The 72089-nt window shown below is 39.6% G+C and overlaps 1 protein-coding gene across 1 annotated transcript; it reads left to right on the plus strand.

Moving 5' to 3' along the window:
* Positions 1–3526: 3526 nt before the first annotated feature.
* LOC116754991 (olfactory receptor 2K2) lies at positions 3527–4484 on the plus strand. The gene is given in 4 exon segments (XM_032633871.1): positions 3527–3859; positions 3862–4037; positions 4039–4393; positions 4395–4484. Coding segments are annotated over 4 exon segments (948 nt in total). The 5' UTR covers positions 3527–3532.
* Positions 4485–72089: the final 67605 nt, after the last annotated feature.

Genomic DNA, 72089 nt, shown 5'->3' on the forward strand with positions numbered 1-72089 from the left:
AAGCAAGAATATACAGTGGAGAAAAGACAGCCTCTTCAGTAAGTGGTGCTGGGAAAACTGGACAGCTACATGTAAAATAATGAAATTAGAGCACTCCCTAACACCATACACAAAAATAAACTCAAAATGGATTAAAGACCTAAATGTAAGGCCAGACACTATAAAACTCTTAGAGGAAAACATAGGCAGAACACTCTATGACATAAATCACAGCAAGATCCTTTTTGAACCACCTCCTAGAGAAATGGTAATAGAAACAAATGGGACCTAATGAAACTTAAAAGCATTTGCACAGCAAAGGAAACCATAAACAAGACAAAAAGACAACCTTCAGAATGGGAGAAAATATTTGCAAATGTAGCAACTGACAAAGGATTAATCTCCAAAATTTACAAGCAGCTCATGCAGCTCAATATCAAAAAAACAAACAAACCAATCCAAAAACAGGCAGAAGACCTAAATAGACATTTCTTCAAAGAAGATATACAGATTTCCAGCAAACACATGAAAGGATGCTCAACGTCACTAATCGTTAGAGAAATGCACATCGAAACTATAATGAGGTACCACATCAAACCGGTCAGAATGGCCATCATCAAAATATCTACAAACAATAAATGCTGGAGAGAGTGTGGAGAAAAGGGAACCCTCCTACACTGTTGGTGGGAATGTAAATTGGTACAGCCACTATGGGGAACAGTATGGAGGTTCCTTAAAAAACTAAAAATAGAACTACCATATTACCCAGCAATCCCACTACTGGGTATATACCCTGAGAAAACCATAATTCAAAAAGACACATGCACCCCAATGTTCATTGCAGCACTATTTACAATAGCCAGCACGTGGAAGCAACCTAAGTGTCCATCAACAGATGAATGGATAAAGAAGATGTGGCACATATATACAATGGAATATTACTCAGTCATAAAAAGAAACGCAATTGAGTTATTTATAGTGAGGTGGATGGACCTAGCGTCTGTCATACAGAGTGAAGTAAGTCAGAAAGAGAAAAACAAATACCATATGCTAACACATATATATGGAATCTAAAAAAAAAAAAAAATGGTTCTGAAGAACCTAGGGGCAGGACAGGAATAAAGACACAGACATAGAGAATGGACTTGAGAACACGGGGAAGGGGAAGGGGAAGCTGGGACAAAGTGAGAGAGTGTCATGGACATATATACACTGCCAAATGTAAAATAGATAGCTAGTGGGAAGCAGCCACATAGCACAAGGAGATCAGCTCTGTGCTTTGTGTTCACCTAGGGGGGTGGGTTAGGGAGGGTGGGAGGGAGACGCAATAGGGAGGGGTATGGGGATATAGGTATACATACAGCTGATTCGCTTTGTTATACAGCAGAAACTAACACAACAATATAAAGAATTATACTCCAATAAAGATGTTTAAAAAAAATTGTGTTTTCTTTACTAGTCTTAAGAATAGCACAGGAAATTGTTTCTTTGAAATCATCTCTTACAATAATATAATAAAGTTTTTGTAGGAAATTTGTTCAATATAAAATCTAGCAGAGAGGTCCCTAAGAAATCATCTCTTAGCTAACAAATGAGTAAGAACTAACTACTGGGATGTAGTAAAAATGGAGCTTTTAGGAAGAAAAGCAAAAACTGCATGCTCAGGTGCCGCAGAGGGCAGTAGTACTGACAAATGTTCTCTAGAATACTCAGAGTATTCAGGGTTACTGATAATGTTTGTACCTCACTGTAAGCTGCTGGAGGTCTGATGACTAAAACAGAAAAAAAAAAAAAAAAAATGACAGGATTTGCTAATAGCCTGGATATGCAATACAGTGGGGAAGAGGTTGAGATAATAATATAACATTATGAAAAGTATTTGACAAATATCATGCCACTGTTATAGGGCCATGTATAAGGTATTGCTCACACCATTATTATTTTCACCACAACCATTTAGACCAGGTTTTTAAATATGAAGAACTGGGAGACAAATGATAATAATGACTGAATTAGTGATGAGAAAGTGAAGACTGGACTCTTGTAAGATAAACCATATAACTAAGGAATTTACCTGTGAAAGAAAGAGCAAAAGTAGGATGGCCATTTACATATGTAGCATGACAATGAAGGGAATTTTTAAGAACGGTGTATTTGCAAGTAGAAAAGAATTAGTGGGGAAAGGAAGATTGATGGTGATAAAGAGCAATATCAGTGCGTAAGCAAAGTAAGTTTTTGTAATTTTTTTTTTTTTTTTGGTTAATAATGTGAAATGTAAAAAAAAGAAATGAAACCTTAAGCGTCTTGTATATAATTAGATTATCTATAATTTTTCTTTTTTTCTTTGCGGTACGCGGGCCTCTCATTGTTGGGGCCTCTCCCGTTGCGGAGCACAGGCTCCGGACGCGCAGGCTCAGCGCCATGGCTCACGGGCCCAGCCGCTCCGCGGCATGTGGGATCTTCCCGGACCGGGGCACGAACCCGCGTCCCCTGCATCGGCAGGCAGACTCTCAACCACTGCACTACTAGGGAAGCCCTATAATTTTTTATTATATTCACTAGTTTTATTTTTTAGATTCCACAATTAGTGATATCATACAGTATTTGTCTTTGACTGATTTCACTAAGCATAATACCCTCCAAGTTCATCCATGTTGTTGCCAAGAGATTTTAAGATAATTTTTAAAGGGAGTTTAATTTCTGCATTTTCTGGATCTTCATGAGTTTTAATGTATAATAAGAGTATTGCCTGGGTATAATTTTTAGAACTATTTACATACTCACAAAGGTATGGGTCCCAATAATGAATGAAACTGTACAGGGGATGTAATAGTGTTTAAATGAGGTGGGTTATTTTTGAAACAAGTGTGTGGACCTCTAAGCTGTTAGCTGGAAAGGACAGAGTTCATTTAGACCCAGAACTTCATAGGTGTTAGTTTAAAACTCATTTATTTGTTCCTTTCAACATTCCTCCTCTTCTTCCACTGAAGATCATTACTGGTTTTTATTTTTACAAATGTGCTTTCTTTTCCTCATTTATTTGACTGAGTTTTCTAATTAGTGCTCAATAGCTTATTCAATGTTCTTTCATATTTTTCATTACTCAGTACTTTCAAATCTTTACTGAAAACCTGCTGTGTGCCAAGCAAAGGATTACAAGCTGAGATTCAAATATTAAATTTGTTCATTCTTGTTTTCAAATTCACTCTTTTCTAAATTTTGTTTTGAAAGAAGGGCAAAGAAAACTGAAGAGACTTCTAATCTACTGATTCTGCTTTTCAGACCCAACACCAAGCTGGCTGAGCTCTGGTTGGTTCGTCTGTAAGTCGCTGACCCGCCACTGAGGGACACAGGCCAAACCTGTTTCCCCTCCTCTTAGATTGATAGATACATTGTCCTGTGATTTCTTATGGTAAAATTGCGCTTATAATAGCGAAAATAAGTTCGAAAGTGTTTTCTTAACTCAGTGAACATTATACTTTATCCCTCTCTTTGTGTCCTCAGATGAAATGAATAGAATAATATTAGAATAACTACAGGTAAAAGGAAGCAAATGCAAGACGAAAATCTCACCAGTTGGAGTTTTTTTTTCCTGGAAGGTTTTTCTAGATACCCAAAGTTAGAGATTGTTCTCTTTGCCTTCGGCCTTGTAATGCATCTGATAACCCTCTTGGGCAACGGCACTCTTATTTTAATCACTGTCCTGGATTCATGCCTTCAAACTCCCATGTACTTGTTCCTTGGAAATCTCTCTTTCATGGATATTTGTTACACATCTGCTTCTGTTCCCACTTTGCTGGTGAACTTGCTGTCATCCCAGAAAACCATCATCTTTTCTGGGTGTGCTGTACAGATGTATCTGTCCCTTGCTCTGGGCTCCAGGAGCAATGCCTGCTCCTGGCTGTGATGGCGTATGACCATTACGTGGCCATTTGCAAGCCGCTGAGATACCCCATCATCATGAACAGGCAGGTCTGTGTGCAGATGGCCACTGTCTCCTGGGTGATGGGCTCTCTGATAGCCCTGCTGGAAACCAGCTTCGCCCTGCAGATACCCCTCTGGGAATTTCATCCATCACTTCAAGTGCGAAATTCTGGCAGTGCTGAAGCTAGCTTGCACAAGGTCGTTGCTCATGGACACGATCATGCTGGTGGTCAGTGTGCTCCTTCTGCCCATTCCAATGCTCTTAATTTGCATCTCTTATGTCATCATCCTTTCCAGTATTCTGAGAATCAGCTCAGCAGAGGGAAGAAACAAAGCTTTTTCTACCTGGGGTGCTCACTCAACTGTGGTATTCTTGTATTATGGGGCTTCACTCTCCATGTACGTAAAGCCTTCTTCGTCAGGCTCACAAGAAATAGATAAAATCATCTCGTTGCTTTGTGGAGTGCTTACCCCTACGCTGAACCCCATAACTTAACAGTTTATGAAACAAGGAAGTCAAAGATGCTGTGAAAAAAGTGCTGGGCCAAATATACTTGCAGCAAATACAGGAAAATCTCTGACTAGGGGCCTGTGGTTTCACCAGGGGTATGCTCCTGGCAGAACTCAACAGAGAGATTCAAGACGATACACTCACCCTTAGAACACTGACTTGAACTTGAGTTCTTTCATCTTACAGCTGTGAGATAGGTGTATACAGAGTGATTGCCTATGGGCGATAATAGGTTCCAATTTGCATTTAGTAGTAATTTCTGCCTTTTCTGTCTTATGCTTGTGAGAAGTTTGGGGCTATAAGGTCATCACACATTTGCTCCAGAAGGAAACTTGTATGAATTTAGAGTCAGTGAATGTTGGTGCAGAAGAAACTTGTCTGTCATTTCTGCCTTAAATCCTTTCCAGAATGAGGTGAGAGCATAAAGAAACAAGGAAACAATAGACATTGGCCTTGGTTACTTAAGCGAGAAAACAGAATCAGTGAAATAGAATCAATGAAAAATTAAAAGACTTGCTCAACATCACAGCTGTAGGACCAGAACTGCAACCCTTATCCTTTGGACTTCTTTGCCAGAGCTTGTTCTACACACTGAGTGGCTCCCTAATTACCCTTCCTCATTCAAAACTCTTCATTAAAATTCTTGACTCCCTGAATAAGGCAGCAGTGCCTACTTGATTTGCTCAGCTGTCAACCTTGCTTTTCTAAGCACCTAGATACTTGCACAAATTGTATGCATTTCTATGCCAGTATACCACCCATACACTAATTAGGTCTTTTTTTAATGTGTGTTTGTCTTTTTTTCTTCATTGGATGATGGACTTCACAAAGTCATGGGTTCCTGTTATTTTGTACCTTTTGTTTACAGCAGTCATCCGGTAAACTAATACATTTATCAGCTGTCATCCAATTTCTTTATTTGAAAAGTAAGTACCATTTGTGAAAATTATGAAGAAGAAACAGCGTGGGCAAGGAGGTCTATTGCTTTGTTAATATCCAACAATTACAGAGACTATATTTACATTTGTTGTTTTAAATCTTTTATTTGTATGAAAATATTGCTTCTTAAAAATGCAGATTCTGGGTCCCTACTCTCAGATGTTCTGATTCAGTAATAATCTAATAGTTTCAGATTATTCTGATAATCTGCACTTAAAATAGATCCCCAAGAAACTCTGAAGTACGTTATAAGATGACCATACATTGGGAGACATTATTTCCAGTGAAAACCTATCATTCCAACAGAAAAGTGGGAATAGCTCTAATTTATCCGTTTTTCCTTTTCCTTTTGTTTTTTCCCCCATTCTTTCTGCCTCCATGTGTACCTTCTCACTTGCCTACCTCTACTTCTACAGTAGGGAAGGGGAGAGGGTTTTGAGTGGAGGAAGGTTAACCTACTTGAAAAATTTCAAAATATGAAAGACCTAAAAACTTTTAGTATTGGACGTTGAATTCTGGATTGTTTAACTCTTAGACCATTCCCTTGGATCTGTGGCTTCCATTACATGTTCCTGGATGTATAGCCCACACAGAGAGACACTTGAAATAATCCCATGGCAAAATTCTGGTGATGGAGCAAGGGGACAAATTTGGTGCCAGATGTTGTTGCCAAGAGATGTTTGATGGTGGGGGATGGAAACAAGCCCTGAGTAGATGGTTTTAGGATGGTAGGGGAGAGCTGACCAGGAAGTTTTCATCCTAGAAGTAATTCTTTTTCTCTTAAATACCTCAGCCTTTTCAACCCAACTACCACATTCATTTCCTGGCAATTTCGAAATCATTTTGAAGTGACATTTGATAGTAGGCTTTTATTAGAGTAGCAGAGCTGGATTTTATAGTAGAGTAGAATGAATTGTCTGCCTCCTAGACTTAGTTATAATATGTGTGGTACCAAATATAAACAGGAAGAACCAGAGTTACAGAAGTAGCTGAAATCTTTACTGCAAAGAATGAGCTATGAGAATCTGAAGACACAGAGACTGAACACCCTTAGTAATTAGTATATCAGCTTTGACACAGGGAACTGAGCATATTGACATGGGTCATTGAAGTAGGTTATAAATGATCCTGATGTCAGAAGAGGACCCAGGATGGAACCCTGGCAGATATCTCCCTAGTAGCTCTTGGCTAAGAGATTAGGAGTTACAGTAGTTACAGTGATATGTTACATAAAGTTACTGTGAAAAACAACAAGTGAATATAAATATAAATGTGTTTCATATATTACAGGCAATACTAAAGTTCATTATTGGCAAATGGTACATTCTGTCATTTGGGTTAGATTCCATCTCAACCAGTACTAATTACAATCATTAGCTTTATAGATTCTCAGGTAAGGGATCCTTGTCAGGTATCATTAAAAAGAGGAATATATTTGACAGAGAAGGTAAAACCACCTCTGACAGAGTCAGTTCTTGAATGAATGATATGACCAGATTTATGCTTCAGAAAAATCAGATCCTGTCACTTCCCCGTTTAAATCCCTTAGTGGCTTCTTATTACCATAAGCTTGAAGTCTTTAAGATGACATGCATAGACCTTCATAATCTGATTACCCACCATTTACATCCTCTGCTCTGGGAACCCCAAATTCCTTTTAGTTTTATTAAAGTGTTGTGCTCTGTCTTGCTTCTTTTATTAAAAGCACTTAGCACAATTTGAAATTTGATAATAATTTGTGGGTTTACTTGTTTAATATCTCTCTCACTAGTCTGTGGGTACATTGAGGCAAGGACTGTATCAATTTCATTTACCACTGTAGACCCAGAGCTTAGCGCAAGGTCTGGCGCAGGGAAGACATTCGGTGCATACTTTTTGTGAAGGACCAAGTGCTCAGTGAATATCTGTTGAATACAAATATGCATATAATAAACTTTTGATGGCTCTTCAAGTAGGTATTTGACCATTCCTGTGGTGAGAGAGATGAGGATGTCAAAGGTGACTTCCAGGTGTCAAAGAAGGCCGATAGGGCTTCCCTGGTGGCGCAGTGGTTGAGAGTCCGCCTGCCGATGCAGGGGACACGGGTTCGTGCCCTGGTCCGAGAGGATCCCACATGCCGCGGAGTGGCTAGGCCCATGAGCCATGGCCGCTGAGCCTGCGCATCCGGAGCCTGTGCTCCGTGGCGGGAGAGGCCACAACAGTGAGAGGCCCGCGTACCACAAAAAAAAAAGAAGGCTGATATGTCATTAACTACCACAGGGGATACTTGAAGAGGACCAAGTTTGGGGGTTGAAGGGTAAACCATGAGTTGTAATTTAGACATGTGGAATCTGTCATGATTTTGAATATGTAAGAGATATCAAGGAGTCAGTTGGATATGCTAGTGTGGAATTAACAAGAAAGATCAGCCTGGAGATATAAACTTGTGACATATTTGCATATATATAATAATTTAAGTATTGAACATGGTTAACTTAACTAGGGAGAGAGTATACAGTGAGAAAATTGCCTAAGTGAAACTAGAGGAACACTAATATTTAAAGCCCATCAAATAAGAAAAACCAACAAAGCGGCACTGAAAAGTAGCAACCTCTAAAGCAGGGGGAGGGCAGAAGCCAGAAGACATATTCCAGTTTTGATCAAGATGAAATAAGCCCGCTCTACCCTGCTTTTCTCACTGACTGCAATTAAAAACTGTAGACAGACTGCATGGACCAGGCATTTGAGGGCTCTGAAAAATAAATGATAACACACAGACCTGGGAAGGAAACTAGAACACAAGGTACCAACAAACTGATGGTGGATTTTTTTTTCTTTCTCTTCTCCACCCATCCAGCACCTCTTGACCTAGACTCAAGGGCAGCCTGAAACCCAAACCTACACACTGGGTTCAGAGAGAAAGATAGAAGGAGCTCCAAGAGAAGCTCCCTTTTTGTGGTCTGAAAAGGAGAAATGGGGAGCAAAGGAAATTTCCTGATTTAAAAAAAATTATCTCTGGGCCAAACTCCCAGGCAATCCTGTGGTGACAGTGGCAGCTCCAGCAGTGGTGGCTGGGCAGGCACCTAAAATCCTTAGGAAAGAGAACCTTCTTCCTGCCTCGAGGAACTGTGGTCCCACGAGCTTGGGAAGAGTCCCCACTGCTTTTTTTCTCTCTCTATCCTCTCACTCTTTCGTACCTGAGGCAGGGACTTCCAGCCTCCAGAACTATGAGAAAATACATTTCTGTATTTTACATACTGCATTAATACATACTGCATCACTCTGACCCTGCTTGTGTCATCGTATCTCTTTCTCTAACTATCTCTTCCAACTCCTTCTTCCAGTTTTAAGGACCTTTGTGATGACATTGGACCAAGACAAATAATCTCTTTATTTTAAGGTTAGCTGATTACAACCTAATTCCATCTGCAACCTTTATCTTCTTTGCCATCTAATCTAACATATTCACTGATTCTGCATCCTGATTGGATGTGGACGTATTTGGGACCTTTATTTTTCCTGCTACATCTTGATTTCAAAAGGACTGTGCTGTGAAATGGGAGCACTTTTGGATTCTTGGACATTCATGCAGATCTTACTCCAATTCCTAAAGACCCAGAATGACACTGCAGTATATATGTCAGTGAGTCTGCCTGTGAATTGCAGGTGATTGAGATTCACTTCAAAGTTCACACATGGAAACTCTGAAGACAGCCCCATGGTTATTTCCTCAGTTTGCATGTAATATTTGGAATAGATATTATCAACAAGTGGCACATCCCCACGTTGGCCCTATGAATTATGGAATAAGGAACATTTTAGTCAGAAAATCCAAGCTGAGGCCCCTGGAACTTCTCTTTGCTACCAAATTATAACATTAAAGACCATATTGCAGGACTTCCCTGGTGGCACAGTTGTTGGGAGTCCACCTGCCAATGCAGGGGACATGGGTTCAAGCCCTGGTCCAGGAAGATCCCACATGCCGTGGAGCAACAAAGCCCGTGTGCCACAACTACTGAGCCTGTGCTCTAGAGCCCACGAGCCACAACTACTGAGCCCACGTGCTGCAACTACTGAAGCCCGTGCACCTAGAGCCCGTGCTCCACAAGGGAAGCCACTGCAATTAGAAGCCCGCATGCCACAACAAAGAGTAGCCCCTGCTCGCTGCAACTGGAGAAAGCCAGCACACAGCAACAAAGACCCAATGCAGCTGAAAAAAAAAAAAAAAAAAAAAAAAGACCATATTGCATTCTTGGTGAAATCATAGAAATCAAAGGCTTGGCATAAAAAAGAACAAAATAATGCCATTTGCAGCAACATGGATGCATCTGGAGATTATCATGCTAAGTGAAGTAAGTCAGAAAGAGAAAAACAACTACCATATGATCTCACTTATATGTGGAATTGAAAATACGACACAAATGAACCTATTTGTGAAACGGAAACAGAATCCCAGACATAGAGAATAAACTGGTGGTTGCCAAGGCGGGGAGAGGGGAGAGGGATGGATTGGGAGTTTGGGATTAGCAGATACAAACTGGTATATATAGAATGGCTAAACAACAAGGTTCTACTGTATAGCACAGGGAACTATATTCAATATCCTGTGATAAACCATAATGGAAAAGAATATGAAAAACAATGTATATATATATATATATATGAAACTGAGCCACTTTGCTGAACAGCAGAAATTAACACAACTATATTTCAATTAAAGAAAAAAGGAAATCAAAGTCTTAAAAGATTCAAGGAGTGGTGATTTCTATCACATCCTCAACCTTCCAAATTGGTAGGTGCAAGAAGACTGACAGGTTTTGGGGAATGAAAATGAATTAAAATATACTTATTTTTATGGTGGTTCTAATTGCAGCTACTTTTCTAGACCTTATTAGAGTGGTGGCTTCCTTCCTTCCTCCCTCCCTCCCTCTCTCAAAAATATGAAAGCAAGAAACCATCTGTTTTCACTTGGCAGAGTTAGCAGTATGCCTTTACCTCCACCAGATTACTTCAGGCCTTTTCCTCAATTCTCTAGTTCTATCTGACAAATAGATATTGTGATATTGGTCTGTAGTTTTCTTTTCAAGTGATTTAAAAAATATGAATACATTTTAATTAATTTATTTATTCATTCATTTAATGATTCAGTAGATATTTACTCAATACTGAATGAGTGTGAGGTGCTTTTTTGGGTGTCATGGAGGATGCAGACATAAGCAAAACATGTTTTTTTGTCCTTAAGGAGTCCAAAATCTAACAGGAAAGACGTGTGAAAAAATCTAAAAACCAAGGCAGAACGATCACTTCACATTATAAATAATGCTTTTGTATTACCATACATCATGATGATAACAAACCTTTAGGGGATTTCTTTGTCTTGCTTTGGTATAAGGGTAATGATGGCCTCATAGAATGACTTAGGAAGTGTTTCTTCCTCTTCTATTTTTTGGAAAAGTCTAAGAACATTGGTGTTAATTCTTCTTTAAATGTTTAGAAGAATTCACCAGTAAAGTTTCTGGTCCTGAGATTATCTTTGTTGTGAGAATTTTGATTATTGATTCAATATTTTTTACTAGTTATAGGTGGGTCCATATTTTCTATTTCTTCATGAGTCAGATTTGGTAGTTTGTGTGTTTCCAAATTGGAAAGGAAGAAATAAATAATCCTTGTTTGTAGATGACATGATCTTAGGTATAGAAAATTCTATACAATTGAAAACAAACTCAGTGGTTGAAGATACAAGATCAACACACAAAAATCAGTGATATTTCTATACAATATCAGTTGACAATGCAAATAAGTTAAGAAAACAATTCCATTTGTAGTATCAAGAAGAGTAAAACACTTAGGAATAAATTTGATTTAAGAATTACAAGACTTGTACACTAAAAACTACAAAATTGTTGAAAGAAACTATAGAAGACCTAAATAAATGGAAAAATATTTCATGTTCATGGATTGGAAGACTTAATACTGTTATTAATTTTTAATTAAATTAAAAATTTTAATTGTGGTTAAAAAACTCATACATAAACTTTACCATCTTAACGCTTTTCAAGCTTACAGTACCATAGTGTTAAGGATGTTCACATTGTTGTGCAACACATCTCCAGGACTTTTTCATCTTGCAAAACTGAAACTCTATACACACTGAAAAACCACTCGCCATTTCTCCTCCTCCTAGCTCATGGCAACCACGATTCTACTTTTTGTTTCTATGAATTTGACTAGATGCCTCATATAAGTGGAATCAGACAGGATTTGTATTTATGTGACTGGCTTATTTCACATAGTATAACGTCCTCAAGTTTCATCACTGTTGTAGCATGTGACAGAATTTCTTTTTTTAATGAGGTTAAAAAAATATTCCATTGTATGTATATACCACATTTTCTTTATCCATTCATCTATTGATGGACAGTTGGGTGGCTTCCACCTCTTGGCTATTGTGAATAATGCTGCAGTGAACATGGGTGTGCAGATATCTCTCTGAGATCCTGCTTTCAGTTCTTTTGGATATATATGCACAAGTGAGATTGTTGGGTCATATAGTAGTTCTACTTTTAGTTTTTTGAGAAACCTCCATAGTAGTTGTTAAGTTTTCCATACAGCTGCACCATGTAACATTCCCACCAACAGTGAACGAGGGTTCAATTTCCCCACATCCTTGCCAACACTTATATTTTTTGTTTTTTGTTTTTCTTATATTAACCATCCTAATGGGGGTGAGGTGATATCTCATTGTGGCTTTGACTTGCATTTATCTAATGATTAGTGATGTTGAGCATCTTTTCATATACTTTTTGGACATTTGTATATCTTCTTTACAGAAATGTCTATTCAAGTCTTTTGCCCATTTTAATTATTTTATTTTATTGTCTCTATTACGTCCTTAATTCTTCAGTATGGGTAACTTGGCTCTTTTTTTTTCATTAAGACTTTAGAGTTGTTTTAGGTTCACAGCAAAATTTAGGGGAAGGTACAGAGATTTCCCATATAATCACTGCTCTTGCCCCCTTAGCCTCCACCATTATCGACATTCCCACCAGAATGGTACGTTTGTTGATGAACCTACACTGACACATCACAGTCACCCAAAATCCATATTTTACATTAGGGTTCACTCTTGGTGTTGCACATTCTATGGGTTTGTACAAATGTATAGTGACCTGTATCCATAATTATGTCATCAGAGTATGAAACTTTGCAGTATTTGTAATTTATAAAATGGAGTAAATTTCTTAATGCTTTCCTTGGACATTTTATGAGTACTCTGAAGCACCTCCACCTCTCAATACTGTGCTGTTACTCATAAATAGAATCATTTCACTTTGAAGGCACTTCAAATTCCCCTTAGGAAACTTTCTGAGAAGAAGAGTTCCCCTACTAATAAGTCTCAATTGGATTTTCCCAAGTTCACTGCAAACCTATTGCCTACCTGTGGGGCTAAATCCCACGGTGTCTTATTTAACCTGTGTGCACCTCCAGGGCAGCAGGGCCACATGGGTTCTAAACTGTAATGAAGCCCAGGGAAACACAGCTCCCTCCAGGGCAGTCAGAACTGGCCTGTGACCTGTACTTGTGTAGTGGGAATGGTATCATAATGAAGAACTGAGGTGCTGTAGAAAAAGAAGAGCCTTGTGATTATCTTGGTTAGGTAAATTTTGTCAACAAAGGTATGTTCTAGTGCTATTCCCTCAAGGGGCCATGGGAAGATCTTCTCGGAGGAGTAGTGGAGCATCTGGAATGAGAGAAGGACTAGGTAGAGTGGTGTGCGTGCATTTTACTGCTCCCTGACAACATTTCCCTCTACAGGCAAACCTTGCTTTATTGTGCTTCACTTTATTGCACGTTGAAGGTAGTGTTTTTTTTTGTTTGTTTGTTTTTTACAAATTGAAGGTTTGTGGAAACCCTGTGTCGGGCAAGTCTATTAATGTCATTTTTTTCCAACAGCATTTGCTCACTTCATGTCTCTGTGTCACAGTTTGATAATCCTGGAAATGAACTTTTTCATTACTATTATATTCGTTATGGTGATCTCTGATCTTGGATGTTACTGTTGTAACTGTTTTGGGGCACCATGAACTGTGCCCATATAAGATGGTGAACTTAATCCATAACTGTTGTGTGTTGTCTGGCCCACCAACCATTGTTCCCCCATCTTTTCCCCTCTTCTTGGGTCTCCCTAGTCCCTGAGACACAATATTGAAATTAGACCAATTAAAACCCTACAGTGGCCTCTAAGTGTTCAAGTGAAAGGAAGATGCAAACATCTCTCACTTTAAATCAAAAGCTAGAAATGATCAAACTTACTGAGGAAGGCATGTCAAAAGCTGAGATAGGCTGAAAGGTAGGCCTCTTGTGCCAAACAGTTAGCCAAGTTGTGAATAAGTCCTTGTAGGAAGATTCACTACTGTAGTGAACACATGAATCATAAGAAGGTGAAAACAGTCTTGTTGCTGAAATGGAGGAAGTTTTAGTGGTCTAGATAGAAGATTGAACCAGTCACAACATTCCCTTAAGCCAAACCTAAGCCAGAGAAAGAATCTAACTCTCTGCAATTCTATGAAGGCTAAGAGAAGTGAGGAAGCTACAGAAGAAAAGTTGGAAGCTAGCAGAGGTTGGTTCCTGAGGTTTAAGGAAAGAAGCTGTCTTTGTAGCATAAAAGTACAAGGTGAAGCAGCAAGTGCTGATGTAGAAGCTGCAGCAAGTTATCCAGAAGATCTAGCTAAGATAATTAATGAAGATGACTAAACAACAGATTTTCATTGTAGACAAAATAGCCTTCTATTGGAAGAAGATACTATCTAAGATTTTCATAGCTAGAGAGGAGAAGTCAATGCCTGGTTTCAAAGCTTCAGCACACAGGCTGGCTCTCTTGTTAGGGGCTAATGCAGCTGGTGACTTAAGGTTAAAGCCAATGCTCATTTACCATTCTGAAAATCCTAGGACCCTGAAGAATTGTGCTAATCTACTCTGCCTGTGCTCTAGAAATGGAACAACAAAGCCTGGGTGATAGCACATCTGTTTACAACATGGGTTACTGAATATTTGAAGCCCACTGTTGAGACCTACTGCTTAGGAAAAAAGATGCCTTTCACAATAAATATTATACTAATGCTCATTTGACAATGCACCCAGTCACCCAAGAGCTCTGATGGAGAGGTACAATAAGATTCATGTTGTTTTCATGCCTGCTAACACAACATCCATTCTGCAGCCCATGGATCAAGGAGTAATTTCAACTTTCAAGTCTTATTATTTGAGAAATACACCTCATAAAGCCATAACTGATGGGTCTGGGCAAAGTCAGTTGAAAACCTTCTGGAAAGGATTCACTGTTTTAGATGCCATGAAGAACATTGAGAACATTCACGATTCATGGGAAGAGGTCAAAATATCAACATGAACAGGAGTTTGGAAAATGTTGATTCCAGCCCTCATGGATGACTTTGAGGGGTTCAAGACTTCAGTGGAGGAAGAAACTGCAGAGGTGGTAGAAATAACAAGAGAGCTAGAATTAGAGGTGGACCTTGAAGACGTAACTGAATTGCTGCAGTTCCACTGTGGGTAAAATGCTATCTAACAGCATTGCATGCTACAGAGAAATCGTTTGTGAAAGAAAAAGTCAATTGATGTGGCAAATTTCATTGTTTTATTTTAAGAAATTGCCAAAGCCACCTCCACATTCAGGAACCATCACCCTGATCAGTCAGCAGCCATCAGCACTGAGGCAAGATCCTCCACCAGCAAAAAGATTATGACTCACTGAAGGCTCAGATGATGGTTAGCATTTTTTTCGCGCTTAAGTATTTTTAAATTAAGCTATGTCGACTGAAGAAAAATGAACAACCTAAAAGTTGCGAGTTAAAATTTATTAGGAGACCTTACTGAGGACTAATAGCCCCAGGGACAGCCTCTCAGATGGCTCTGAGGAACTGTTCTGAAGAGGTAAGGAAGGAGCCAGGATACATAGGAGTTTTTGCTGAAAAAAAAAGGAACCGACAAACCCATGTAATCGAACATCAGAAGATTACGGCTAATAACAAAAACAGACATCTCAAGTTAATGATTTAAGTGCTTTCTATGTTTGGGAAGATGGAAGAGTCTGGGCTCGTTGAAATGATTCCTTAGATATGCATCTTATCTGTCTAGGGCCAGTGTCCTGAGCACAGAATATTTCCTGTTTTTCTCCATCCTGAATTCCCCTCAGGGTGCACCGTGGTGTGGGGGAGGTTAGGGGGAGGGTCTGCAGTGGCTGATGGCTTGATGGTGCACAACATTCGGTATTTACTGGAATGGCAGGGACCATTCTGTTTCCACAGGTATGTACTTTCTTTAATTAATTAATTAATTAATTAATTAATTTTTGCGGTACGCGGGCCTCTCACTGCTGTGGCCTCTCCCGTTGCGGAGCTCAGGCTCCGGACGCACAGGCTCAGTGGCCATGGCTCACGGGCCCAGCCGCTCCGCGGCATGTGGGATCCTCCCGGACCTTGGCACGAACCCGCGTCCCCCGCATCGGCAGGTGGACCCTCAACCACTGCGCCACCAGGGAAGCCCTGTACTTTCTTTTAGACATAGTGCTATTGCACACTTAATAGACTACACTATAGTGTAAATATAACTTTTACATTCACTGTGAAACAAGAAAATCATGTGACTAGCTTTATTGCAATATTGACTTTTTTGTGTTGGCCTGGAACCTAACCTACAATATCTCCAAGGTATGCCTGTATCCTTATCCTCTTGACCCATTGTAAGGGAAGAAAGTTCCTTTGACATTGTATTAATAGTAGCACACTGCCCAGAACAAATCAAGGGCTAGTCCCCTCCTACTGCATATGGGTCAGAACTATGTCCGCAATGCCTGTTAATTTTAGATGGAATGTACCACCTACTTTAGCAATTATTCTGAGCAGTCCTGGTCCAGGGGCGGCTACTTCCAGTATCAGGTTGCCTACCAGCTGTGCTTCAAGAAGAACTTTAGTAGCTCATCAAAATTCTTTAAAATTTTCCTTCTAGCATTTGTTGTTTTTCAGCCAAAAGGCAAAGGTTAGCATGGGATGGATGGAATTTACATCTGGAAAATGGCATTCCAACTTAAGAGAGACATCGATAAACGGGGGCTGAGTCATATTTTATGCAAATATTTTGTAAGCACATTATCCTTGAAAAAAATTATTTTACCTTCTGTTGTATTTTTAAATTGCACAATGAATAAATATATTGTAAAAACTATTAAAGTGAAATGCTTTAGCAGAATTCTCCTTTGAAGACATTCACACTGGTCCCAGACCCCCACCCCAGAGTTAGTTAATTCCCCTAATCAGAACTTTATGCAATACTATAGTAGTTCTTGAACTTGACTGTGCTTGAGAATCACCTGGAGAGCAAGTGGCTTGATTCCACAGCCCCCAACTCAGAAATTCTGGTTCAGTAGTTTTGGGGTGGGAAGTAAGAATGTGCTTTTCTAATTAGATCTCAGATAATGTTGATACTGTTAGTACACAAATCACATTTTGAATAACGCTACTATTGGCATATAGTATACAACTTTGTGTATATGGTTTTATGCAAATGTTATACTGTTTGCATTGTTGTATAATTTGCTTTTAAAAATTAACAATGTGTCTCAGAAATAGCATCATGGCAATACATAAAGATTTGCTGTATTTTTCTAAGCTCCTGCAGAATATCATATATTTTCTTCTAATTTATTGCGTGCTTTTATTAGAATTACTTTTCCTTTTTCGCACAATTTGTGTTCCCTAGAGTTAAAACTTGCCTTTTTTATGCTTTTTTTAAGGTTATTTTTAATTAACTCAAACCCAGACACCAGCCAGAGTGTATATTTTCTTTCAATATGTTCACATACATTAATTATTGTATAAATTTCACCTTTTGAAGAAATCTTTCCTCGGATACTTCTAACTTGCTAAGTCTTTACAGGCCACTCTTTAGACTTGGTATAGAGCTATGAATTTTGGGTCTCTCTTTATATTAGCCCAAGGGTTGCTTTTGCCTCTGACTATGGTTGTGTTCCCTGATTCCTGATGTGATGTCTTCCTCCTTCTTGGTTTACTGCTTTGTTTTTTGTGTTTTTTTTAACATCTTTATTGGAGTATAATTGCTTTACAATGGTGTGTTAGTTTCTGATTTATAACAAAGTGAATCAGCTATAAATATGCATATATCCCCATACCTCCTCCCTACTGCCTTGTTGTTGTTTTTTTTTTTTAAACAGAGGAGTATTTATTTATTTATTTTTAAATTTATTTATTTATTTTGGGCTGTGTTGGGTCTTCGTTTCTGTGTGAGGGCTTTCTCTAGTTGTGGCAAGCAGGGGCCACTCTTCATCGCGGTGCACGGGCCTCACTATCACGGCCTCTCTTGTTGTGGAGCACAGGCTCCAGACGCGTAGGCTCAGTAGTTGTGGCTCACGGGCCTAGTTGCTCTGCGGCATGTGGGATCTTCCCAGACCAGGGCTCGAACCCGTGTCCCCTGCATTAGCAGGCAGATTCTCAACCACTGCGCCACCAGAGAAACCCCCCTACTGCCCTGTTTTGATGACCATCCTTCAGTAGCTTCCCAGGAAAAGGTGCATAAGTGCTCATTTCTTTGAGACTTTGAATGTCTGAAAATATCTGTTCTGTTGATGGTTTGTCTGGCTATAGAATTATAAATGTTTTGAAGTTTCTTGATGATATGCCTTTGTATGGAGATTTTTCACCCATTGTGAGTACTACCTGGAAACTTTCGATATTAAAACCCACATCCTGGGACATTAAACAAAATACTTTGATGATTTTCTTCCCTTTATTTTCTCTGTCTATTTTCCTGGAACTTTTATTATGATGTTGGAACTTCTGGATTGGTACTCTAATTTTCTAATCTTTTATCTCTCTTTGTGTTTTTGGTTTATCCTCTGGGAGATTTTCTTAATTCTGTCTTCCACATTTTCTGTGTAATTTTTCCTGGTTTTGATCATATTTTTAGTTTCCAAGAGGTATTTTTATTCTTTGAATGTTCCTTATATACCACAACTTCTTTATCCATTCATCTGTCAATGGACACTTAGGTTGCTCCCATCTCTTGGTCATTATAAATAATACTCCTATGAACATGGGGGTGCAGATATCTCTTCGACATAGTGTTTTTGTTTCCTGTGGATATATTCCCAGAATTGGAATTGCTGGACCATATGGTAGTTATATTTTTATTTTTCTGAGGAACCTCTATACTGGTTTCCATAGTGACTGCACCTATTTACTCTCCTATCAACACTATGCAATGGTTCCGTTTTCTATACATCCTCACCAGCACTTATCTCTTGTCTTTTTGATGATAGCCATTCTAACAGATGTGAGGTGATATCTCTGTGTGGTTGTGATTTGCATTTCCCTGATGATTAGTGATGTTGAGCACCTTTTCACGTACCTGTTGGCCATCTGTATGCCTTCTTTGGAAAAATGTCTATTCAGATCCTCTGCCCATTTTTTAATTGAATTTTTTTTTTTTTTGCTATTGAGTTGTATGAATTCTTTATATATTTTGGAACTTAACCTCTTACCAGATGTATGATTTGCGAACATTTTCTCCCATTCCATAGGTTACCTTTTCGTTTTGTTAATGATTTCCTTTGCTGTGCAGAAGCTTTTTATATTAGATTTTGATTTATATATTTCAAAGCTATTCAGTTAAATCCATAAAAAATCATGATTATTGTATCTTCCTGATGTATTGAAATGTGCTTGCATAGTTATTAATATATAATAATCCTCTTGGGTCCCTCTAGTAAATTTCATCTTATATTCCATTTGACGTTAATATTGTTACAGATTATTTTCCATTAAGCATTTTTAATATATCTTTTTAAAAATTGTAGTATAGTTGATTTACAACAGTGTGTTAGTTTCAGGTATGCAGCAAAGTGAGGTATTCTTTTCTCATCCCTTTGTTTCAACACTGTCTTATAATTTTGAGCCTGTTTTTTTTTTTTTTTTTTTTTTTTTTTTTTTTTTTTTTTTTTTTTTTGCGTTACGCGGGCCTCTCAATGTTGTGGCCTCTTCCGTTGCGGAGCACAGGCTCCGACGCGCAGGCTCAGCGGCCATGGCTCACGGGCCTAGCCGCTCCGCGGCATGTGGGATCCTCCCGGACCGGGGCACGAACCCGTGTCCCCTGCATCAGCAGGCGGACTCTCAACCACTGCGCCACCAGGGAAGCCCGAGCCTGTTTTTTAAAAATAGCAAGAGTTTATTTTTACGCTCCTCAGTCTGTGAGTCTGTCTTCTAATATAAATTTTACTTATTCATATTTATTGTTATTTATGATATACTTAGGCTTGTTTCTACTCTTATTTATTTACTCATTCTTGCTTCTCCCTTTTTTCATTTGTCTCCCCATTCCCCTCTATTCATTCTTGAATTGATTGTTCCTCTATTTTTTCCTGCTATTAGAAGAAATAATGCCATACACATATTTAAGCTTACATCCAGGCTCTCTGTCATGTAATTTTGCAGTGCCCTCTTAATATCCTGGAGCTAACAATGTCTATCAATTAATATCTACATCTGTATCATTTGGCTATTGCTATGATGATGTTTCATAACAAACTAAATAACCTAAATAAACCCAAACAATAGCAATCTTTTTCACCATTCATGCAGCTATGCAACGGAATTGAGGTTCAGCTGATGTAGACTAGGCTTGGTGGCACAGCTCTGCTACTCACTGTAGCTCTGTGGGATGGTTGGAATAGCTTTGCTTCAGGCTGTGGCGGTTGGGTGGTTCTGCTCCATGTGTCTCTCATTCTTTTCTGGGAACAGCAGGGGAGCTGGGGCAGGTTCTTCTAATAGCAGTGGTGGAGACACAAAAGAGTAAGCTTAATCCTGAAAGCCCCTTTCAAGTCTCTTGTTGATTCATAGTGGCTACTAAGCACGGAGTCAAGGGGTGAAGAAATAGACCCCAGGATATTAAGAGGGCATTGCAAAATTACACGACAGAGAGCATGGGTGTATAATCCTATTACTAAGGAAAGAGAGAAATGTTAGAATAACGACCCAGTCTACCAGGACATTCTTCCCTTTAACAAGATGCATTTTTAAAAATGTATACAGTTCCTCCATTATTCTTACCTGTCATCTTCTGTGTTGATATTTGAGATTTTCATTGTTCGATATTTAAAATGGCTATTATTTTTAATCTAAACACATATACTTATTGAGATAAGGACATATAGGGCACTGCATGGATCTGAGTTCTTGCAGTGGAAGCTATGATGTGCTGATCTGAATCTCCATCAGGAATGAAAGACTCTCAGCTGTAGAGAATGCTGCTAGCAGCCAGTTTTCAGCTCTCAGCCACCATAAAGGATTACCTTGACTGAAGACAGCTGCCTTGACAAGGTCATGCCCTCTTCCCAGGTGGTCACATTCAATGACTGTTCAATACAAGGGTATAAAAGTCCAGCCCTCGTGCCCCAGTTTGGGATGGGTCTGAAGGGTAATGCAACTGTTGGCACTCCTCAGAGAATCAGGTAAGGCTTCTTTCTGTTGATATTGTATGACTGCCCAGCTTCTGCCTCACCTTGCTCCCTTCTCTTCCCCAGGTGTTTATCCTCGGAGCACTCCCTAACAAATGTTTTTACACACTAACCTCTGTCTCGGGAATAACTTGTGTTGGTCTGAAAACTGCTAAAGGTCTTTCAGTATTATGCCTTGTGGTTTTATGATCCAGAGCGTATACACACAAGTAAGAATTAATTCTGTTAAGATAGATGGGTCTGTTTACCTGTCCTCCCCGCGATTTTGGAAAATGGAATGTTGCATGTAATGGTCAAACGTGATTGACTTCATCAAAATGTATTTCCAAAGCAGTATGTGGAAGGAGTACTTCTGAAAAATCAAACCTTTTGAAAACACCAAAATGGGAAAAGAAGTACTTATCTGCTAAATAGTCATGGGGAATTATGTACAGTGAACCTACACATATACAGTAGGTCTTTTTTTTTTTTTTTTTTGCGGTACGCGCGCTTCTCACTGCTGTGGCCTCTCCCGTTGCAGAGCACAGGCTCCGGACGCGCAGGCTCAGCGGCCATGGCTCACGGGCCCAGCCGCTCTGCAGCATGTGGGATCTTCCCGGACCGGGGCACGAACCCGCGTCCCCTGCATCGGCAGGCGGACTCTCAACCACTGCGCCACCAGGGAAGCCCGACAGTGGGGTTTTGATATTAATTTACAACTGGTGTGTAACTATGAGAGTTTTCCTCACTCTATCAGGCCTAGATTTCTCTTCTCAAATAATTTAGGTTTTATTGGTGTTTTTCCATGTAGTGGACGTGATGAAGCTTTATTTGCATAACATTTTTGAGGACATGGAGGTAGAGTATAGGCCAAGATTTCTTCCTTGAAAGAAAGTGAAGGGAGTGTTGAGGACAGTAAAATTCAAACAAAGAGGGGATAAGAACTCTACATAAATTCTTGGTGAAACAAGGAGAGAATGAAGTTCTGAGAGTGGAAATGCATAATGGATCTCCATCTTGGGATGTCATTTGGGTCCAGCAGGGGGAATTCTTCTGGGCATGACATTCTAGGGTTCTTAGCCAGGTGCCTTTGGCTCAGCTGAATAGCTTTTTCTCAGTTATCATAGCATTACTTTTTTTCATGATCCAAAAATGTTGTAAACCCTCTGATATCAGAAACTTCTGGAAAGAGCTATGATCATTTAAGCAGAGAAAAGTAGGTTCCAACTTTGGGGCATTGGTGGAAAGCACCAATAATTGCATAGACGTGTGAAGAGCACTGGTGGTCAGAGGTTACTGATGCTAGCAGGTGGGCAAGAAGAACATTGATAATATGAACTCTTGTGAGAAACTAACAAAGCTGAGTATCAGCTCAGAAGAAAACACCATATTATCATCACCCAAGTTCTTCATATTCCATCTAGCTGGTATACTCTGGAGGCAATCAGGGTCTGTTTCTCCTCCTCTTTCTCCTCCTCTCTCTCTCTCTCTATCCTCCTTTCAGAATGCATATTTGTATTTTGGATGATCTCTTTCCACGTGTTTTGATGCCATTTCCTTCTACCAGAATCTGATCTTTCTTAACGACCTATTGTTAGTTGAAAGTAATGTATGGATCTTGTTTAAGTAAATAGAAAAAAAAAAAGAAAGAAAGAAAGAAAAAAGAGAGGAAAAAATAAATAAATTTACCCCCAAAGACAAATCCCTTGATTGTTTAAAAGGATAAATTTATTAATGTCTTTTAATTGACTTTTTTCCAAACAGGATTATTTTGAATCTTGGGCTCATGCAAATTTTTATAGGCACACTAGGGGGCACTGTTGAGTTATAAATATCCCAGTGCTGTTTGCCTGGTTTATATTAATGCTGAACTTGCAACTCCTTTCCTTGATGTCAGTATTTCACCTTCTGTGCTAGCAGTAGGATATGAAATAGACGTGGAGATTTGCTTCCAGTGCAGAAAAAAAATAATGATGACTTAAAACAGCACTTGTTGATGAAAGTTAGGGAAGAAAAATGCGTATTTGTGAAGGAGTACTGATTTTTTTTCTTTTGGTATTTTTGGATTATAAATTCACATTAGTGATACAGCCAATATACAAACCACAGTTGTAGCAACCAGAGAAAGAAACAGGATATGACCCCCTTTGTGAGACGCTCATAGTATTCTCAAGGAGGCAGGGGAAAACTTCATTCATCTGCAGTTTATTCAGAATGTTCTTTTCTTTTACTTGTCATTTTGGAATGGATTTCACTGTTGCTAAAAAGGTACAGGAACAACAGCCTCAGAGCTAGAAATCATCTGTTTCTTCACAAAACAAGTTCACCCCAGATCAGCCATGTGACCTGCCCCAGCAGTGCCCAGCCCTCTGACCCGAGTCTTGCTGGAACAGCATCTCTTTTGGGACTGAAAGAGAATTCATGTTCTAAGTCCTTCATACTATTTCTCTCAAGTTTGGTGCCTGCTATAATGTTGAGTCCTTTTTCCTTTTAAACCAGGTAGTGAAAAGTAAAACTAAAAGCCCAAATCCATTCAACAGAGAATTCGATGTGCAGATTTGAGATAAAATAAGCCACGAATATTTGAGCAGTATCATGACATACATTGCACAATTTAAAAAAAGTTGGTTAGGGTGATTTGAGTTTTCTCATTGGTAGAGCTAGGTTAGTTATGGGACCATTTAAATTGTTTTAAACATTATTCAAAACAACCTCAGAAGATTCTTAATTTTTAAAAATGTTTTGTGTTAATAGAATCATGTCTAAGTCTGGTTTTTTTCCATCTACACTTAATACAGTTATATCAGTTCAGAAATATTTTAGGAATGATGTGCTCTCATTAATTTCCATTAAAAAGCATTTATTAAAAACATGCATTTTTTATGTAGTTACTATGCATAACTAGTTATGTGCGACTCCTAGTCACCTGATGTCCGCCCTGACCGAGGCACCAGATATACCTGGATTTGCATCCCAGCCCAGCGGGTTTTTCGTCCTGGGGCTCTCTTGGGCAACTTAGTTGATTCTCTGAGTCTCAGATTGATGAAGATATGAATACTTTTATCATAATGGCTTTATAAGGATGAAATGATGCACCGATGTAAAGTGGTCAAGTTGGCAAAGTATTCAATGGAATCCAGTGTGCTCCTTGTCACATCTACTTAAGATCAGCAATGATGCAATAGATAGAAACAGAGTCCAAGCTGCCACATCACAGTGTGTCCTCACATCACTCTGAAAGAAATCTCACAAAGGAAAAGAAAATACTACAAATGGGGATGCACATTTCATGCACTGTGGTGTCAAAGGAAAAGCATATTTCCTGTCCAAAACCTAGAATAAATTTGAGCTATTTATAGTATATGCTGCACTCCAGAGTATTTTAATCAAAGTCTTGTGAATGACTTTGTTTTTTAATTAATTAATCAATTATTTTCTGCGTTGGGTCTTCATTGCTGTGTGCGGGCGAAGCGTTCTCTAGTTGCAGCAAGTGGGGGCTACTCTTCATTGCGGTGCATGGGCTTCTCCTTCTGTGGCTTCTCTTGTTGCAGAGCACAGGCTCTAGGCACACGGGCTTCAGTAGTTGTGGCTCATGGGCTCTAGAGCTCAGGCTGAGTAGTTGTGGTGCACGGGCTTAGATGCTCTGCGGCATGTGGGATCTTCCCGGACCAGGGATCAAACCCGTGTCCCCTGCATTGGCAGGTGGATTCTTAACCACTGCGCCACCAGGGATGTCCCTTGTGAATGACTTTGGATCAAAGAAATGAATCAAACAGTCAACAGAAGTAGAGCCTCTGTTTCCTCAGTGCCCCATATTCATGCTTAAGAATATGGTGCTTTTAAAATTTTATATTAAAAACAAATTTTGAAAAGACAATAGGGCTCAAAATCCAAGAAGTGCAAATGAAGATAGATGGATATAAAGGAAATAGTCTCCCTTGTACTCTTCTGATCATTGCCGTTCCCGAAGGCAGTGTCTGTTATATTCTTGAGTATCTTTCTATTGAGAGCAGATAGGTAGATAGATAGATGGATGGATGGATGGATGGATATGAATATGGACATAGATATAGATATAATTTTTTCAAACATGTGGGATATATCTTTAGGCTAAATTGCTAGAAAAGAATATCAGCAATGCCTATATCCTTCAGTAGCACCATTTATTACTTTTTTAAATCATAATTTGATGGTATAAATGATATTCCAGTGCAGTGTCAAAGAGTACTTTTATTATGAGTGATATTAATTACCTTTTATGAGCCATTTTCAGTTTTTTCCTGTGAACTGTCTTTTCATGTCCTCTGCCCATTTTAAATTGGACTCAGTCTTATTAAGATATTTATCAATAAAAATGTATTAGGAAAATAAGACCTTTGTCTGTAATCTGAGTTATGAATATTTTCCCCAGTTTTCTATTTACCTTTTGGCTTTTCTTATGTGAGTCTTAATATGCAGGCATTTTACATTTTTCTGTGAACAAGTCACTCCAAGATTATAAAAACATAGAATTTGCCACATGCTGAATTTCTAAGTGTATTTTGCTATGTTTAGTGTTTATTGCATCTTCAGAGAATTTTTTTTTAATTTTCTGGAATTATTATCTTTCACTCTAAAGAAATAGAATAAATGTATTTCTAAAAGAGTTGGCGGAGACCAACATGGATTATAGAAATGGATTGTATTAAAGACTGCACAATCTCTAAGACTAGAGTAAGACATCATAGCTCATTTGATACCCTTAGAGGCCTTGCTTGGCGAATACAGGCAAATGATTTTAATTAGCCTGTTGTACGTCTGTAAATGGATGCTTCTAAAGAGCCTGAAATGAGCCCTTTTCTTAATTTGTTCTTTTAAGACAACTTTAGTTTAGAGGAACCTCTGTGAGGTACCCTGACACGAGGAGTATCTCGTTGGTATGGCCAACTACTTTTGACCATTTCTGGGCATGTCTGTCATAGATGACAGGCATATCTTGCTCTCTTCAACAGCGAAAGTTACACTCTTAATGTAAGTTCAGAGAACTGTTTTTTGTTTTTTTTTTTTTGCGGTTTGCGGGCCTCTCACTGTTGTGGCCTCTCCCGTTGGGGAGCACAGGCTCCGGACGCGCAGGCTCAGCGGCCATGGCTCACGGGCCCAGCCGCTCCGCAGCATGTGGGATCCCCCCGGACCGGGACACGAACCCGTGTCCCCCGCATCGGCAGGCGGACTCTCAACCACTGCGCCACAAGGGAAGCCCCAGAGAACTGTTTTTATTAATGACCTTGTTTACATTATTGATATATGTATGTGTGTGTGTATTCTAAAAGACAGTGATGGACCTCAGCGGATAATTTCCAAAATGTCTCTCACAAACCAGCAGAGCCCAACCTGATGAGGTTTCTCTACATTATTTGCAGAACATCAGACCATCATGTATTATATTTGTAAATATTTAAACAGTGTCATTGGGAGAAAGCTTGGTTTATAAAATTGTTTTAGAAGTAAAATTATTTTGGAATTAGAATTTACGTTATTGTAGAAACGTGTTTGAAAACCATTTATGTAATTGAAAAAAAAATCCTCAGTGATTGAAAATGGTTAAAGAAAGGCAACGGGTGGGTTTCTTTACTGGTTTCTTCTCAGTGTGCTCCCCCCACCCCAACCCCAGAAGTCTCTGGCTTGTGTTACTAAATGGCTACCTATGGCTTTATTCAACCGTTGTAACTTAAGACTCTCAGGGCTGGTTTCTTTGAGTGAAGGCTGCTGGATTGCTCTTTTTCCAATAAATATAGAGTCTGAGTTTTTTCATGGTAAGTAGACAAAGATTCCCTTTGAAACATGTAGTCTGAGCGCCAAACACTGGACTCATTGTCTCTGACACAATAAGTGCCACATTCAGTCTTTAGAAATGGTGAGCGATTTGCTTGTATTCAAGAACCAAAGAAGTTTTACACATCCAGAAAAGTGATGCACAGCTGAGTTTTCAATAATGCTAATACTGTGTGTGTGAGTGTGAGTTCACACTGTGGTGTGTACAGTGCTGTCCCCTGACTGGTTTATGCCACTCATGGATCAGCTTTGGGCTGCTCACGATGAGTTATTTACTGGGTTATACAAATAGAACCGAGTCACTTCAAATGAAAGTCGAAAGGATTCCTGCTCGTGTTTCATTTTGCATATGAGGGTAGAGAATTAGATTATATCTGTCATACACATTTTGGATGTAATGTGGCATTGCAAATTAGGGGTGGCCTTGTGTCAGGTTCTCCAGAAGCTGACCCTGAATTGAGGATTTATGTGCAAATGATTCGTTAGGGAATTGCTCCTACGTGAAACAAGTAAGGGAGTAAGAGAAACATATCAGTGAAAGGAAGGAATCCAAGCAAGGGAACAGTTTCTGACAAAGTTCGAGCCTCAGCTGGATCATACAGGAGAGCTTTGGAGAGCAAGTTATAGCTCAGATTTTGTCCCAAATTGAGGCAAGGGGAGCTGGGATTTCATAAGTCACTCATAGGCTAAGAGCCACCCAAACTAAACTAAGGGGGACCCAAACTCTCCGATACTCTGAGATACTTCCAGCCCTTGGCACAGGTAGGCAGAGTGGCATCTGTGGCTGAGGGCAGTCTCCGAAGATAATCACAGATGTGGGCCCACAGAAACAAAAGCACAAAGAAGCTGGGGATGGTGGGCATGGGTACAAAGAAATGGCCAAAGGGCTTCAAGGGGGTCCAATACCAAAAGTTACTTGCTAGAGGGATTACTTCTAAATTCTAATTAAATGATTTCCAATCACTAAAAAAAAAATCACTTAGTGATTCTGATACATTTTTTAAAAGAATTATTACTAAGTAAATGATTCTGATCAGATATTAGCTTAGTCAGGGGCTACACTATAGGAAATCTTACTCCTTAATATTTCTCAAATACGGCAGGCACACTGCTGTCTCAGGGGCTTTGTACTTGTTTCTTCTGCCAAGATCTCACCCCACAGATTGATTTTCTTTTTTTTTAATTCTTTTTTTAAAAATTATTTATTTTTGGATGTGTTGGGTCTTCATTGCTGCACGTGGGTTTTCTCTAGTTGCGGTGAGCAGGGTCTACTCTTCGTTGCGGTGCGTGGGCTTCTCGTTGCGGTGGTTTCTCTTGTTGCAGAGCTTGGGCTCTAGGCGCGTGGGCTCAGAGTTGTGGCATGTGGGCTCAGTAGTTGTGGCTCACAGGCTCTAGAGCACAGGCTTAGTAGTTGTGGTGCACGGACTTAGTTGCTCCACGACCTGTGGGATCTTTCTGGACCAGGGATCGAACCCGTGTCCCCTGCATTGGCAGGCGGATTCTTAACCACTTCGCCACCAGGGAAGTCCACATAGATTGATTTTTGATAAAAAGTGAGAAAAATACGACTTTATGATAGAGGAATTTGGCTGTTTCACTCTGATCCAGCCTTGCCATCATTGACTACATGTTATATACTGCTTAATGTGAAGCAATATGAAATATACAACATCCCCATGAATATTCTTCCCCAAAACTATTTAAACAGAATCTGATCAGACCTCACCCTAACTTCCAGTTTACAACATTAATATGATAGTTTTATACAGTCAACGTCCTTTGGATATTGGGTTTGCCCACGTATTTACCATTGTTTCGTCATCCTTCTTTCATCTCAGTCGTTTTACCTGCAATCATTTTCCTTCTATCTGAAGTATATCTTTTAGCGCTTTGCTGACCAATATGATAACCACTAATCACGTGGATATCGTGCACTTGACATATAACTACTCTGAATTGAGATTTGCTGTTAATGTAAAGCATATGCTGGATTTCAAAAACCTAGTACAAAAATGTAAAATATCTCATGAATTTTTTTATATTAATTACATGTTGAAATGATACTATTTGGGGTATATTGGATTAAATAGACCATTACTCAAATTGACTGTACCTTTCTTTTTGCTTTTGAAAATGTGGCTACTAGAGCATTTAAATTTACATGTCCCTCCTGTTGTATTTCTATTGGACAACTCTGTTTTAAAAGTGTCTTTAATGATGGTCTAATGGTGGCAAATTCTTAATTTTTGTTTTGTCTGAAAATGTCTTTATTTTACATTTGCTCTTGAAGTCTTTTTTACATATACTAGGCTAGATTGAGTTACTTTCTCTTGTATCGAGGATATTATTTCACTGTTTCTGGTTTCTGTTTTTGCTGATAAGACGTTAGTTAACGTTGTCACTCCTTTGGCTCTAATTCGTCTTTTCTCTGGCTGCTGTTTGAAAAATCTGCTGGTTTTTAATATTCTGATACTTCATCATGATGAATCTAGGTATGGGTTTCTTATTATTTATCCTGCTTGGGATTCACGGGGTTTTCTGAAACTGTGTATTCGTTTCTTCTTTCAGTTCTAGGAAATTACTAGTCATTCTCTCTCAGATATCACTTTGTCCCCATCCTATTTCTTGCCAGCTTCTGAAACTCCACTTAGACCTATGTTAGACTTTTACTTTATCTTTCCTCTATTTTTCCCCTACCTTTTGTGTTTTCCTCATTTTTGTCTCTGTAAGGTGCATATTGAATTAATTCTTCATAACTACCTAACATTTTGCTAATACCTTTATCTGTGTCTAATATTCTGGTTCAACTCCTCCATGGAATTTAATTTCAATGATATTATTATTATTTTTGTTGTTATTTTAAGTACAATTTGATTCTTTTCAAATCTGCTTATTTTGACTTAGTCTGTTCAGGCTGCTATAACAAAAATGACTGGGTAGCTTAACAACAAACATTTTTTTTTTTTTTTTTTTTTTGCGGTACGTGGGCCTCTCACTGTTGTGGCCTCTCCCGTTGCGGAGCACAGGCTCCAGACGCGCAGGCTCAGCGGCCATGGCTCATGGGCCCGGCCGCTCCGCGGCATGTGGTATCCTTCTGAACCGGGGCACGAACACGTGTCCCCTGCATCAGCAGGTGGACTCTCAACCACTGCACCACCAGGGAAACCTTAGTACTACCTTTTTACTCATCTCCAAGTAGGCAATTTTCTCTGCTGTCCCCTTGATGCATGAGGTGAATTTCATTCTGCTCGTCTTACATTGATGTACATGTAGCCCTTTGCAAGCCCATTTGTAATTCCCACAGTCTTCTGTGAGATTGCCCATTTCAGGTGAGCTCTGTCTTCTTTCTGTATCTAAAGAATTCAGATTCCTTTAGCACAGTGTTTTCAAAATGTGATCTACAGATTTCTAGATTTCTGGAAAGGTCCTTTTGGGCAGCCCCAGGGGTCAAGGATGAACACAAGCCCACCTATCTGGATTCTCTCACCTCTGAAAACAGAGCCACTTCACTTTTACCTGTTTTATACACCAAGTTTCTGTGTTAGTATTCATTTGAAGGAAGGAGCGAGCTGTTAAGACACTTTTGAAGACTACCCTATTTTTTTTTTTGGAGGAACTGGGTTTTTTTTGTGTGTGTGTGGTACGCGGGCCTCTCACTGTTGTGGCCTCTCCCTTTGTGGAGCACAGGCTCCGGACGCGCAGGCTCAGCGGCCATGGCTCACGGGCCCAGCCGCTCCGCAGCATGTGGGATCTTCCTGGACCAGGTCACGTGCCCATGTCCCCTGCATTGGCAGGCGGACTCTCAACCACTGCGCCACCAGGGAAGCCCGGAACTGGTTCTTTATTTCAAAAAGACACTTATAAATTTTCAGTATCAAAACAGTTACACAACTGGTTTTTCTTTGTCGCAAAGGGCCCCCAAAGAGACCACACCAAAGGAGAGTACATTTTAAGCCAATTAAGCTGCAGGATGCATACCTAACAGACCTCACTGAAACCTCACCAAAACCAGCACACTGCCAGCCCACAGACTGTAGAGAGCTCTCACAGCTAGACAGGATGACTGGTGTGCCCCAACCCCAAAGAAGCAAAGTTTCAAAATAATATAAAATTTTAAAACAGTGGGGGCTTCCCTGGTGGCACAGTGCTTGGGGGTCTGCCTGCCGATGCAGGGGACGCGGGTTCGTGCCCCGGTCCGGGAGGATCCCACATGCCATGGAGCGGCTGGGCCCGTGAGCCATGGCCGCTGAGCCTGCGCGTCCGGAGCCTGTGCTCCGCGACGGGAGAGGCCACGGCGGTGGGAGGCCCAAGTACTGCAAAAAAAAAAAAAAAAAAAAACAGTGAAAACTACTCTTTTGATGTGTGAACAACATCTTACATTAAGTTATTCACTTTTGGAAGCTTCACTGAATATTTCAGTATACCAAAAACTATGAATGCTGAAGGAAATTGATCCCAAGAGAAAACAATGGATTAAACTGCCTAAAAGGCCTTATGGGAGGGGCAAATTACCTAATAAGAGGAAATGGATATAAATTATTTTAACAAAAAATTAGCCAGCTACCATGAAGAAGGGCTTAACTAAAATGAACTATGACTTGCATGTGAACTCAGGTCATGAGTGGGTCAGCTTAGGGGTTGATAAAGTGTCAGCTCCTTTTGTTTTTACTCACTCTTTTGTGACAGTGTCTAAGACACAGCTCTTCCTCCACTGAATGCACAAGGATAGGATGCTGGTAATTTCTGTTAAGGCCACGCACGGGCACTGATAGGCTGTGAGGTGGGCAGATGACTTGAGAATGTCCATGGTAGGGACATCATTGGGCATCAGTGGGATCGAAGTCTCAAGGCGGAAGACTAAACTTAAGGAACATCCAGACCACCACGAAAGGAAGTTTTCATAAAAGAGTATTTATTATACGATGGCGAGTGAGTGGATTAAAATACAAGGCTAAAATTTGAGGAGGGGCCTAGAATGAAGTGTAGGGTTTAGAAACATGGTTGAAGATGTAGATGGGAGTATGGTTTTGGGAGCTTGATCATTTCCTGTTTGGCACTTGTAACTGCCTTTTGCTGGGATCAGTTTTAGCGTGGGGGTAAAAAGCACATATTCCTTGCCTTCCCCTTTCTCTGTTATCTTCTTCCTTATCATCTCATATTCTATCTTGTAGGTATAATCACATGATTTTTTAAAAAAGCCTTCTCTTTCTGATTGATTTTTTAAAAGAATGAATACTTTAACATAAGATTATATATATATATAATATACAATATTATATATATATGTATATATTTATAGGAGCACTATTTATCTGGAGAGAGTTATGTTGAGGCCAAGTGGCAGGAAATGATTGAGCTACTGAAGGGGTGGGAATTACTGTGACTCAGGGTTGCCTTTGAGGCACAGAAAACCTTTTCCGAGAGGACCCTGGCTGATGTGCTGATGCATTCCAATGCGCCCAGCCTGAAGCAGTTGAGCTGGGAGGGGGATCAGCAAAATGCCTGGAGATGTGAGCCTTCCTTTTTGAGAGATCTGACTTCTCTACTGAAGGAGTGCTGGGGAGACTGTGAGGCCAGCCAGGCCCTCTGGCCCTCAGGCTGCAGCATTAGGAGGAAACTAAGGATTTCCCATCTCGAGAAACCCCCTCTCTCAGGTGAGAATGCTGCCACTGGCGCAGGGTGTCCAGAGGAACCTGTTGAGCTGGAGTGATTTATACCTTCGGTAGACACTCACCACAGGCTGTGATGGTTTTTGTGGCCTTTTCTGATATGGCATCACCTAGAACACGGTGCCGATACTGTGGCTGTGTGGCAAGATCTAGGAGTCTGTACTTTTAATAAGTATTCTGGTGATTCTGATACAGAGACCAGCACTCTCTCAAAGGATGTAGTTTGGAACCACTGGTTTAATGCATAGACAACTGTGATGTCGCATCTGCAGAAAGGACAGGCCTAGAGGTTTTAAAGTAGCCCTATCCCATCCTGAAACATGAACTTCTCTGGGGCACCTGTACTCCTATTCCCGTTTCCTGATCTTCATACTTCAGCTCTAGGGATTGGCTTCTGGCCATCCCCTGTCTTGCAGATCCATTCAGACTCCCTTTCTCTGGTTTCCTGATCCCATTCTCCTGCTCATCCCTGCATCTGGATGCTTGACTGTAATTCCGGGTAAGGGATGTGCTGATCCAGACTTTGCCCCTTAGCATTTACACTGCTGAGCCTCCCTATCAGCAAATGGCACTTGGACATTGAAACTGCTTGAGGATGTAATGCATCCTCCTTATTACCGGTTTTCTAAGGAAGATTTTTTTCCCTAAATGCTCCTCCTATATTCTTTCCTTAGACCCGTCTCACACAGTCATGGGTGAACTACCTGATTTAAGATTTTGAGAAAGGAACTGGGCATGCTTAGCTCAGCCCCTTACGTCTTCCCTTTTCTTAGAAGCAGACTGCCTGAAGGAAGCCCACGTACTGCTCAGCAGCTCTGTGCTCTACACTCTACAGGTACAAGCCCCGAAGTAGAAAAGTCTGAGCTTGTCCAGTTGGCCTGTGGTAGGTAGACAAGTCTGCCTAATTCTGGGCGTACATATTATATTAGCGAGCCTACCCATCTGGCTAATAGATGGAAAGCGTTGTCCTTCCATCTGGTCTGTATAGAAATAAAGGAGATATTTTGGACCTCATCTGCTTGTTTTTTGGTCTCTCTCAGTGGGTTCAGAATTCCAGTAGGAAAAGAGGAATGCCATTCATTTGGGTTCCCTCAGTTGGTCCCAAATCCATAATATAAGAAGGAAGCTCTCTTAATTGCTTAAAGTAATTTGAAATCCTATTGTATTGTGCAGATGAAGTGCAAATCCACATCTTCCTCCCTACACCTCCTGAGCTTTTTCTAAAGCAAAAGAATAGAAGTCAAACATAAGACATAAACTGTACATATTTGTACCTTGTGGCGCCTACAACTCATCTTGCTAATGACTTGTTATGAGAGAGTGAAAAGGTGACATGGTATAGTGGCACTGAGGAATAGTGAAAAAGCACAGGAGACAAATAATCAGAGGAATCGAAGTGTAAATTACACTCCAGCACTTAATAGTTGAATGACCTTAGACATTTTACTTAAGCTTTAGAACGTTACTTATTTCTTCTTAAAATGAGACTAGTAATACCTAGCTCTTAAGACTGTAGTGATAAAATTAAATAGAGCTTGAAGGACTTGCCATATAGAAGGAACTTAGAAATAATAACTTTCCACTTCCTGTGTGGATGCAAAAACCCAATCTCTTGATTTTCACTATAACAATATTGTGCTGAATTTCTGTGCCTTAATTTTGTATCCTGCTACTTTACCAAATTCATTGATTAGCTCTAGTAGATTTCTGGTAGCATGTTTAGGATTCTCTAGGTATAGTATCATGTCATCTGCAAACAGTGACAGCTTTACTTCTTCTTTTCCGATTTGGATTCCTTTTATTTCCTTTTCTTCACTGATTGCTGTGGCTAAAACTTTCAAAACTATGTTGAATAATAGTGATGAGAGTGAACAACCTTGCATTGTTCCTGATCTTAGAGGAAATGGTTTCAGTTTTTCACCATTGAGAACAATGTTGGCTGTGGGTTTGTCGTATATGGCCTTTATTATGTTGAGGAAAGTTCCCTCTATGCCTACTTTCTGGAGAGTTTTTATCATAAATGGGTGTTGAATTTTTGTCGAAAGCTTTCTCTGCATCTATTGAGATGATCATATGGTTTTTCTCCTTCAGTTTGTTAATATGGTGTATCACATTGCTTGATTTGCGTATATTGAAGAATGCTTGCATTCCTGGGATAAACCCCACTTGATCATGGTGTATGATCCTTTTAATGTGCTTTTGGATTCTGTTTGCTAGTATTTTGTTGAGGATTTTTGCATCTATGTTCATCAGTGATATTGGCCAGTAGTTTTCTTTTTTTGTGACATCTTTGTCTGGTTTTGGTATCAGGATGATGGTGGCCTTGTAGAATGAGTTTGGGAGTGTTCCTCCCTCTGCTATATTTTGGAAGAGTTTGAGAGGATAGGTTTTAGCTCTTCTCTAAATGTTTGATAGAATTTGCCTGTGAAGCCATCTGGTCCTGGGCTTTTGTTTGTTGGAAGATTTTTAATCACAGTCTCAATTTCAGTGCTTGTGATTGGTCTCTTTATATTTTCTATTTCTTCCTGGTTCAGTCTCGGAAGGTTGTACTTTTCTAAGAATTTGTCCATTTCTTCCAGGTTGTCCATTTTATTGGCATAGAGTTGCTTGTAGTAGTCTCTCATGATCCTTTGTATTTCTGCAGTGTCAATTTTTACTTCTCCTTGTTCATTTCTAATTCTGTTGATTTGAGTCTTCTCCCTTTTTTTCTTGATGAGTCTGACTAATGGTTTATCAATTTTGTTTATCTTCTCAAAGAACCAGCTTTTAGTTTTATTGGTCTTTGCTGTTGTTTCTTTCATTTCTTTTTCATTTATTTCTAATCTGATCTTTATGACTTCTTTCCTTCTGCTAACTTTGGGGTTTTTTTGTTCTTCTTTCTCTAATTGCTTTAGGTGTAAGGTTAAGTTGTTTATTTGGATGTTTCTAGTTTCTTGAGGTAGGCTTGTATTGCTATAAACTTCCCTCTTAGAACTGCTTTTGCTGCATCCCATAGGTTTTGGGTTGTTGTGTTTCATTGTCATTTGTTTCTAGGTATTTTTTTATTTCCTCTTTTATTTCTTCAGTGATCTCTTGGTTATTAAGTAGTGTATTGTTTAGCCTCCATGTGTTTGTACTTTTTACAGATTTTTTCCTGTAATTGATATCTATAGTCTCATAGCTTTGTGCCCAGAAAAGATACTTGATAGGATTTCAATTTTCTTAAATTTACCAAGTCTTGATTTGTGACCCAAGATATGATCTATCCTGGAGAATGTTCCATCAGCACTTGAGAAGAAAGTGTATTCTGATTTTGGATGGAGTGTCCTATAAATATCAATTAAGTCCATCTTGTTTAATGTATTATTTAAAGCTTGTGTTTCCTTATTTATTTTCATTTTGGATGATCTGTCCATTGGTGAAAATGGGGTGTTAAAGTCCCCTACTATGATTGTGTTACTGTCGATTTCCCGTTTTATGGCTGTTAGCATTTGCCTTATGTATTGAGGTGCTCCTATGTTGGGTGCATAAATATTTACAATTGTTATATCTTCTTGTTGGATTGATCCCTTGATAATTATGTAGTGTCCTTCTTTGTCTCTTGTAATAGTCTTTATTTTAAAGTCTATTTTGTCTGATATGAGAATTGCTACTCAAGCTTTCTTTTCATTTCCATTTGCGTGGAACATCTTTTTCCATCCCCTCACTTTCAGTCTGTATGTGTACCTAGGTCTGAATTCCCAGTCTTAATTATGGCTGTGTAACATCTGCGGTTGTGTGTTAGAAGTCTATTTACTGGAATGAGAAAATTTCCCTTACCCATGAGTCATGAGAATCTTCTTGCCACTGGAGTTTTATTTTTTTTTTATTTTTATTTTTTTTTTGCGGTACGCGGGCCTCTCACTGTTGTGGCCTCTCCCGTTGCGGAGCACAGGCTCCGGACGCGCAGGCTCAGCAGCCATGGCTCACGGGCCCAGCCGCTCCGCGGCATGTGGGATCTTCCCGGACCGGGGCATGAACCCGTGTCCCCTGCATCGGCAGGTGGACTCTCAACCACTGCGCCACCAGGGAAGCCCTGGAGTTTTATTTTAATGAAGCCAGGGATTAAGCAATTGGTAAGTTATTTGGTTCATGATGTGCAGATTCTCACAATCTGCATACACGTGTTGCTTATTTTTTAGTCTTTGGTTCTCTACCCCTTGGGTGAGTAATCCTCAGCTGAGGCGGATGGTCAATATTCTCTCCTTATAAAAGGCAGTGTCGACCCGATGACCAAATGGTCACTAGGTAAGGAGCTGGTGCTCTCTAGACATCAGATTGACATGCGTTAGGAGTGAAGTTAGCTGGTTTACTCTTCTTTTTTTTGAGGTTTTTCCATTTAAATGTCACATGTATGTATTCTTAAAGCTTATTCTATTATCAAGTGTACCATTTTTCCTCAGCAATTTCATCAAGGGAAGTTTCATTACCTCTTTCTTTGAAATGATACTCTCCATCTGTTTTTGTTGGCAACACAGGGAATAATTTCCAGTACCTAATTAAAGTTATGTGGGCTGACTTGCATTAATATGTCATTAAATGTTTCTAACTGTTGTGCATTGTTTACTTAGAGAATTAAAATCAAGGTCCCTTGCTAGTCACTTTCTGAACTTTCTAGAATTTACATGTGTTCTGAGGCCCCTCTTTAGAGGTACTAATGCTTTTTTTGTTGTTGTTGTAGAGAGAGCAGTGTTTAATATGGGAGAGAGTTCCTTGGAGAGCTCTGTGTTTAATAGGTGAGACCGATAAGCTCATTCTGATTCTTACCATGAGTATACATAGATGGCTCTGGTCCAAGTGTGGAACTTTAATACACATTCACGGTTTAGACACTCTTCTTGTACAATTTGGAAATTCTCATTTCTCAAAGCATATTTCATCTCATCACCTCTTAAACTCTTGAACCTATTCTCAGGATGGACTTAGGTACAATATGAATTCATCTGCTCATTACTAGATTCATAACTCAACACAATTAATTTTGTTTGAAACATAATGGACTCTGAAAGGAACCTTTCCAATGATAATATGGTTGGATTATTTCCTTAAAAAATTGCCACTCACAAAGGAGATAGAAAAGGGGGACAGATCTTAAGAATGAGGAGAACTGACTTATTTTGCTGTAGGGCAGTAAGGGGTTTTGGGAAGAGAGAGTGAGAGAGAAAAGAGAGAGAAAAGAAAGAGAGGAAAGAGAAGCAGAGAGAGAAAGAGAAGCTGAGAGGGGGAGAGACAGGAAGAGAGAGAGAGAGGAAGGGAGGGAGGGGGGAGGGAGAGAGAGAAAGAGGGAGAGAGAATATAAATCTTAGATAGCAGGTGCTGAGATCTGAAATTCCCTTGGATCCCGTCATCCTGGTACTGGCTGTGTCTTGGGAAAAACGGCTGCTGGTGGGTATGTATACGGCTGAAATAACTAAGGAGCAGAGTTGAATTTGGGCTATTGGTTGAGAGGTTCATAGAGGCCTATGAACCCAAGTGACATGGACCAAGCCAGTACAGCATGTGTCTGTGTTTCCCCTTTTATCTTTTTGCCCCTGAAGTTTTATTTTAATGAAGATAGTGATTAAGCAACTAGTAATCTCTTTGGTTCAATGATGTCCAAATTCTCACATCTCACCATCTCCCTATGTGTGTTGCTTATCTTTTAGTGTTGGGTCCTCTTCTAGTTGGTTGAGTAAACTTCAGATGAGTTGCATTCCCATTGGTAGAAAAGCCTGAACTGAGGGCGCTATGCCTGGCAGTGGACACAGTTATCACAGAGATGATGGGCTGAAAGGTTTTGGTGGAGGTCTGTGCCATTTTGCCTAAATCTGGCAAGAAAGAAGCTGATCTTGCCTACGTGATGAAACCATCTGGGCTTCAACAGGGACGCCATGTGGCAGCGTCAGCCCCAGTGGTGGTAGAGAATAGAGTTACCTGGTAAACACATTTTCTCTCTAAAAGGGACTTATAATCAGGAATGAAGCCTTGAACTGGGTGGTCAGTTCCTGGGGTTGGTGGATTTACCCTGGGTGTGGTGGTAGTTTGTGGAGAGAGATGAGAGGTTCAAAAATGTGACTTTGTTTTCTGCTCTAAGCTGCTAAAGCAGGGAAATATCCATTGCACAATATTAATTCCATGGGATTTCTCTTAAAACTGGGAAATCAAGACATCAACTTCCAATTGAAGATAATGCTTATGTTTTCATTATTATATTTGATCTAGAATATAGAGAAATTCCATAAATGGTAAAATGTCAAAATTCAGGTAACAGAGGTCATGCTATTATGCAAAAACTGGTGACTCCTAGAAGACTTTAGGGAGATCTTCTCTTTCCACCTTATGAGAAAGAGCTCATCCTAATAACCTCTGGTCAGTGTTCTTTCCCTGAAAAAAGGAATTTTTACTTGTTTTGAACGCAGCAAATATATCTAGGACATTCTTCAGTAGGTAGAAACAAAAGTTACAGTTCCAGGGTCTTAGTATTTACATGGTATTTGTCTAATTATAATATCATTTGACTGCATGTATTCCCAAACTAACATACACTTTTTTCAGTTTTATTTTATTTTTATTGAAGTATAGTTGATTTACAATGTTTCAGGTGTACAGTAAAGTGATTCAGTTATACATATATATTCTTTTCCAGATTCTTTTCCATTATAGGTTATTACAAGATATTGAATATAGTTTCCTGTGTTATATAGTAGGTCCTTGTTGTTTACCTATTTTATATATATTTGTGTGTATCTATTAATCCCAAATTCTGAATTTATTCCTTACCCCCTTTCCTCTGTGGTAACTATAAGTTTGTTTTCAATGTCTGTGAATCTATTTCTGTTTTGTAACGTACTTTTTTTTTGACAACAAAGGAGTATCTTTTATTCATATTTATACCTTCTCACGCCCCACACAAAAAAATACAGGGCCTGGCAGGGCATCTGTTGCCCAGGAGGATGACAGTAAATGTTGTAAATACACTTTTAAAAAAGCCATAAAATTATACATCAGAGAACATAAATTATGAATATAAGGCGTGAGGAGGAAATATGAGCTTTATGACCTTTAACTCATCTGACTTCCCTGCAACCCAATGGTAAAGGAGAGCATTATGGAGAAGACTATGACTTTGAAATCATAATGGCCAAGATTTGAATTGTTTTTCAGTGTGACCTTGAGCTTCAAATTCCTTATCCATAAAATCAGCTTTGTTATGAGGATAGTCTTTTAAATAAAATTCCTGACAGTTAGTAGTTGCTCATTTAATGGTAACTTTAATTAATATCCCTGTTTGTGTTCATGAATTGTACTTTATGTATACATTCAGGTTCTTACATAATTTTTTTAAAAGATCCTTACATATTTTACCATCTTTTTCAGAAATAGCATGCATCATATTGGTAAACCTTGGTAGCTGATTATATCAGTAACAAAAACCTCCTTGTCCAATTAAATAGTGTAAGATTATAAAAACTATAACATATACATTGTTTATATAGATATCATTTACATTCATTTATAATCTGTATCTATGATTCCTTTTTTACTTGGGCACAAGGTCTAAATATTGGATTCAGAGTTATCTAAAACCTGTGAAAAATTACTAGAGAGTGCAGTTAAATGGAATTTTACTGGGCAAAGGAAATGAAAAAAATAATTTAGAAAGATAATGATGTTAAATAAATGTGGAAAAATAATCTCCCTTGGAAATTAAAGAAAAGGAAACAGTGAGATACCACTTCCCATTAATTAGTGAAATAACAAAGAAAAGAAGGAAAATGGTCAACTAGAACTTGAAATTTTTAAAATGACAATACCCCAAATTTGAAGAGGGCGTGATGAAATTGATACTTTTTTTGTTTTTGGTGAGAGTACATTTTGCAGGAAAATTCAAATTGAAAAGCTAATTTGACTATATATATATTTATCAAGAATCAAAATTATTTATTCACTTTGACTCAATATCCTATCTCCTGAGAATTTAGAATGCTTTGGGTCAGGAAAAGGCTAAACATGTTCCTTACAATATTAGAAACAGCTTAAGTGTTTAAATCTTGGGGATAGTTTAAAACATTTTATGTTCAACAAATACGAATTAGGAGTTTGGGATTAACATATACATACTATATGTATAAAACAGGTAAACAAGGACCTACTGTATAGCACAGAGAACTATACTCAATATTTTATAATAACCTATAAAGGAAAAGAATCTGAAAAAGAATAGATATAAATATATGTATAACTGAATCACTTTGCTGGCACATGAAGCTAACACAACATTGTAAATGAACTATAATTCAATAAAAAAAATAAAATAAATTAAAAAATGAAGCTAGTGAAAAATCATGAAGACCACAAGGCATATGAAAATGCCTAATGATAAACTTTTAAGGAGAAAGGAAAAACATAAAAATTAAATGCACACTGTGATAACAAGTACAAAACTTTGAAAATGCCCTTTCTCTCCGTTCTAGGAGGAGGTGGGTCTGGCTTATTTCTCAAGTCACTGACATCCCCAGACCTAGTGAATGATGGCCTCCCTTGAGTCCTCATTCCCTACTCCTAAAGTCAACTTGCTGTTTACAGAAACTACTTGTTTCCCTCTCTTTCATCCCTTTGGACCACACTAAACTAAGTTTTTTTTTTTTTTTTCGGTAGGCGGGGCTCTCACTGTTGTGGCCTCTTCCATTGCGGAGCACAGGCTCCGGGCACGCAGGCTCAGCGGCCATGGCTCACAGGCCCAGCCGCTCCGCAGCATGTGGGATCTTCCCGGACCGGGGAACGAACCCATGTCCCCTGCATCGGCAGGCGGACTGTCAACCACTGCGCCACCAGGGAAGCCCTAAACTCAGTTCTTTAAAGAGCAACTCTACCTAGTATCTAAGTGTTCTAAGACATTTTTAGACTCCTCCCTCTTATGTTTACTATTTACTGTCCATGGGGCTAGGGCAAAGATCTGTAGGGGAAAGAGATGGTGCTGGAGAAAAATCTGAGTAGCATACACAGTGCTGTACTAAAGATGACCCCTTCCTTCTGGTCCTGACCCCAGTGTGTTTGGCCTAAGCAATTATGCTACATGTTCCCATTCCTTATGATTGGTTTTTTAACAAAGAAGCTTGTCACTTTTTGGAGTAAATAGCCCCAGATGGGCCACTCCCCCAAACATCCAGTCTTGCCCAAACCCATCTAAATTTAGAATGAGCACATTTTAAATGCTGTTATACCAATAATCACCTACACTCCCTCATCCCTCACACAAACTTGGTGGGAGGGTGTCTGTAGGGCATATGGTGAGCTTTGAATAGACTATATTATTACGTAAAATACTGACAATTTTTTTTTTCTGAGTTAGTTTGGTAGTTTACAGGTTGGTTTTCATTGGTTACATTTGTTTTTGTTTCTTATACAATATAGTTCTAGTTCTGCCACTGAATAATTGTATAAACATGGGAAACTTTAAGTTTGAATTCTAGATTTATGAAAAGAGCAGGTAGAAGTTGATGTCTTTAAGACCCTCATCAGGAAACTCTGGGTGTCTTGGTTAAGTTCAAGGTGGCTTCCATGGGCCGTTTATCTTCCTCTCAGATTCCCGGGACTCAGCCTGTATTTCTCCCTGTCACTACCTGCTTCCTCTGTTGGGTTTGTATAGTCCTCAGATTCCTCGGCATTGGCTTCAGTATTTTCAGATCCTTTTTGCCTTTTTTGGTGTGTGTATGCTGAAAGGAAGCAATTATGGCCTTATGGCTTTGAGCTTTACTGTTGTGAGAAGACAGGGCACAACTGAAGTAACTGTCCAGAAAGTTAAAAAAAATAATCAAAGTTATGTACCTAATCTATATTTTCCAAGTTTAATATGATAGCTGGAAATGTCTTTTAGATGGTTCTAAAAGTTGCTTTTAAGAGATGACAGTTTTAGTATAGCTAATTCACTTTGTTACAAAGCAGAAACTAACACACCATTGTAAAGCAGTTATACTCCAATAAAGATGTTAAAAAAAAAAAAAGAGATGACAGTTTTAGAGTAAGCTATTTAGAAGGGAGCCTGAGATACTGCTATTGCCAGGTCTGGTGAAATTTTCAATTTGTCTTCTAATCTTTTTTCACTTATTATTATTATTATCATCATCATCTACCCATCCATCAGTCCGTTTGTCTGTCCATCCATTTATTTATTTTTTGTTTATTTAATTTTTTGGCTAGATTTTTTCCAGCTTTATTGAGGAATAATTTGAGGAATAAAATTGAAATATATTTAAAGTGTACAATGTGATGACTTGATGTATGTATCCAGTGTGAAGGACTCACTATTGAGTTAATTAACACATTCACCGCCTCACATATTTATCTCTCTTTTTTTTTTTTTGGTGTGACTTTTTTGGCAATTTTATTTTTATTGATTTATTTTTTTTATTGGGATATAGCTGTTTTATTGGGATAAAGTTGTGTTAGTTTCTACTGTACAGTGAAGTGAAGTTCACTGTGCTATATAGCAGGTTCTCATTAGTTATCTATTTTATACATATTAGTGTATATATGTTAGTCCCAATCTCCCAATTCATTGCTCCTGCCTTTTTCCCCCTTGGTGTCCATACGTTTGTTCTCTACATCTGTGTTTCTATTTCTACCTTGCAAACCAGTTCATCTGTACCATTTTTCTAGATTCCACGAATATGCGTTAGTATACGATATTTGTTTTTCTCTTTCTGACTTAATTCACTCTGTATGACAGTCTCTAGGTCCATCCACGTCTTTACAAATGAACCAGTTTCGTTCCTTGTTATGGCTGAGTAATATTCCATTGTGTGTATGTACCACATCTCCTTTATCCATTCGTCTGTCAGTGGATATTTAGGTTGCTTCCATGACCTGGCTGTTGTAAATAGTGCTGCAATGAGCATTGGGGTGCATGTGTCTTTTTGAATTATGGTTTTCTCTGGGTGTATGCCCAGTTGTGGGATTGCTGGGTCATATGGTAATTCTATTTTTAGTTTTTTAAGGAACTTCCATACTGTTGTCCATAGTGGCTGTATCAATTTACATTCTGACCAACAGTGCAAGAGTGTTCGCTTTTTTTCCACACCCTCTCCAGCATTTATTGTTTGTAGATTTTCTGATGGTGGCTATTCTAACCAGTATGAGGTGATACCTCATTATAGTTTTGATTTGCATTTCTCTAATGATTAGTGATGTTGAGCATCTTTTCATGTGCCTCTTGGCCATCTGTATGTCTTCTTTGGAGAAATGTCTATTTAGGTCTTTTGCCCATTTTTTGATTGGGTTGTTTGTTTTTTTGATATTGAGCTGTGTGAGCTGTTTGTATATTTCAGAGATTAATCCTTTGTCCATTGATTTGTTTGCAAATATTTTCTCCCATCTTGAGAGTTGTCTTTTCATCTTATTTATAGTTTCCTTTGCTGTGCAAAAGCTTTTAAGTTTCATTAGGTCCCACTTGTTTACTTTTGTTTTTATTTCCATTTCTCTAGTAAGTGGGTCAGAAAAGATCTTGCTGTGATTTATGTCCAGGAGTGTCCTTCCTATGTTTTCCTCTAAGAGTTTTACAGTGTCTAGTCTTACATTTAGGTCTTTAATCCATTTTGAGTTTATTTTTTTGTATGGTGTTGGAGAGATGTGACATGTAAATTTTACTCTCTTAGCAAATTTCAATTACACAATACAGTATTGTCAACTATAGTCACCATCTTATACCTTAAATCCTCAGACCTGATTCATCTTGTACCTAAATGTTTTTACTATTTTCCCAGCCTCTCCCTATTTCCCCCACCATTCTGCTCTCTGTTTCTGTGAGTTTGACTTTTGTTTTATTTCTTTTTAGATTCCACATATAAGTGATACCATGCAGTATCTCTCTGGCTTTATTTCAGTTAGCATAAAGCCCTCCATGTGTGGCAAATGGCAGGATTTCCTTCTTTTTAAAGGCTGAATAATAAACAGCCTAAGTATGTGGTGTGTGTATGTGTGTGTGTGTGTGTGTGTGTGTGTGTGTGTATCACATTTTCTTTACCCGTTCATCTGTTGACACATACTTAGGTTGTTTCCATGCCTTGGTTATTGTGAGTAATGCTACAATGAACATGGAAGTGTGGATATCTTTTTGAGATACTGATTTCATTTTCTTTGGATACGTATCCAGAAGTGGGATTGCAGGATCATATGGTAATTCTATGTTGAATTTCTTGAGAAATCTCCATACTGTTTTCCATAGTGTCTGTACCAGTTTACATTCCCACCAAGTACACAAGGGATCCCTTTTCTCCACATCCTCACCAAAATTTTTCTTTTTTCTTTTTGATGATAGACATCTTAATAGGTATGAAGTGATACGTCATTGTAGTTTGTTTGTTTGTTTTTTGCGGTACGCGGGCCTCTCACTGTTGTGGCCTCTCCTGCTGTGGAGCACAGGCACCGGACACGCAGGCCCAGCGGCCATGGCTCATGGGCCCAGCCGCTCTGCGGCATGTGGGATCTTCCCGGACCGGGGCACGAACCCGTGTCCCCTGCATCGGCAGGCAGACCCCCAACCACTGCGCCACCAGGGAAGCCCTCATTGTAGTTTTGATTTGCGTTTCCCTGATGATTAGTAATGTTGAGCACCGTTTCATGTACCTGTTGGCCATTTGTATATCGTCTTTGGAAAAATGTCTGTTCATGTCCTTTGCCCGTTTTTAAATTGAGTTGTTTGTTTTTTTGCAACTGAATTGTGTTTCTTACATATTCTGGATATTAACCTTTTGTTGGATATGTGATTTGCAATATTCTCTCCCATTCCATAGATTGCCTTTTCATTTTGTTGATGGTTTGCTTTGCTGTGCAGAAGCTATTTTTTTAAATTAATTAATTAATTAATTAATTGTCTACGTTGGGTCTTCGTTGCTGTGTGTGAGCTCTCTCTAGTTGCGGTGAGCGAGGGCTACTCTTCATTGTGGTGCTCGGGCTTCTCATTGCAGTGGCTTCTCTTGTTGCAGAGCATGGGCTCTAGGTGTGCGGGCTTCAGTAGTTGTGGCATGCGGGCTCAGTAGTTGTGGCTCATGGGCTTAGTTGCTCTGCAGCATGTGGGATCTTCCCGGACCAGGGCTTGAACCTGTGTCCCCTGCATTGGCAGGCAGATTCTTAACCACTACACCACCAGGGAAGTCCCAACTGTGCAGACACTTTTTGGTTTGATATAATCCCACTGTGTATTTTTGCTTTTGTTGCCTTTGCTTTTGGTGTCAAATCCAAAAATTTATTGCCAAGACCAATGTCAAAGATCTCATCCCCTATGTTTCTTTTAGGAGATTTACAGTTTTAGGTCTTTGCTCAAATCTTTAATCCATTGATTTTTGTGTATGATGTACAAGAGGCATCTAGTTTCATTCTTCTGCATGTGGTTATCTGGTTTTCTCACCACCATTTACTGAAGAGACTATCCTTTTCCTATTGTATATTCTTGACTTCTTTGGCATAAACTAATTGACCATATATGCATGGGTTTATTCCTGGAATCTCTATTCTGTTTTATTGATTTATGCATCTGTCTTTATTCTAGTTATGCCAGTACCATACTGTTGTAATTATTAATACTATAGCTTTGTAGTATAGTTTGAAATCAGGAATTGTGATGCCTCCAGGTTTGCTGTTCTCTCTCAGGATTGCTTTGGCTATTTGGGGTCTTTTGTGTTTCCATATGAATTTTAGGATTGTCCTATTTCTGTGAAAAATTCCATTGGAATTTTGATATGGATTGCACTGCATCTGTAGATAACTTTGGGTAGTAAGAACATTTTAACAATATTAATTCCTGTAATCTGTGAACATGGAATATCTTTCCACTTATTTGTGTGGTCTTCAGTTTTCATTCATCAATGTTTTATAGTTTTCAGTGTGTAGATCTTTTACTTACTTGGTTAAACTTATTCCTAAGTATTTCATTCTTTTGGTGTTATTGTAAGACATTGTTTTCTTAATTTCTCTTTCTGATATTTGTTGTTAGTGTATAGAAATGCTACTGATTTCTCCCCCCTGATTTTGTGGATTGATTTTGTATTCTGTAACTTTACTGAATTCATTACTTAGTAATTTAGTTCTAACAGTTTTTTGGTGGAGTCTTTAGGTTTTCTGTATAATATGTCATCTGCAAATAGAGAGACAGTTTTACTTATTCCTTTCTGATTTGGATGCCTTTTATTTCTTTCTCTTTACTCATTGCTCTGGCTAGAACTTCCAGTACTATTTTGAATAAAAGTGGCAAGAGTGGGCACCCCTGCTTTGTTCCTAAAGCCATAAAAGTTGAGGCACTAGATGTATGGTCCAAACCCATTGCTCCTCAGAGAGAAGCTGGGAGTTGGGGGTTCCCTCTTGGTTGTATGGTACGGTGCTGGGGTGAGGTTTATGGTGACAGTGTGTCTCAGCCTTTCCAACCCATTTCTGTGTGAGTATTTTCTCACTTGCCCAGAGTATTTTCTCATTTGCCCAATGTATAGGAATCATTCAGCTACCTTCTGGATTTCTCTCAGAGAGAATTGCTCCATGTGTAGCCATGTATTCATGTGTCTGTGGGAGCAGGGAAATTTAGGAGCTTCCTGTGTTGCTATCTTGGTCCAGAGTCTCTCTTACATTAATTTATTATTTAATGTGGTAAATAAAACAATATAGTTATGTACAGAATGAAAAGCAGCACATTGGAGAGCTTGACTAATTCCAGGAAAGACTTTAGGGAGAAGATGATATCTGAGCCAAATTTTAAAGAAATAAAACAATTTTTTTCCAGGAAGACCAGGGAGTACAGAGAAATTCCAGGCAGAGGAAACAGTATATGCAAACGCACAGAGATATAAAAGAGTGTGGTATGGTAGGGCCGTAAGGACAGATCAGTTGATTGAACAAGAGTCATGTCATAAAGAGCCTGAAGTGTCTTGCTAAGGAGCTTGGATTTGATTTTTTTTTTTTGAGGTACGCGGGCCTCCCACTGTTGTGGCCTCTCCCGTTGCGGAGCACAGGCTCCGGACGCACGGGCTCAGCGGCCATGGCTCACGGGCCCAGCTGCTCCGCAACATGTGGGATCCTCCCGGACCGGGGCACGAACCCGTGTCCCCTGCATCGGCAGGTGGACTCTCAACCACTGCGCCACCAGGGAAGCCCTGGATTTGATATTTTTGAAAATGGGGAGCAATTTTTTGAAAATGAAGCGTTCAAGCAAAGGAAAGTGTGATTCTTTTTGTTCCTTTAGAAGGATGGACTGACAGTAGACAAGGCTGGAGACACGAGAGCAGCTGTGAAGATGTCCAAGTAAGAGATGATGGATACAGGCATTAATCAGTTGGGATGGAGAGCAAATACAAATTTTAAAATATGTAGGAGATAAACTTGATAGAGATTGATATTTTTGGTATTGGAGGTGAGGAAAGCAAAGGAGTCAAGGGTTACTTCTTGCCTCTGGCTTGGGAAACTTGGTGACTTTTGTGACCATATACATAGAGAGAGGCACTGGAGAGGTAAAGCTCTTACATTGGGTTCCAGGTTAGGCTGCTATGATAGAGACCTCAAAAACACAGTTCCTGAAAAAAAGATAAAGTTTATTTTTCTCCCCTCTAAATGTCAGGACAGCGGGTCCAGTGAACTCAAAACCTTTTCCTTCTCTCTTTTTGTTCTGTCATTTTCCAACGTGGTTTCCATACCAAGATCTAAGATGTCTGGGCCAGCTCTGGCCATCATGGACACATACTATGCACACACCTTCCCTTCAGGGCATGGTTTAGAAGCTGACCTCATCATTTCTGTTTATATCCATTCTGCTCACATACATGGACCAATCTTAATTACAAGGCTGTATCAGATGTGAAGGAGGCTAGGAAAAGTCTTAACTTGGGCAACTAGATGCCAGTTAAAATTCTGGTCCATTATTAAAGGAAAAAGGGGAGCATGGATAGTGGAGGACAGACAGCAGTGTTTGCCATATGTGTGTCAAGTTTCAAGTGGAAATGTCCAGTATGTATTTGGAATATATAAGCCTAGATCAGAAATGGGGTCTGAGTTGAAGGGAGGGAATTTGCATTTAAGGAGCATGAACTCTTTTCATCCTTCCCCTGTGGCAGATACTGTCAGTTCTCCCCAAGTATCCATCCTCTTCATCTTCCTATCGGCAACAGGAGTTTTAGAAGGGCAAGTGGCTACTCAGCTTAGAAACTCTGCTTACCAGCCTCTCTTTCAGGTAGATGTTGTCACCATGTAATGAAAGAATGGACTTTTAAGTTTAAACCATTTTTTTTAGTTAGACATGCTGGAGCAGTAGAGGAAGAAGAGAGAATGTTGGCAACTCAAGGCCTTACGCAGTTTGGCCAGATGCCTCCAACTTTCACATTTAAATTACTTTTCGCCAACTTTTGTAGTTTTTTTTCCAACCACCAGATTGCGAAGGCCTTAAATTCACAGGGTCACATCATTCCCATTTGACCAAGAGCAGTGCCCTTTTGTATGAAAACAACTTTTTAAATGTAACTGTCACTTACATTGAATTGTTTTAGAAAAATCATTCTAGGCTTCATTTCCTTCTACCTTCTTCTATATGTATAAATGTATGTATGACATATGTGACATTTTCCACCACTAAACTGTGAATCCTTAGACCCATGTATAATTTAGTCATCTTTGTAGCTTTATGTCTGTCATGCTGTAGGTTCTGTATAAATGTATCTTGAAGTGGATAAAACCAATAGGAGCAGCTCTCGTATCCCATCTTTTCCCTCTTTCCATCTCTATTGCTATCACATGTTCGTTTTTGGAAAAAAGGCAAAGTGGAGATTTTAAAAGCCCGACAGCAGAAAGCTGCTTAAGAAATTGCTTTGAGTCCTCAGGAGGGAAGCATGACAGGAGGTGAGATAATGGGTTTTATACACTGCATAGTAAGTGTAATAAACTCCAAGCTGGGAGGACAGCAAGGGTGCTCTGTGTGGGTTAATTGGTGCCCTGCCTACACTTGAGAGGAAAATAAATTTTCAACCACATCAAAGTCTCCTGAAGAAGAAAAAAATGCTCATTAAAAATGCCATTTCCAGGAACCCTGGCAGCCAGACAGTAAGAAGACTGAGAAATCACCTCTGTCGAGCTTGCTGCTCCCTCAAACTTTGAACTGTTTGCCTTAGAAGAACAAAGAAAGTATGTAGATAATATATTTAAATTCAGCTTCTTAGAAAGTGGAATGATTTAGCTAGAGTTGGCCTCCATCAGTTTGAGGCCTCCTAAAGCCTCAAAATTTATTACTAGGAATGTGTAAAAATTCACCCTTGGATACGCCTCCATCTCAGTCTCATAAACTGCTTACAGCATAGTACATGGATGCATCCAAAATCATATTGCTACTACTCATGTTGGGGGAAGATGCTGAGAAAGAGCAGATTGGCTTCTATATTTAATCCTGATGGAAGATTTTATGGTTCATAGATTTTTTCTACCATTTACCTCATTTATCCTAAGACTGAATCATTGTTAGATTGCTGAGGACAGGGAACGTACTTTTTTCTCTTTAAAATTTCAGAATAGTTTTATATTTATGGAAAGTTTGCAAAACTGTTACAGAGAATTCCCATATATCCTTTACCCAGCTCCCCCAATGTTATAATTCTACCTAACTATGGTACATATTTCAAAACTAAGAAAATAACATTAGTACAATACTATAAACTAAACTACCAACTTTATCCAGATTTTGTCAGTTTTTCCACTAATGTCCTTAATTCCACAATTATTCCATAATTCAATCCAGGATACTGCATTGCATTTAGATCTTATTTACTTTTATTTTCTGGTACCCAGAACAGTGCTGGATAGGTGCTTAATATATGCTTGCTAAGAGAACAAACTGGAGAAAACAACCAGAATTTAATAGATACTTAGGAGGGGATTCAGAGTGGGAACGATGGAGGTATCTGCTGCACAGAATTCAAGTTGGAGGATGATTACACAGCAGACCCTGGATCTGGTAGCTGGCAGGTCATTGCAGACTTGTCTCCATAATGTCAATGGAGGGATGGGGGCAGTGGACAGCTTCAGTGGCTGAAGAGTGAGTGGGAAGGGGAGACAGTGAGTGCAGAGAACTTTGAAAGCAGTTTGTCAATGAAAGCATGGAAAAATTCAGTGATTGAAGGAGCTATAGGTCCTGAGAACAGTATTAGGAAAGGGAATGGTGAACCTGATTTGTAGTCAGAGGAAAGGAAAACTTAAAGGTGGGGAGGAATTACGGCCCAATAAAGATGAGATGATTGTTGAAGTCACAGCTGGGAGAAAGCAGGGGAAGTAGGATTTGGAGTCTAGGTGCAAAAGCTAGCCTTTGGAAAGGAGGAGAAAAACTTCTTTCTGCTGAAATAGAAGAAACGGGGAAATATGTGAATGAATGTCTTGGATCTATTTGCCCAATTTCCCTCTTTTCTTTTTCATCTAGTTTTAATGGCTTCTAATTTTTAAAGAGAAGTAGAAAGATCAACTTCTGAGAGAGAGGGAAGCAGGAATGAATTGTAATCAAGGCCCTCAGAGACTGATAAATATTGTTGGAGTATCTGCTCTGGGTTAAGGAAAATGAAATCAACTGAGAATGAAAGAAAAGAATGATAGAGCATCATTGAGGGCCCAGAGATCTGTTACATTTTGGGTCTGGAGCTAATGATACATTGGTGCCACTCTTAGGCTGCCAGACTCCCCCGAGGACATGCTAGCTTTTAAAAATTCACTTTTCCATTTCCTTTCATATTATTACATCATTGGTCATTTGCTTTGTTCTGGAATTCAATGAATTGGCTTTGTTGAACTAACAATGGATACCTTTGTTATGGAGTAGCCTGTCATATTAACAATGGAATTTTTCTCCTTTGTTTATAGTAGATAATTCTAGGAATATTTATCCTAATAAAAACAATAACTATAATCAGAATTTCTTGAGTACCTGTTATGTTGTAGCACTGTACTAGACATGTTACATATACTCGACATATGTGTACAAGGCATCTCAGTTTCAAATGTGGGAACTAAGTCTTGGAGAGAGTCATTCTTTCAACAAGTATTTATTGTGTCCTCCGTGTGTCAGGTTTCATTTGAGGCAATTGGGATACATCAGTGAGAAACTAGACAAAGATCCCTGACCTGTGAAGTCACATTTTAGCAGAAAATCTAAGTGGGTAACTATCTTAGTTTGGGCGGCTATAATAGCATACCATAGACTGGGTGGCTTATAAACAACAGAAATTTATCCTCATAGCTCTGGAGGCTAGAAGTCAAAGATCAAGGCACTGGCTGATTTGACATCTGGTGAGGGCCTGCTTCCTAGTTCACAGACAGCTGCCTCTTTGCTGTGTCCTCCCTCACATGGCAGAGCGAGTGAGGGGCTTCCTCTTTGGGTCTCCTTTATAAAGGCACTAATCTTATTCACGAGGCCTCCACCCTCATGACCTAATCACCTCCTAAAGACCCTACTTCCAAATAGCATCACATTGGGCATTAGGTTTCAACGTATGAATTTTGGGCGGAACACAAATGTTCAGTAAATAGAAGAAAGTGATTTGCCTAAATTCACATAAGTAAGTAGGTACAGTGACTTACTAATATTTGGTTGCCTTGTGTCCATTTCACTTTTGGTAATCTTTTGGGGAAAATTTGCCACTTTCCCTATTTGATACAGTTTTGTAGAACAGTTAATCAGGGTGTATGCTGTTTTCAAGAGTAGGTGTATGTATGTAGCACATTCTGCTTTCTATCAAGTAGACATTTGATCACATCTTTGTCATTTTTATGGACACGGCTTATCTTTGATCCAGGCTGTGTCTGGGAGTTTTTATTTTGAAATAAACTTTTTGAACAGAAAAAAAACAAAAGAGTAGGAATATGACTAGTCTTTACTAGGTTAATTGACTAGGCCAATTGAATGATTTATTTATTTTTCATGAAATTTGAATCCTGTATAAAAAAATACAGGACCGAGAATCATTGGAAGTCATCCATCCTTCTGTTTTCCTGAAGATTTTTTTTCAAGTGAGATCCCCTGATGTGTCTGTGGTTTTTGTCTTTTCCAAGACTGGTTTGCCAGCCTTTCCTTGAATTCTGAGATCTCCCCCATAGTGTTGTATCATCATCATCATTTTTGCTTAAGTTAGCCTTGGTTTCTGTTGCTTACCATCAAGGAACCTAGATTTGTCTAATTCCAGAATCAACCCCTTAATTGCATGAAGCTTCACTGGCATACATGCCACAACACATGGGAGTTCCTGAGGGTTGTTCAAGGGACATTTTGTTACTATACATATGCTGATTTGAAAAATTTCTGAATCTAGACAGAGTAGGAGATCAAATCATCTGTGTCTCTTGATATTGAGCATGACTTAGGATGAACCCTGCTTCATTTCCCTTGGGATATGGAACAAGCTAGACAGAATATCAAATTAGCTTTTGCTCAGTTGGCCCTCCTACCATTGTGAAGTACTTTGAGGATTGGGCAATGGTCTTATGGCAATTTCATGTGCTTGTTGTGACATTATTCCAGCTCCATGGGCCCAGTCCACAGCTCCTGCTACCTCTGGAGACTTACACTGCTGGCCCTGGCTGTCAGCGTTCAGCTGACATTATGAAAACAGGCAGAATAGCCAGTGTTGCTGTCACTCGCAGGGATCATCTATATTTGTGGAAACATGGTAATGCTGTTCCTAGCCTCCATGCAGGACTGCAGCATTGTCCACACATTAGGTACCACTCAGATTGTAAGCATCACAGATGGCAGTCCCAGAGTCAAACAATGAAGTGTCCCTGATTCCTGGTGTGGAACTGGCTTCTTGCCTATTTCTTCCTGCTTGGTGTGATACCTCTGGATGCTGGCCCAGACTTCTTTCTTAGGATTCTCTTTGTGGTTGTTTCCTCATGCTTTCTCTAGGAGTTTCAGACTCAGAACTTAGCTCTATCCTCTGGATTTCTCTTTCTCATCTGTTTTGTACAAGAGCTAATTCCAGGATATGCTCTGTATGTGCAGAGACTCTCACTACTCTTCACACCTCGCCTGCCTGACTCCTGATCCTGCCTCTTCTTGCATTTTCTATTGAACGCCACTAAAGAACCGGCTTTACCGTTTACCAGCTCTCTGCAGTGTAAGGGCAGGAACATTCCTCAAATTGACAGAGCTCAGTGCAGAGATTCCAATGAGTGTTCACATATCATGATATCTCAGTATTTATGTTATACATCAGGCTAACACATTGTTACATAAAATATCTTCTGTCCACCTATCTTGACTAATATGCCTTCATGATGACTTGGAATGTCAAGTTTCTTGGACTTCTCAGAGTTCTACTCCTGAACACGGCAGCTTGAAGGAACCTGACCCCTAGTCCATACTTTGGCTCCCTCTTTTCTTCTCACTCTGGCTCTGTCCAGTACCATGAGTGGACTCGTGTGCATATGTGTGGATACCCCAGCCTATAGGTAGGTACAAGTGTCATCCACGTCCACATACACAGGTCTCTCTTGGCCACTCCTTGGGCCTAGGAGTATCCTATTCATTGGTGTGGGCTGGTCTGCTCTCAGGATGAAGGGCCCAGGGAAGTAGTCTGCTCTGGTTCTGGAAGTGGGCTCAGGGCCACTTTTGGCAGGGAATTCTGGGGTCCAGGTATGAGAAGAATGGTGTTGAGGGAGAAATGCAGGCTGCGGATAACCATGTAACCTTGGCTCCAGGAAAGCCTTGCTCCGTGAGAAAGGACATGATCAGAAAAGTTCAGGGATCTTCTTCCCCAAGTTTAAAGGTATAATGGTAAATGGCCAAGCCAGTCTCATTCTCCTGTAATGCTGGCAGTGTATGTCAGTTCAGCCACGCTCCTCATCTTCATTAGGGAGCATTGGGGGCAATACGGAGATAATGGTCATCTGTATGTTCAAGATGAGGAAAATGTAAAATACAATGTTTCTGACCTACTTCTCAGAAGGCAGTGAACATGAAGAGAGTCTCAGTGTCTCTGGCTTTTCAGGAACTTATGTAAATGATATCAGTTGTTTCCGAATAGCATTATGGACTAAAATGGCAAGTATAAATGAGAAACAATTCAAATATCACATACGTGAGAGAAAACTCCACATGGTCCCAACATCAGTGAATATTTCACTCTTAATTCTGTGCAAGAATTAATGACAGATTGCATTCTAGCTATTCTGCCTTTATTCCATAGAGCAAACATTTATTGACTATCTATTATGTTTTGAATTCTGACTGCAAAGCTAGGGAGGAAGGAGGTAGAATTTGAGCTGCATCTGGAGGGATAAGTAGGTTATTGGTGGATGATCAAATTGGGAGATGTCCTTAACAGGCAAGTTTCCTTGTCTGTACATGGGGATAATGATAGTCCTTATCTTATAGGGATTTTATGAATATTAAAAGAGTAACAAAGGACAGACACATAGATCATAGCTTGTACTCAATAAACATTAACTATTCCTATGATTTCTTTCTGGGAAGAACGATAAGATAAAGATGTGGAATATGAACTTGTTTGAGGAACAGGGAGCAGATTTTTGCACAAAAACAGTTTGCACAAGAGAATTGACTGGAGATTAGTTTAAAGAGCTGATTGAAACCAGATTGTAGCATCTGAAAGAATTTAAATATTGTTCCATAGGAAAGGGGACTCACTGAGATCAAGGGGAAACTTGAGTGGACCCATAATAAGGTTTATCATTTTAGGGCTTCCCTGGTGGCGCAGTGGTTGAGAGTCCGCCTGCCGATGCAGGGGACACGGGTTCGTGCCCCGGTCCGGGAAGATCCTACATGCCGCGGAGCGGCTGGGCCCGTGAGCCATGGCCACTGAGCCTGCGCGTCCGGAGCCTGTGCTCTGCAACGGGAGAGGCCGCAGCAGTGAGAGGCCCAAGTACCGCAAAAAAAAAAAAAAAAAAAAATTTATCATTTTAGAAAATTCACTTATATGATGTCATAGAGGATGATTTAGAGATGGAAGAGAATAGAAACAAGATAATCTGCAATTATTAAGATAACAAATGAGAAGGAATTAAAGTAGGCTAAGGTTGTGGAATGCATAAGAGAGGGTGAATGTTGGAAGTAAATTTAATGGCACTTGTTTCAAAGGGTTAGGAAAGTCAAGTGACAAAGATACTTGAAGGTTTCTGGCTGTTGCGGTAGCTGAGGTCAAGGGCGATGAACAGATATTTCAGTGAGGTGATAGAGTGAGAGAGAAGAGGCCTAAAACATTCAGTAGAAAGGATATGTGAAGGAAGAAGAAACAACAAAGGAAAAATTGAAGGATAATGGTAATGAGAAGAGATGATGCCAGCAGAGAGTTAAAGGAGCCACAGGAAGAAGGTGGGGTTAAGGTTGGAAAGTGCCAAAGATGAGACGCTAGAATGAGATAGAGATTGAAAAGTGGCCATTGGATTTGCCAGTCAGGAGGTCATTGGTTATCTTAGTGAGGCTGAGAATTAAGTGGCAAGAAGAAACAGCTTGTTAGATCTAGTTATCGTGAATTTTGGGGGCATTTTTTCTTTTGCCATGTTTGAATATATATGATACTTTTATAAAAACAAAAGTAAAACCATATTTATATTTGTGCATGAATGTATTTGTATATTTACTTCTCAGAGATATGGAAAAATAATGCTTTGTGGTTAATAGTGTTTACTTCAAGATAATGGGAATTAAAGAGTAGTGGAGAGATATTAGTAATATTTTCTTTGTAAACTTTTTATGGTTTCAGTGTTTAAGAGTATTTCTTTTATAATAAAAATATTCAAAATACGACATTTACTAATAGTGGGTAACTTGAAAAAGTAGATTCGTGCCTACCAAAAATTAGATGAATATTAGTAATAGTAATAATAATAAATAAAATAGAGTATAAATAAGCCACGGAAGAAAATAGAGTAAGTATCAAAGCTCTGAAGTGTAGATGACTTCCTAAGCTCAGAAAAAATACAGATATCACAAAGAAACATACTTATTTCTAGGTAAATATTATAAAAATTTTAAAGTTAATTATAAAAACCTCATAACTAAACATAGATGGGGCAAACAGTAGATTGGGGAAAGCTGCAGCAGATGTAGCAGAAAGTCTAGTATCTTTATCATACAGAGTCAGGAACATGTAAACTGTTAACAGATGGGTAAGGACTTCCAGCAAGTTCTGGTACATAATTTCTGCAAGCTCTCCATTTTCTCTCTCTTCTTTGAAAGTTGAGTGGGAGAAGTGACCTCTGAGTGTGTTTCCTGTGAGGCAGGTTTTAGTTCAAGAGAGCAACTGTCTTTTCTCCCTGGACTCATCCTCCTTCAGAACCAAGAGGTGTTTTTTGTTTTTTGTTTTTTGCCTTGCTGAGTGCCAGGTTGGTCTCGCTTCCTCTCTGAATCGTGAAGCATTTAAAAATAAAATGACTGTACTCAGAATCTTCTCAACTTTCCAGACCCTCTTGACTGGAAAAAAATGGAAACAAAAGCCTTGTTGCACTGAACTACCTTAAGCCAACTTTGAGGAGTTCCTGACACAGAGGTTATGCTGTCCTTTGGCTTAGGATGAGCTTTTCTAGCCATTTTAGCTAAAACCAGTATTTTATCCTGGTCTCTGAAATCATGCAAAAGAAGAACTTCCAAAACATTTTAAAAAGCAGAAAAACCACAGACTTGATCAAAGTCTTCAGCATTTATGGACAGAACAAGACTCAGAGGGACCTTCCAAGATACCCTCTCTGTGCATAATTTAACAGAGTGACATAGAAAGAGTAAAACTTTACTAAAATAGAGTTCTTGATTGTTTTGTTCATTTGAGCACCACAGCTTGGTTCTAAGAGTCAAGCAGAATCTAAGTACCTATATTTAATAATTTTTATGGGACTTTTTGAGAATGGTGACATAATTTGTCAAGAATCCACACTCTGAAATAAGAATTACATGCTGTAAATTGGGCACATCTACACATTAACTACATGTGAAACATTATCAAGTGGGATCCTCATATCAGTTCAAACTCTCACTTGCTCAGTATGTGGTGATATCCGTTAGAAACTGAATAATTTTGGTTCTGATCCAGCCTACCCTTTCCCTTGCATTTTTGCATATCTGCATTAGAATGTCCCTTGCCTGTTTCACGTTTACCAGGATTTGTACATTTCTTAGTTTTTGCATCTACAAATGTCCAATATTCACTTTCTGTACAGAATTTTGATTCTCTATAATTTGTCCAGTAAAATGCTCACCAGATGCTTGAGGTTAACTTTGGGGGTATGTGTTAGTTTGTTTGCTGGATCTAAAGTTCTGGTGTTCCATCCTGTTTTTAATTCTCTGCTGGCTTTTTGCTCTCCAGCACTCTTCCAACAGTGTTTTAGAACCCTTTGCTGCCCATTAGAATCCCTGATGAGAGGGTAGATTTTAAAACGTGTAAGTGCTCAGGTCACACTCCAAACTCATCAGAATCTATTGGGGTGAGACTTGAACATCAATATTTTTTTAAAGCTCCCCAAGTGATTCTAATGTGCAGCTTGGTTCGACAAACATTACTCTAGGGTTAAAGGGGACATTTTTATGCTATTTCTTTTGGTACGAATTCACTTCCTTGTTGGGTGCCAAAAGCAAATTAATCATCTGATTCTATAGAGTAATGATACTTCCTGTGTAACTATTAAACCTCGCCTTAGCAGCAGTAGCCTTTTTAGATAAAACCAGTATTTTATCCTGGTCTCTGAATCATGCAAAAGAAGAACTTTCAGAACATTTGAAAAAGCAGGGAAACCAAAGACTTGATTTCAGGGCTCCAAGTCGGAAGCATTCATGGCCAGAATGAGACTCAGAGATCTTCTAAGATACCTTCTCCGTGTGCAATTTAACAGAGACATAGGGCGAATGAAGCTTTACTAAAATAGAGTTCTTAGCTCATGAATATGGCTATTTAAGCATTTCACATTCAGTACTATGCAGGCTGGTAGCTAGCATTATGAGTATGGGAGAGCCTTCTTTAAGAATTGGGCTTCTGATTAGTTATTTGTAAGCTGATTTTCATGGGGTGAGTGGTTATCTGTCATCAATATTAAGTTGATGGAGGAGTGATAGACTTTTCTTTTTATTCTAGGTCTGGAATTTTTATGATGGGTTTAGACCTACAGGGTTTCTGAGAGATGGCAATTTCTCTGTTTTCTATTTCTCCAATCCCTACATGTGGGGATTTGAAGGTGACACGTCACCTATTATCTTCAGGCAGAGTGATAGTTTAAATCTTTCTAAATAATGTTTGATTCACACCACCCTGCGGGGGAGGCCAGTGTGCCTGTAGCATCTCTTTTTCCAAGCTGTTGTGTATAGGGCCAGAGGCTGGATTCTGAGGGACAGTGCCTCACTGGAGACTGGGAAGCAGGTCCAAGACTGGCCATAAAAGCAAGAAGCTGGCATGAGGCTAGATTTAGAAGCCTTAAGTTTAACTTTGAGCCCAACTCTGAGACCAGCAGAGTTCAATGAACTAGGAAAAATGAGAGGTGCACAGTGAGTGATTGTGAAGTAGTTTTGAAAAATTCTGGAGATGGAGATCAGTGATTCTAATTTTTGACAACATCATGCCAGGTATCTCTATAGTGAGTATTATTTACTAGTGGTTCAGATGGGATGGACACTGAAATAAACATCCCCAGGGCTATATTGTTTGAATGGTTTGGTATCTTCCAGAAGTATTGGTATTATTTATGCAAACATCAATTTTGTCTCTGCCTCACTTGTAACCAATTTCAAATTAATATAGTGAAAATGATGTTTTAGTGAGGTTTATTAAGGCAAACAGTTGGTGACGCTTGTGAATATAAGTCCATCAATTCCTTCATTTCTTCATTCAGCAGACGTTTATTGGGTGCCTACCATGTGCTAGACCTATGATATAAAATTTATAGAATTCATTTTTGCCACTTTTAAAACATCTTTATTGAGATATAATTCATATACCATAAAATTCACCCATTTACAGTGTGCAAAATATATGATTTGTCTATTCTGGACATTTGATATAAATGGAATCACACAAGGAATGGTCTTTTGTGTCTGGCTTCTTTCACTTAGCATAATATTTTCAAGGTTCATTCATGTTGTAGTATGTATCGGTACTTCATGACTTTTTATTGCCAAATAATATTCCATTTTATGGATGTATCACATTTTATTTATTTGCTCTTTAGGTGATGGACTTTTGGCTTGTTTCTACTTTTTGGCTATTGTGAATCATGCTGCTATGGACATTCGTGTACAGGTTTCTCTTGGGTATATACCTAGGAGTGGAATTGCTGGGTTATATGGTAACTAAGTTTGTTACTTTGTTGAGAAACTACCAAACTATTTTCCAAAGTGGCTACATCATTTTACATTTCCACCAGCACCGTATGAGGGTTCTAATTTTCTGTACATCCTTACCAGCACTTGTTATTATCTGTCTTTTTGATTGTAGGCATCCTCGATTTTGCTACTTTTAATGACAAATATATGGTGTTTACTACCCTTTAGATTTTCGTAATTGGGTTTTATAAGTAACAGGACAGAAATTGTCTACTTTGAAATTATGCTGTTGCAATGGAAAGTTTTATCTTACGCTGGTTTAGTCTTTATAAAATAAGATGCAGTTTGAGAATCTTTGCAGCAAAACAAGGTAGATGATATAGCAACTCTGAATGAATTCTATGAATGAAAATTAATTCATCCAAGATCGAAAAACCTGTGGCACAGCGAGCTCTCAGCATTCTGAGAACCGGGGCTGTTTGGTAAAGCATGAGCCAGATCCTCACGGTTGTTTGCCTGAGGATACGAGAGGTCAGCACGGCTCTCAAAAGACTTCCTCTTGAAAGACGGAAAATATGATTGGCAGGAGTGCGGAAAAGCGCCAGGATTGAGAGCAGGACTGGTTCCTGATTCTAAGACCGAATCATGACCTCTGGATCAGGACATGAGAACAAGAGAGCTCTGTATTGCTAGTGTTGGATATGAGGGCCTGCTCTGTCCCAGGCTGACCATCTTGAGCTGCAGGTAACATCTGGCAGCAGGAATGAGAGACAAGCCTGCATCTAATGACTGTCAGCTTTCCCAGAATCACAGGGACAGCAGAGTCCTAATCCTACCAGGCCTTGCGTCCTTGCCAAACGTGGCCACCCCTCAAATTTAAATCCTTCTTGTCTTATTTGTTCCTGTACTTGCTTGCTGTTAGTGTTGTGTAGTCCTCTTGCCTGACCCAAGTACACACTTAATTCTCTCCCCTTCCCAAACGTTTCCTGGGTGCCCTCTGGAACATTCATTCCTTATTCGACAAACTCTGTTCTTTTCAATCTCTTTTTTTGGCTGCCGGCACGGCATGCAGGATCGCCAAGCAACATGGGCTTCCCTGACCAGGGATGGAACCCGCGCCCCTGCAGTGGGAGTGAGGAGTCTTAACCACTGAACCATCAGGGAAGTCCCTTCAGTCTCTTTTCTGAAAGATCCTTCCACCTCCTGCCTTAACTGAAATGGGCTCTCACTTCAGGGCTCACCCCTCCCCCTGCGGCCCCCTCAAGTGGCAGCAGCTCATTCACTCAACTCTCAGCTGCTAGAGAGATCAACATCCCGCTGGCCCCACTGCACTCAACAGCCCATCCCTCTTCCAGTGCCACTGGAGATGTTCCCTCTGGTGAAGTTCATCCTGTCTAGCTAAGCTGTCCTCTATACGCCAGATCACTGATGTCATCCATGACTCTTGCTCCCACATCATGTTCGTGGACCGGTCCTTGGCTCAGTCCTTGCATCGTCTGAGTAAATGCCATGCCCATATGGGTAATGTCCCCAGGACCCTATCCTCACAGTTCCCTGACACTTTATTTCATTTATTTTTTTAAATAAGGTTTTTCTTTTCTTTTCTTGGCCAGGACGCACAGCTTGCAGCTTGCAGGATCTTAGTTCCCAGACCATGGATTGAACCCGTTCCCTCGGCAGTGAAAGCACGCAGTCCTAACCACTGGAGCACCGGGGAATTCCCTCCCTGACATTTTAAACTCTGATGACCCTCAGCCACCCACTCCAGGCCCACACCTTAGCCTCATCGGCAAACCTAACATACCCATCTCTTAAATCTTATCTTCTAAGTACTCACGGTTTGCTATGATCCCTCATTCAGCTTGTTCTCTCCCTCACTTGTTTTATGCCTGTTTTTTGGCCTCATTTTGGACCTACTTTCTCTCAACCAAAAATGTATAACAGTGGGGAAAAAAGCAAGGCTTTGGTTACATTTTGCTGGGTTTAAACCTATGTTTATTGTTTGTTGGATGTCTATATTTTCTCATATGTTAGTTGTTTAGGGTTCTCCTTTGAGTAATTTATTTCAGGTAGGATCAGTTTGGGACCTTTGCATACCTGAGAATGCATTTCTGTTACTTTCACACGTGTCATGTTGTCTATATGTGGATTTCTTTTTATTGTGTTTTCCCCAAAAAACTCAAAACACATTGCTGCATAGTGCTTATTGTGTCATTCTGGGGCCAGACTGAGTATTCTTTCTTTCTTTCTATCTAGTAGACGGTGGTAGTTAGTGTTTTCCTCATCTAGTTCTTCTGGTTCCTTTGGGAGAATCCATGTGGTTCTGGTGAGCCTCATTCCGTGCTGGCCCTGACCCCCCTCCCCACGCCCCACGTAATGCAAGCAGATCGGTCAGAGTACCAGTCACTGGAGATAGTGGATTGCTTCTCATTGGGATCCTGACTCAACCAGGGCCAATCAGAAATTCCCTGGGATTGATATAAGGAGTTGACAGAAAGAATCGTTTCTGCTAGGTTTGGTTAGTAAGCAATGTGAAGCTGGGGTAACAGAGGGTACTAATAGCTGTCTCTCTCTCTGTCATTTGTCTGTCTGTCTATCTACCCATCTATAGATATATCTAGATAGACAGGTAGATAGATATAAAGGTAGAGGGAGAGAGACTGAGAGAGAATGAATGTGAAAATGAAGGTAAGCAGAGGCACACAGACTTGAGAAACGGAAAGAGGAAGATAGCTCTGAAGATACCACGTGGAGCCTACTTCAGCTGCCTCTAAACCAAATTCATTCTGGACTTCCCACAACTTCCCAGATTACATGAATCCAAAGTTTGTTTGTTTTTTTTTCTTAAGTTAATTTTTTTCTTAAGCTAATTTGAGTTTCTTTTGCTTGTAGTTGAGGGACTTTTGACCAGTAGTAATGAATCCATTTTTCCCCTTTGAATATTTGTGGGGTTCTTTTTCCTATCCATGAAGTTCAAAAATGTCTGCAGAATATGGTTAAGTTGAGATATCTCTTTAGTAGATTTGCTTGAATCTGTAAAATCAATCACAAAAGCTTTATTATATCTCTTAATACTGCTTTTGTTCTATTTGTTTTCTCCATATGTTGAATATATGACTGGTGATTTATATTTGTCATTTCTTGATATTTCAACTTGTTAATCTTTTTCTCTGTAGTCTGAGAAAACTTCCAATGTTTTCTTCCATGTCATGGATTTGATTTTCTATATATATATAGAAAGTATATATTTTTTCTAAATATATATATATATATTTAAATTGAAGTATAGTTGATTTACAATGTTGTGTTAGTTTCTTGTGTACAGCAAAGTGATTCATATATATATATATATATATATATATATATATATATATATACACATACATACATACATATACTTTTCCATTATGGTTTCTTACAGAATACTGAATATAGTTCCCTGTGTTATACAGTAGGACCGTGTTGTTTATCTATTTTATATATAGTAGTTTGTACCTGCTAATCCCAAACTCCTAATTTATCCCCCACTCCACCCCCTTTCCCCTTTGGTAACCATAAATTGGTTTTCTATGTCTATGAGTCTTTCTGTTTTGTAAATAAGTTCATTTGTATCATATTCTAGATTCTACATATAAGTGATATCATATGGTATTTGTCTTTCTCTTTCTGACTTCCTTCACATAGTATGATAATCTTTAGGTCCATCCATGTTGCTGCAAATGGAATTATTTCATTCTTTTTTATGGCCGAGTAGTATTTCATTGTGTGTGTGTATATGTGTGTGTATATATATATATATATATATATATATATATATATATGCCACATCTTCTTTATCCATTCATCTGTTGATGGACATTCAAGTTGCTTCCATGTCTTGGCTATTGTAAATAATGCTGCTAGGAACACTGGGGTGCATCTACAGTGTATATTTTGGTCTTGATCACTTCCAATGAAAGTTTGCCTTCTATTATATTATTTTCCCATGTTACGGCTGTATTAAATTCAGATTAAAAAAAATTTCTGCCTATTTCTCAGCCTCTGCTTTTGAGGCTGTCAGCTTTAATTAGTCTATATTTTCTTAAATTTGTGGAAAGCACCAAGAAATTAATCTGAAGTTTTTCTTCCCATTACAAATCTTTTTCAAATGCGTATGCTTCCTCTGCAGAATATTTTCATATTCATAGGCTCATACATTTCATAGCCTCCTTTTTTCTTCTATTTATATCTTCTCGAATAAAGAGAGGTCTATTTGCCTTTGGTGTTTACCTGTCTAACCATAAGCAGGGTGGCTGAATTGTACTTGGATCTCTTCCCTATGTATCTGATGATGATGTTAATAATAATAATAATAATATTTTAAGCTGGAGGACTGACTGGCATATGTTTACATTACCAGCAGATTAAAGTGAGCGGAAAAGGGGCGGGATCTTGGACTATCACATGGGCAAGAACTTAGTGTCTATTCATCATCTTCTTTCTTTGAAACTGTTGTGCCGGATGCTAACTCTCTGTGCACAGCTCTCCACGTGGCATGGCTGTGTCTGTCCTCCATTCTTGCTCTGCTGCCCAATGCCTCAAAAAGAAGGCTTGTGGGCTTCCCTGGTGGCGCAGTGGTTGAGAGGCCGCCTGCCGATGCAGGGGACACGGGTTCGTGCCCCGGTCTGGGAGGATCCCACATGTCGCGGAGCGCCTACGCCCGTGAGCCATGGCCGCTGAGCCTGCGCGTCCGGAGCCTGTGCTTCGCAACGGGAGAGGCCACAACAGTGATAGGCCCGCGTACCTCAAAAAAAAAAAAAAAAGAAGAAGAAGGCTTGCCTCCCTGGGGAGAAGTGCGGCTGTTTCCAAGAAGTCTCACCACACTGCCTGCTCCTGCTTGGTGGAGCAAGAGGATGGTGCCTTGGATCTCCTTGAGTAGCTGCTTTTGCATGGTGCTGACCCACAGCTACAGCTATGACTCTAACAAGCGCTCCCCTTCTGTTCTCTGATGCCCTCCTCCCAGCCCTTTCCCCTCCACACTTAGGAGTGGTAGTAGGGCTCTGCCAGGATGTTGTTTACTTCCTTTTTTCTCATTAAAGGAGCATAAGTGTTGTCTCTAGATGTTGTTGTCTTTCTGGATGGTTTTATCAGAATCATTTGGAAGCTGTACAAAAGGATCCTTCTCAATTTTTAGCACGAATGCAGGTTTTCTTTCATGTTTCTGTTCCTTTTCTCATTTTGATGGGGTTTGGGAGGAAAAGAGGAAACTTGGGCTTGGTTTTTCCAAGTATGTCTTACATCTGTACCCTCTTTATTCCCTCTCCACTCTTCCTGCCTTACCTCATATCTGATCATGTCTCTTTCTTGATAGAGTCTCCTGCGGGATCTTCCTGCCTCTTTTTTGGCACTGCTCTCCTGGCATTGGCACTTGGTAAGATAGTGGCTCGGCTCCAGGAGATATTTTGTTGTATTCAAATTATGTTCAATTTCAAGTACTCATAAGCAACTCTACTGTAGCTTAAGCAGAAAACAAGAAGTCCAGGCGTGGTCAGGACTAGTAGGGTGACTCAGTGATGCCATTGGGTGCAGGCTCCTGCTGCTTTCCCACCTGCCGCTTTCCTTGAGGTCTGTTGCACCTCCAGGCTGTGCAGGTCTCCCAAGAGGGAGAACGGGGAGAGGAAGAGGAAGCACCAAGAGACTTCTGCCTACATTTCTTTGGTAGCAGTGTGTCTCCTACCACATGGCTCCTAGTCAACAGGAGGCAGGGAAAGTGAGTCTTTACCTTTTACAGACTCTATGGCAGAGGGAGGCAAGGAAGAAAAGGGTGGGGAAAGGAGGCGGGTCAGCTAAATTCTAGTGCAGGTCACCTTCCTTGTTCCCACACCTGTTGGCCAGAGGAAACTCTCCTGCCCATTCATAATCATGGCCTCAGAATGTTGTTTTTATAGAGGGAAAAAAAAAATGTCGATTGGAAGGGGAGTGGCCCTAAGTGGGTGTTTATTCTTTGCCCCATCTACCACCTCCAGACCTCTGTCTTTCCAAATTAGAGGATATTAGGATTTTCCCCCAATTTTCTTCCACTTTATCCCACCACACTGCACAATTCTTTCAAGAACAGTGATATGTGGATGCAATAGTTGTGGAAGTTTGCACTGTGAGCTTGCAACTTTCCCATGGATTTTACATGGACTACTTTTGTTCAATAATTGTGCTTCCTTTTTTTTTTTTTTTTTTTGCGGTACACGGGCCTCTCACTGCTGCGGCCCCTCCCGCTGCGGAGCACAGGCTCCGAACGCGCAGGCTCAGCGGCCATGGCTCACGGGCCCAGCCGCTCCACGGCACGTGGGATCCTCCCGGACCGAGGCACGAACCCGTGTCCCCCGCATCGGCAGGCGGACTCGCAACCACTGCGCCACCAGGAAAGCCCTGTGCTTCCTTTTTTTTTTTTTTTTAAAAAATTATAGTCTGTCTCATGAGGGGAGATTTCTAAATATATATGTATGTCACCAGCTTTCCCAGAAGTACCCTTGGTGTTTTGTTTTGGGGGTTTTTTTTCGGGTGAAGATGACGGTGTGGCCCCGGATCTTCAGGATCCTTGCTAATCTCATATCTGAGGCCCTACTTATTTCCTTTCCATCCTTTGCCCCACATGCTCTGGCAGCTCTTTGGCATTTTGGACCGCTCCAGACATTAAGTGGCTTTTTCCATTTCTTTTGTGTGCCTCAGTGACCACAGCAAGTTCACAGTTGCAGCCCAACCATGGAGAAGGTCAGGAAATGCTAATGGGACATTTAGCAGCAAGTGTTCCTGCTTGACTTTCCAGGGAAAACAAAATTGAATTGACAGAAGGAGAAATGCAGTTCTATCTTAATGTCGAAACGGTCCCAAGTTAGGACTGCCTGTTATATTAGTCCTTTACAGATGTTATTAAAGATATTATTTCACAAGAAATGACAGGGAGTGGTAGGTCATTATCGTCTGTGTCACCAGACATATTCCCTACTGAATACTTCTTTTATAACATATTAGAATTCGAGTGTGCTTAAATGCAGTAAATTGTGTACATTAGAGTTATGGTGAAGGGACTTCCAGTGGTTAGGACTCCGTGCTTCCACTGCAGGGGGCATGGGTTTGACCCCTGGTTGGGGAACTAGGATCCCGCATGCGGCATGATGAGGCCAAAAAGAAAAAGCAAAAAAAAGAATTATGGTGAAAATTTGAATTTGAATTTTGAGAATAAATGTATAATTGTGTGATGTGTGCTACTACAATTGGAATTCAAAAGACTTTTAATCCACATACCTATGCAGAAACATCACTCCCTATAAATATTATTAGGTATTCTTGTGTGATAAAGTGAAAAGATCAGGTGTTTGGGGGTTAGAAAAACTCTAAGTATGAGTCCTGGATCTCACATTTACCAACTACGAAATCAGAGAAATTCCTTGGTTCCTGATTCTCAGTTTTACCATCAACGGAATGGTGAAAGTGGCAATTTCAGAGTTGGAAGTATCACAATGCAGGATATAGTTTGTAAATTGCAAAGCATTATATATATGTAAGTACATACTGTTTTGTAAACTGCTTTTTCATGTAACAAACTACAACACACTTTCTAAGTGGATGGGTGATATTTCATTACATAGATGAACCAAACATTTAGGTTGTTATATATGTGTATCTATCTATCTATCTATCTGTCTATCTATCTATCTATGTATACGTATACTGTCTAAGAAGCTTTCAAATGTATAATAAGTATTGTTAACTATAGTCACCATGCTGTACCTTATATCCTCAGAATTTATCTTATAACTGAAAGTTTGTGCTTTTTGAACACCTTCACCCAGTTCCCCCATTCCCCACCCTGTGCCTCTGGCGACCACTCATCTGTTCTCTGTATCTATGAGTTCACTTTTTGTTTGTTTGTTCTGGATTCCACAGGTAAGTGAGATCATATGGTATTTTTATGGATTGTTCCAGTTCATTGTAATGATCACTTATTATTTGTATAATCATGAGAAATTGTTTTTGTGGTAAAAGCTCACTCCCAACTTCTGCAATGCAAAAAAAAATTCTATAAATAAGATAAAAAGGCAAAAGACTACTGGCAATATCTTTTTACAGCATACATGGCAAATAGGTTAATTTCTTTAAACATAAAGGGCTTTTAAATAAATGAACAAGAAAAGTTGAGAACCCTGATATAATTTAGGTGAAGAACATGAGTCAGCAGTTTATGGAAAAATACCCCAAACAGATGGCAAATATGTCTATCTTCTCAAGCAGCTTTCTTTTAATTAAAGAAATGAAAATCAGAGTTCTGTTTTTTGACTTGATTGGTAAAGATTAAAAAGCTTTGCAAATATTAAGCATATTTGAGGATATAGGAAAATAGACACTCCATGGATATTTAAATGTGTGTGACTTTTTAGGAGTCAGTTTTGTATCTTAAAACATTTCAGTGCAGATTTTGACCCATTATTCTCCTTTCCAGGCGTTTATCCCGTAAAAGTACTTGATGAATATGAAGAGATATCAGTATATGTCACTGTGACATTTGTGCATATGTATGTGTCAGCAAAACAAATAACCAATCTGTAAGCTACTTGTATAGCCTGTATATGGCTATACATGGTACTGCTCAAATTTATGAATATTCAGAAAATGGAATTTTATATAGTGACTGAAAACTGGACTGATTTCTGCATACTTATTGGAAAAGACATTCCTGATTATGGTGATAACTGAAAAAAGCAAGTTCAGACTTGTTTTTATGCTTTTGTGCACTTCTATCACATGATACATGCTCTTAAGTAGGAAAAAACATGATTGTATATTCATAGACAACTTCTGGAAGAATAAATAAGAAATTGTTAACAGTGATTACCTTCTGGGAATTAGATTGAGGAAAGTGAAGGAAGAGGGGAGGAATTTACTTTTACTCTATTAGTTTCTGTACCTTTGGAATTCGCCCCCCTCCCAACAATATTTTCTTATGAAAAACTTCAAACATATGGAAAGTTTAAAAAAAACTGAACAGTGAATACTAATAAATTCACCACCTAGCATAATGAATATTTGCTATAATTGCATTATCACTAAATTAAAAACAAGGATGATGAATTATTTTTATAATTTAGTAAGTAAGTAGAGTTAAGCAGGAAGAGTTCATTAATTAGATAGCAAAATCAAAAAGTACATAAATCTGCTGGAAGAGAAAACTAAATAGGATAATGTGATAAATAGAAGGAGCTTTTAGGAGCACAAAGTTCAAGGTAACAGTTCTGTGCAACAGCAAAGACAGAGGCTCTGAACCTTAGGAGGGCTTCCCTGCCTGCAGTTCTTCAGACCTGGGGCCAAGGGAGGTTGGTCCCAGGGCAGAGAAACCTCTGGGCAGGTAGCTTTTTGGCTCACCTGGAAGACGTCTAAGCCTCTTCTCTGACTTGAGCATGTGGTAATCACCAGGGAAACTTGCTAAAAGGCATTTGACCCCCACAAGCTGTATCTTTGTGCGTGGAAATGAAAGATCTCACGAAAGTGTAAACCAGCTCGGATCTGAGTGAGGTCAGGAGAGGAGAGTTTTGTTTTGCTTTGTCTTGTTTTTTAAACTTCCTAGTTATTCAACACTGAGCTACTGCTCTGTGGGTAAACCTTGATTCAGTAGAAAAGAGTTGGGGTCCAGAAATCTGTTTTTTTTTTGCGGTACAGGGGCCTCTCACTGCTGTGGCCTGTCCCATTGCGGAGCACAGGCTCCGGACGCGCAGGTTCAGCGGCCATGGCTCACGGGCCCAGCCGCTCCGCGGCACGTGGGATCTTCCCAGACCGGGGCACGAACCCACGTCCCCTGCATCGGCAAGCGGACCCTCAACCACTGCGCCACTAGGGAAGCCCCAGAAATCTGAATTTTTAACAAGCACCCGGTGACTTCATTGCAGGTAAGTGTTGCAAAATATTATCCTTTTGTAAGGATGGGGTTTATTTAGGCCCCATGAAGATCCAGCTTCTCTAAGAGTCTGCATGTTACTTTGCCAGGAGGGTCTATCTTCTCAAACAGCTCTCACTCATTTTCCAAATGAACTTAATCATGAAACTCCTAAGGAGCAAACCACAAAAGGCTTTATCTCTTGGTAAATGATTTCATCCAAGGTGTTGGAAACCAGCTTGGACCTGGGTGGGGGGTCTAGAAAGAGGAGATTATTATTTTTTAACTTCCTAGCTGTTTGGTGTTTACATTCTGCCTAAACCATCACAGGGGCATCTGATGCCATGTTCTCTAACCTTCGATTTACTGGCTCTTCCTGATACACGTGGTTTAATTCTTTAGTTTCCTAAGGGAGAAAATCTCCAAGTCCCTTTTCCCAGTTTTTTCTTTGGCAGCTTTATCCTACTGTTATCACAGAGTATTTGAATTCTCATCAATTTTCTTGTGACTTTTGTGGAATGCGTTTGGTAGGGCAGCAGCTGTTGTATCTTCTACTTAGAACAGGTTTTCTTCCCCTGAAGGATTAATAGGGAGGCAAACTATTTGCAGTTGCTTCACTCCACCTCTGACAGTTCTTTAACCCCATGAGAAAGAAGAATCTCAGAGTTTCTCATTCTCTCTCAGCATGACAATTGTCATGAGTTCTTCCTTGTCCATTCTTCTTACCTTCTTTTTTTCTGTGTTGGCCAGTCAATGTAAGCTGAGGAATTTGTTTCTGTGGTGACCCATCGGCCAAAAGAAAACATGCTGTACCAAGGAACGAGTAGCTTATTTTTATTGGTTTTTTTTTTTTAAATACAAGACATTTCTTGTTCTTCCTGTGCATTGTGCTAAATGCTGGAGACACGGGTGAAAAAGCAGGTAACGGCAGCCAAGTCTTCAGAGAACCTTGATAACTCCAGGTTGAGAGCATCCTGTATAATGAGGACCAGCGTGAGTAAAGGTCTGGAAGTGAATTTGTAGAATGGAGAATATTCAGATATGATTGGGATACAGGGTGCTTGGTGAGAAATAAAAGGTTCTTTGAAGACTCGGTGCTGCTGTCAAAAATCTAAATATTACTCAATAGGAAATTACTTCTGAATTAAAAAAATGAAGATATGGAGAACACATCATTCTGGTATAAAACCAATAAATAAAAGAATACTGCCATTTTCTTTTGTATTCAGTTAGGTGAGGGAAGTGTGAGAGGAGATGATAAGGGTAGAGATGATGAAAGGAAAAGGCGAAGAAATTCAGATTGATAGATGGTCAGAAAACAAGAAGTATCAGCAAAGAGAAAGCGACATAGAGAAAAAGGTTGACAAATACGTATCCTAAGGGCCCACAACAGTGTCTGGCACATTGTAGGTGCTTATGAAATAGCTATTAAATGAAAGACAGAATGAATGGCATGGGGAGGAAGAAAAATAAAAGGAAATAGGGAGATGCACATGTCCAGAAAATATCATGATATTACAAGAAAAATATTGAATGACAACCAATGCAGATAGAAATACATATATCCAAAGGAAGCAGATTGGAAAGGGAAATAGGGAAAGAAATAAAGGATTGGGACTCAGGGAGGCTCATAAACCTATGCAAATACTACTGACCAAATGATTCTTTGTGGGTACTGTGTCTTGGATGCTGTGCTGGTATGTGATGTGGACATGAGGAAAGCCATTCAATGTTTTTGAGTTTCATCTGTTAAAACAAATTAAAGGTGGTAAAAGGAAATGGAATCAAATACTGTGTTGTAAAATGTGATATGATGAAGTTAGTGATGGGTACATGGGATTTTTGCAGTACTATATTTAAGGTTATGTTTGAAACTTTTCATAACAAAAAGATCTTAGGGCTTCCCTGGTGGAGCAGTGGTTGGGAATCCGCCTGCCAATGCAGGGGACACAGGTTTGATCCCTGGTCCGGGAAGATCCCACATGGCCGCAGAGCAACTAAACCCGTGTGCCACAGCTACTGAGCCTGTGCTCTAGAGCCTGCAAGCCACGACTACTGAGCCCGTGAGCCACAACTACTGAAGCCCACGTACCTAGAGCCCGTGCTCAGCAACAGGGGAGACCTCGGCAGTGGGAGGCCCGCGCACTGCAGGGAGGAGTGGCCCCCGCTCGCTGCAGCTAGAGAAAGCCCACGTGCAGCAACGAAGATACAATGCAGCCAAAAATTAATTAAATAAATTAAAAAATAAAAAGATAAAAAGATCTTAAAAAATAATAGGATGGTTAATAGCTGAGCATGGGCCCATCTAGTTCTTCCCACTCCCACAGAGTCATAGTTAGAATTGTAAACATGGCCAAAGATTGGATAGATGGAGGCAGATGGGACGAGGAGGTCATGTTCACCCCAAGGGTTGGTGTCTAGGTGACTTAGAGGGTGATCTAAGGTTGGTGCCTTAATGGGATGAGGTTTGGAAAGGAAGCTAGTAAGTTCATTTGTTAGTAATGTTGGGGGAATGCTCAAGGAAATATTTGTAGAGTTTCACAAGGCTCAGTGGAGAGGCTCACAGATGGAAGGCGTGGAGGTGGGAAGAA

Source organism: Phocoena sinus, chromosome 6 (genome assembly GCF_008692025.1).
Source record: "Phocoena sinus isolate mPhoSin1 chromosome 6, mPhoSin1.pri, whole genome shotgun sequence".
Lineage (NCBI taxonomy): Eukaryota > Metazoa > Chordata > Mammalia > Artiodactyla > Phocoenidae > Phocoena > Phocoena sinus.